The sequence below is a fragment of the Magnolia sinica genome, unplaced genomic scaffold (genome assembly GCF_029962835.1).
Source record: "Magnolia sinica isolate HGM2019 unplaced genomic scaffold, MsV1 ctg167, whole genome shotgun sequence".
Lineage (NCBI taxonomy): Eukaryota > Viridiplantae > Streptophyta > Magnoliopsida > Magnoliales > Magnoliaceae > Magnolia > Magnolia sinica.
The window spans coordinates 3278-75366 of record NW_026682771.1 but is presented as its reverse complement, the minus strand read 5'-3'; the positions used below and the strand labels follow the sequence as shown (position 1 = coordinate 75366).

At 42.5% G+C, this 72089-nt stretch overlaps 1 protein-coding gene across 2 annotated transcripts; it reads left to right on the top strand.

The window, feature by feature from the left end:
* The first annotated feature begins 46024 nt into the window (after positions 1 to 46024).
* On the top strand, positions 46025 to 71091 carry LOC131236063 (probable leucine-rich repeat receptor-like protein kinase At1g35710). 2 transcript variants are annotated; one of them, XM_058233149.1, is made up of 11 exons: positions 46026 to 46196; positions 59557 to 59704; positions 60608 to 60679; positions 61554 to 61625; positions 66529 to 66600; positions 66711 to 66854; positions 67003 to 67083; positions 68000 to 68071; positions 68199 to 68270; positions 70308 to 70379; positions 70468 to 71091. In XM_058233149.1, the coding sequence occupies exons 1-11, from the start codon at positions 46055 to 46057 to the stop codon at positions 70556 to 70558; spliced, it is 1038 nt and encodes a 345-aa protein (XP_058089132.1). In that variant the 5' UTR covers positions 46026 to 46054; the 3' UTR covers positions 70559 to 71091. The 2 variants fall into 2 exon arrangements, with proteins under 2 accessions (XP_058089133.1, XP_058089132.1); XM_058233150.1 differs by lacking the exons at positions 68000 to 68071; positions 68199 to 68270 and having other exon boundaries at positions 46025 to 46196.
* Positions 71092 to 72089: the final 998 nt, after the last annotated feature.

Genomic DNA, 72089 nt, shown 5'->3' with positions numbered 1-72089 from the left:
TGGTTGTAGGTCGTTGCAAAGGGCTCGTCACCAATCAATGCACGCCTTTCATACCTTTATTACCACAATTCGGCTCGTCACCTCATTGCTGTATCTAGGCATGCTCGAGGTCACTACAAAGGGCTCGTCACCAATCAATGTAGGCCGACAGCACGAATATAGTGTCCCATACCACCATAATCGGCTCACGAGTTCAGTTGCTCACTGGTCACTACAGGGAGGCTCGTCACCCCAGCGTAGGCCGACAGCTCGACCGCGGTGTCCCATACCACCATGTCTGGCTCATGAGTCTTTGCGGATCAAGGTACTAAGGTTAATAGGATTTCATTGGTAAGTTCGGTACCCTAGATTCAAGCACTAGCGTCCAATACATGGTGAACATACATCAGACAATCGGGTTACTTAACGAACTCGACTAGCACGAGCGCACGTTGGGTTGAACGACATAGAGTGCGCAAATACTCCGCGTGGCCAAACCACTGCCGCCAACTCTAATACGGCTCGGGTTCGTCTAATTACATCCTTTGTGGCGAAAGCAATCTCAGCCACAACCTTAAGGCAGATTACCGATTTCCTGGACTATTCATAGTCCCAAACACAGTACACTACAACAGATAATCATATTAAATGTAGAACAGTAATGGAGCAACAACTTAAATCAAGTGGTACTCAAGCATCTGAAGAATATCAACTTAACATAAATGTAAGCATAAGTAAGACTTGAAATTAAATAACAAGGAATGTAACTAGCAAGAAGGAAATCATGCACATCAATAGGAGTGTTGAGAATCACTTCTCAACGCCCGCAGTTAGTGTAATAAGTTACACTTTAGATCATTCAGACATTTCTACAAACACTCAGAATACATGAAACAACACACATGACGTATGTTGAAATACAAGCATTTGGACAATTCCTTTTACCAAGGAGTTGTCATACATACATCTAGCATACATACGTGACAAATAATCATGGCAAACACAAGTGCATATTTTATATGTATACGGTACTTTATACATACACATAGAATACACAAATCTCAATATAACACATGCATATCAGGAACGCAACATAAACACAACATTTGGCATGTGAAATCTCATCCATAACAAGAATAAACCATTAACTGGTATTGAAAGCCTTGAAAACCATAACCTATACACTTAAAGTCCTCACCTTAAGCCAGAAAAGAACACCAAACTGATTTCAGACGAGTTGTCTTCGTCAACGGCGATAGAATACCCTAAAGCAAGAATAGAAATGAGGTACAACAACACCAAGATTAATCTAAGCTCTAACACAGATTAGGGTTAGGTTAACTTACCCCAAGATGAACTCAGAATCGTCAGAATAATGATTCAAAGTGAAGGTTCAAGGATGAAGAAGAACCGAAAAGAATCCAAGATGATTCACCAACTTCTCTCTCACTATCTCTCCCTTTTCCACTCTCTTTCCAAGCTAGGGTTAGAGAAAATTCGTATGGAAAAGAGAGCTAGGGTTTAAGGACTATAAATAGGCCTCAAATTGATGAAAATAACCCCAGGGACAAGGCATACTTAGGTTATAACCAAAGCAAGCCTCTCTCGATCCAACGAAGCACTTTTGGTGGGCCAAATACCACGAAAGGTCGGACTTAAGCTCTTTGACCATGGATCTAGGTCAAGCTGAGTTTTCGTACCCACCGGCTCTTCAGATCAGCCGTGGCGGACCACACTCAATTCAACGGTCACAGAATCTCGATCAGGTCCACAAGCACAAGGATATGCCTGGGCTACCTTCCCTGATCAGAGGGTGAAATTGGGTCAGAATCCAACGGTCAGATTGCTTAAAATCATCACGCAAGCGACACGACTCAGATTTCATAAAAGCTTAATAAATTTCCAACCATTCTCACACTCTTCACTCCGAACTCAATCAAATCGACCCAGAACATCACATGGACTTGATTTTTGAGGTGATGGTCAAGCCCAACATAGTGACCGCAACAACCTAAGATCATCGCTATCGGACTTTCGACGCACGGTCCAGGTCCGATCCAGAACTTCCAAAATTCCCCAGAACAACTAGATTTATCGATGGATCTCAGATTTCAGAGTAACATAGCACTAACTAATCTACAAGTTTTGAGTCATGTAGATCTAATTTAAAGTGATTGATGCGAATTTCACAAGCAATCGAGTATAGTGCTAATTACCCCAAAAACAACTACTTAGGGAAAGATTATCACAAAATTTCCAAGGTCATTACATATGGCAGCCCATGATTGGTAAAATTAGAAGGACAGAAGGTCCGACACAATCATCACGGTGGGCTTACCTAGGGTGGCCCATATTTGGGGCACATAAATAGGGTGGACCCCACAAGATAAATGAATAGTGTGAATACAAAACACACATTAGTGGGTCCCGTGTGGGCCCACCATAAACGTTTATTTTCCATCCAATATGTGGATAAGGTCACACAGACCCTGGGGCCACTGTAATGTTTGTTTTCCAACCAAACTGTTCATAGGATCACATGGGCCTAGGGCCCACTATAATATTTATTTATCATCTGACCTGTTGGTAAGGTCACGTGGACCAGGGGGCCCACCTTAATGTTCATTATCATCCAATCTGTTCATAAGGTCACGTGGACCTTGGTAGGGCCCACTGTGATATTTATTTTCCATCAAATCTGTTCATATGGTCACGTGGACCTGGGCCTACCGTGATATGTATTTGCCATCCAACGTATACGTGGGGCCCACCGTGATATTTATCTAACATCTAACCTGTTTAAAAGGTCACGCGGACCTGGGGAAAACGGGGGCCCACTGGGATGTTTATTTGCCACCTAAACTGTTCATAGGGTCATGGTTAGGGGTCCACTGTAATGTGGTTCGCCAATCCAGTCCACCCATTATGTGTGTCCCACTTAACTGAGGGTTCAGACAAAGTTTCAGCCACATCCAAATTTCAGGTAGGCCCCACCAAGTGCTTTTATATGTTTAGGCATGTCTTCACATGATTTTAAATGGTGTGGCCCACCTGAGTTCCGTATACAGCTGATTTTTGGGACGGTCTCCTGGTCCGAGGGGACCCATCAAATGCATGGGTGAGGGTCAGCCCAAATTGCTCGTCCGTCAGACGCAGGCGCTGCCTGCGTCTGCAGCAGCAGCATCAGCGCTGCCTTCTCATATATTTTTTTTCTTTTTGATTTGAGGTTTTCCTAAGGTTTTACATAGGTGGGGCCCACATCAGGAAAATCGGACCCCGCCATTGGTCTCCATGTCCCCATACACACCTATCAAGCCCAATATTGGGTATATTTCGGTGTACATAAGCATCGAGGTGTATTTCAACAGCAAACATTGTTATTCTCAATGTTATGGGCCGCTAGGAACTCAGATTCTATTTATTTTTCGGCCCAATGCCTAAAATGATTTGAGGAAGAAAATGGACGGCTTGGATTAGGCACATGCATCAAGCTGGGGCTTGCATGAGTGGCCCACTCTAAAAGTATATATTTTTATTTTTTTAAAAGCTTGCAAGTACACACCCTGCCAGTACACGCCCTCCAAGCAGCCACTCCCTTAGCACGTCCAGCGTCCAGAGACGCTGGATGGCATGGACAAACAGGGCATCATGGTGGGTCCCACACGTACGTGGCCCACCCGTTTGGATTGCCTGATACTTGCATTCTCCCTTCCATCTGGGCCCGCTAATGGGCTTGATGGTGTAGATCCAACACATCCGTTAGGTGGGTCCCACATGAAGGTGAATGGCATGGATAAAATTTAAACTTCATGGTGGGACACACACAACAGATGGGTCACACACCCATTCATCATCACCATGATACAAAGAAAGAGAGAGAGAGGAAGAGAGAGAGAGATACGGTGAGATAGAGGGGGGCCCTGCCACTATGGGCCCCTCATGAACACAATACATACATCATAATGGGTCCCACCAACAAGTGGGCCCAAAAGTTGAAATCAACGGTGGATCACCCACCTCTAGGCCTTCTCCTTGCTTCCTTGGTCTTCTATGCTCCTTATCTTCTCTTTTGATGGTGGTAGATGATGAATCAATGGTTGAGATGGGAGATGGGAGAGTAGGGAAAGTGGGCCACACTTGGCATTTGGGAGGGAGAGAGCTTGGACGTGTGAGAGTGTTGTTGCTTGGGAGAGAATTTTTAAGAAATAAGGGGAAATGAAGAATTAATGGATGAAGGGATGGGTGGAGTGGTGGGTGTAATTAATGAAGTATGGGTTGGTTTGAAAAATGGGTAAAAGAGGGATGGTGAGGGAGAGAGAGGTTTGACTTATGGGAAAAGGAGGAGTGGGGTGGTTGTACTTGACTTGTACTTGAGGTATGGAGTGTACTTGATTGATTGATTGATTGATTGATTGATGGGACATATCGCAAAGATTCCCTCAATATTCACAACACGCTGCGTTTCTTCGAAACAAACGCTGGCCTACATCTCCTGGCCTAGGTATCAGTTCGGTGCGCGAGTCGCAGCGTTGGAACTGCGACCACGACGCGGTCGCTATGATAAAGGTTTCAGTTCGAACCGACTTCGGTATGCGAGACCTGGTTTAGGATCGCGCGCAAACGTCGGATACGGTGCGAAGGTTGCCGAAATTTGACCGGAAGGACCGCGGAAGCCAACGGAACGGTACGGACAGGACACGGGTCTTACACCCATCTTAATGTATGCATGTACATGGAGGAGCTCATAGTGACGGAGCTCCTCCCATCTCCATAATTTTCCTCTCTCTCACTCTCCTTCCCTCTCTTTTTGATGATGTGTGTGGCCCACCTGTGATACGGTATGATGATCCAGACCGTCCAATTGCGGAACCCACCTTGTTGCCCATCCGTTTGGACAAGCCTGAATGAAGGAAACCACAAATCCTAGCTTGATTCAAAACCCGGGTGGGCCACACTGACGTGGGCCCCACTTGTTGTTGCACGTGTGGTGCATCACACCATCCATCTAGGCCTAGCCCTGGACTGAGGCATATCTAAACCTCAGATGGAGTACCGTCCATCCAGACGTCCAAGGTCTCGACGCTGGAGTGCCTAAAACAAAAGGTATATATATAATATATAATATATATGATGGGCCCCATGTGGGACCCACCGTGATGTATGGTTTAATCCACGTCATCCGTCCTTGGGACGGTGGGACCCACTCTGCACGTGTGGGGTCACCACCATTTAGGAACGTGGACCCCGCAGGTGCGTGTATTGAATATCCCCACTGTCCAATCTGTTGGACGGTGGGCTTCCACCATGATATATGTGTTTCATCAATGTCGTCCACTCGTTTTCCTAGTGGGTGGGACCCACCAACACGTCTTGCACGTGTGGGATGGGGCCCACCTTGATGAATGTATTCTCTATCCCCACCGTCCATTTGATTGGGACGGCAGGATGACACTATGTGTATGTGCTTTAAGCCACATCGCCCATCTGTCTTTGACGTGGGACCCACCCACAGTGTCACATGTGTGGGGGTGGAACCCACCTTGGATGCATGTATTATGTATCTACACCGTCCATCTACGGTGCGGCCCGCCTTAATGTATGTGTTCTCCACGCCGTCCATCTGTTCATCCAGAAGATGGGACCCACCTCATGTGCTGTATGCACAGAGCACATATGGGGCCGCACGTGATGTATGTGTGTCACCCACACCATCTACACATGGAAGTGGGGCCCCCATTTGATGTACATATTGTAAATCCTCACCATCCAATGGTCTGGACGATGAGAACCACTGCAATGTACGTGTTTTAAATCCACACCATCTGTCCATCATTATACACGCAGGCCCACTTTGATGCAGTGTTGTATCCACTCTGTGCATCTATAGGACCCACGTTAGGCCATCATGATCTATGTGTTGTATATCCCCACCATCCAGCCACTGGACAGTTGGAACCCTCCCTGATGCATGTATAGCCACGTCGTTTCATATGCAGGGCCCACCTGCTATGTGCATAGGGCCCACCTGCTATATGCAGGCCCACTTGATGTATGTGAGACCATTATGGCCGTATGTGAAGCCCATTATGGCCATATGCGGGGCCCATTGTGGCCCGAGTAATGGGGCCCAATGTGATGTATATTAGGCCCGAGCAATGAGGCCCATTATGATGTGTATGAGGACCATGTGATGTGGCCCACTTCATGTATACGAGGCCCATGTGATGTAGCCCACTTCATGTATATGAGGCCCATTGTGATTGTACAAGGCCTGTTGTGATGTATTTGTAGCCTTTAATGAGGCTCAATGTGATTTATATATGGCCCATGTGATGCGGCCCACTTGATGTATATGAGGATGATTGTATAAGGCCCATTGTGATGTATTTGTGGCCTTTGATGAGGCCCAATGTGATGTATTTATGGCTCATGTGATGCTGCCCATAGTGATGTATATGAGGCCCATTGTTATGTATATTAGGCCCTTGTGTGAGGCTGTAGGCCCACTATACGTTTGGCTCCATGTGGGCCACTCCTTGGGAGCAATGTTGGTTAAATGTCCACATTGATGGGAAATGATGGTTAAATGTTGACATTGTGACCTTCCCTTAGGCCCTTTGTTAGGCCGATTATCGAGGCCGATTATCGATACTGTATTGGTGCCAATTATTGATGTTGATTATCGGTGCCAATTATTGAGGCCAATGTTGATCATCGATGCTAATTATCGAGGCCGATTATCGATGTTGATTATCGGTGTGGATTATCAATACCGTTTATGAGTATGTGACAGCATAGCATCATAATACACGCCCATAAGCATCATCTGCATGTCTATTATGAGATGTAATTGACTATTGCATGTGCCACTGGGCTGATTGTTTATGGGACTCCCTGATAGGCGGAGTCATCCCACATGAGCGGACGGTATGCGCAGGATTAATGCATGATTGGACTGTCTGATTTATGTATCTTGCATTTTGTTATATGACTACTATACGCCCTAGGGATATCGGGGTTGTGGTCTCCACATATTCATCATGGATGGCTAAATGAGATACCGAAAATATTTGGTTCTGACACTATGGACACATAGGATGTCCTTGGGTGAGAGTTCCAAAATCCTTTAGTACCGAAGGAGACTCCAACGTCTAGACCGAGTGGATATATGAGCGCTTGGGTGCCGAATACCAGTAGGAGGCGTCTCCCACTGTGTCATAGTCGGTTGGAAGGGGTGTACCTTATCCGCCCGAGTGAGGGGGCTGTAAGCTAGGCTGAGTTTGACCAACTCCCAAATGGGTCCGCTATCGACGAATCAGGTAGGTATTGGCAGACTAGTGGCTAGGCGAATAGTGAGGTCTTTTTTACTCACTGGTTGTGCGGCTAGGGAGGCAGCAACCATTGTAGAGTGTACTAGACCCTGGTGATATCCCAGAGAAGAGCTATACTGATATGTAGACTTATTGAGCAAGAGTTGCACACTCAGCACTTTTACCTATTCATTCATTCATTCACTATCCACTCGGGCTGGTGGTGCGCAACTAATTATTATGTATACCTTCGTAATGGCCAGGATTTCGGTTAGGGTGTGCGACTAACTTAAGATCAGGAGTTTACCACATTGAGTCTGACTATCCAAATTTAGGTATGAGACTGGTTTGGATAGAAGTCCTTTGTGATGGACCCCGTAGCCTGCGATACTACGTACTATCATGCCAACTTCACACTCTAGCTTGGTCATTTCATTCGTATCGCATATTGCATTACATCCTCAACACATAGCAATTGGTTTACTGTGCTTTTGTATTGCATAACTTGATTAAGGTTGCTGGTATTTGTAACACCTTGAAAATTGGGGGTCGAGCATTGGCCCAACTCCCGAGTTCCAACGCATCACTTATGCAACATGGATTGTGATGATTAAATGTTTTCCGTATTAGTGCATTTAACATGAATGAGATTATAGCAAAACAGCATATCATACTCCAGAGACAGTTACATTACGCAAGCGGAAGATTATGATAAGTATATAAAGTATGTAAGTGATTGTGAGTCTCGCGAGTATGATCATGCTACCAGGTCGAATAGTTACATGTATTATTTTAAAATACAAAATGTCAAAATATGGTGGTCCACTACAAAGTATCATCCCTGAAGCCCCGTCGATTCAGAACGGTCTACGTAAACCCGCCTGAATACTGCATGTATGAGAATGCCTCCTCATCATCCTCAAAGTTTGGGTCCACCGCGCAGGCTGCGCCATCATCTGAAACTACAACGGGTCTGGTTAGTGTTTAAAACACCGTCCCGTAACGTGGGAGTGAGTGATCAACTCAGTGGAACAATAAAGCAAAGGTTAACATGTTATCAATTCAGTCAAGTAGTAATGATAAAGCAGCACAATCAAACATCCCTAAATACTCTAATTAATGCAAGAATAATATGAAATAATGATGCATGCTCTCGCCTACTCTCCCTCAGCGACTTCATCTCACGATCGCTCATGAAACACTTCCTCAGTGCTTAACCTGTTACACCAAACGCACACATAATGCGGTATATGAGTGTGATTACTAAGTTCTTATTAGTCCCTTTCATACAGCAGGATTGGGAAGCTAAGGTACCTCCCTTATATCAATTCCCAAATAATGATCCATTCTAAGGTCGTCAGTCCTAGCAATTCTCATACGATGTTATGGTTCTAGGTCACTGCAAAGGGTTCGTCACCTTATCAATGCAGGCCTAGTTTATACTCTAATTGCTACGGAAAGACTCGTCGTAACTGCGTAGTCTTAGAGTATGCTCGAGGTCACTACAAATGGCTCATCACCTAGACGTAGAACGACAGCTCGAATACAGTGTCCCATGCCACCGTATTCAGCTCACGAGTTTGGGTTGCTCACTGGTCACTACGGGGAGGCTCGTCACCCCAGCGTAGGCCGATAGCTCAACCACAGTGTCCCATACCACCATGCCCGGCTCATGAGTCTTAGCGGATCGAGGTACCAAGGTTAAAGGGGTTCTTCCAGTAGTGAGTTTGGTACCTTAGATTCAAGCAGTAGCGTCCATACATGGTGAACATACATCGGGTCAATTGGGTTACTTGACGAGCTCGACTGGTACGAGCGCACCTTGAATTGATCGACATAAAGTGCACGAGCACTCCCTATGGCCTAACCACTGTCAACAACCGAAGTATGGCTAAGACTCATTGAACACGTCCTGTAGGGGCGAAAACAACCGCAGCCACCAAATCAGGGCCTGTTACCGATTGCCTGGACTATATCATAGTCCTAAGCGCATTCCATTTCAACAGTTATTCATATGAGAAAATCAAGGCAGTAATGACTCAATAATTCAATTCATACAATCATTTGAGCATATTAGGGAATACAACTTAAACATGAATTCACACATATACATTCCATACCTAAACAGACACTATAGTATAAAATACATGGAGGAAATCATACACATAATTAAGGTAGTTGAGAATCATATCTTAACAATCATATAAAGTACCATTTACTAACTACTAGTTCATTCAGACATTTTTACAAATACTTAGACTACACTTTTTAACATACACGACGTATGTTGGCCATAACATGTATTGGGGCAAATCCTTTTGCCAAGGAGTTGTTACACATACAACTAGTATAAACACACAATAATTAATCATGGCAAACATACTTTCAAATTCCATACGTATACGATCCTTTCTACGAATACATGGAATACACTAAAGTCAATATAGTTCATATATATCTGAAACGCCAAACAACTATCGCATTTGGCATGTAAAATAACACCCACGACAGTAATAAATCATTATCCGACATTGAAAGCCTTGAAAACCATAACCTAAACGTTTATAGTCCACACCTTACGCCGGTAAACACGTAATGGATTCGTTTTAAACACTTAGTCTTTGTCAACGGCGGATTGGCAACCTATAGCATGAATTAGGTTAGCTATTTCATAACTTACACTATATGAAATCCTAAAATAGATTAGGGTTAGGTCTTCTTACCCAAGTATATTGTCAGAAACGCCGGATTTGTGATACAGATAGGGTGGCTAAGTGTGTGGAGCAACGGGATCAAATCCCAGGATGAATCTTCAACTCTCTCTCTCTCTCTTTCTCTCTCTTTCCTTTCCTTTTCCTCTCCCCTCTTTCTTAGGGTTTAAAATTCGTATGGAATATGAGAGAGAGAGAGAGTTTAAGGCCCTTATATAGGCCCAGAACTAATAGGAGGCCCAGAACTAATAGGAATGGCCCCAGGGCCATGGTTTACTTAGGTTATGTCCAAAGATCGGCTGTTTCGATCCAACGGAGCATTTCTGGAGGCCCCTTTTATACGTACGGTCGGACTTAAGCTCCCTGACATTAGATCCAGGTCAGGCTGAGTTTTCGCTCCAATCGGGTTTACAAATCGACCGTGGCAGACCAGTTTCATTTCAACGGTCACCGGCACTTGATCAGGGCCACAAGTACATTGCTATGTATGAAAAATTTCTCCTGATCCGAGGGTGTATTTGGGTCAGATTCTGACGGTCTGAATCCTTATATTTGGCCTGCAAGTGATACGACTCAGATTACTTAAATTCAGATTTTATTTCTAAAGATATTCACGTTTTTCACACACTTCGCTCTGGGCTTAAGTTGTGCATTTCTAGACGCAATTAATACTTGATTTCTGAGGGGGTTGTCAAGTCTAGTAATGCTGTCATAACTGTATAGTTTTGCGGTTATCAGACTTTCGACGTACGGTCCAAGTCTGATATGGAGTTTCGGTGTGCTCCCGAGAGCAACCGGGTTTAAGGATAGATTCTAGATTTCAGGATAATGTAGCGCCAATGACTCTACACGTTTTAGATCTTGCAGATCATATTTAAAGTGATTGGTGTTAATTTCACAAGTACTCTAGTTTAGCACTTACTAATATTAACCTAATTTCTAAAGGTTTTGGTCCTGGGTGATTTCTGCCTGAGGTGGTACTCGGGTCCTTGTATGGATTTTTTCGAGGCGTTACAATCAACTCCCCTTAAAGAAAAATTTTATCCTCTAAATTAGTACCTTTTCGTACTCCTCGAGAATCTAAGGGTAGTTCTTTCGGACCTCGACTTCTGTTTCCCAAGTAGCCTCTTCCTCAGTGTGATGCGTCCACAGTACCTTCACAAGTGGGATAACCTTGCTACGCAATACCTGCTCCTTCCTGTCTAAGATACGCGTCGGTCGCAGTATATAAGTAGCGTCTTTACTTAACTGTACCTGCTCCCATCTGATAATGTGGGAAGGATCGAGAATGTATTTCTTCAGCATGGATACATGAAATACGTCGTGCACGCCTACAAGTGGTGTGGACAAAGCAAGGCGGTATGCTACCGCCCCCACTTGATCAAGTATCTGGAATGGGCCAATGAATCTAGGCGTGAGCTTCCCCTTCTTCCTAAACTGGTGGACTCCCTTCATTGGAAAAACCTTCAAAAATACATGGTCCCCAACCTCGAACTCTAACGGTTGTCGTCTGGTATCGACGTAGCTCTTCTGTCTGCTCTGTGCTGCCAAAAGCCGACGCCTGATAATGTCGACTTTCTCTGAAGTTGTCTGAACTAACTCTGGGCCAATCAAGCTCTTCTCTCCAACGTCTGCCCAGCAATGCGGTACCCTACATGGACACCCATACAGTGCCTCGTAAGGAGCCATGTTAATACTCGCCTAGAAGCTGTTGTTATAGGCGAACTCTGCATAAGGAAGACAGTCATCCCAACTATCCTTGAAATCCAGTACACAGGCTCACAACATATCTTCCAACACCTGGTTTACCCGTTCCGTCTGCCTGTCAATCTGTGGGTGGAACGCGGTACTGAACTTCAACTTCACACCCATTGCTTCCTGGATACGAGTCCAGAAGATCGATGTGAATCGCGTGTCTTGGTCCGACATGATCTCCAATAGAACTCCATGCAGACGCACAATCTCCTTGATGTACAACCTAGCCAACTCGTCTACAGAGTTCGAAACTCTGATAGGGAGGAAATGAGCCGATTTCATCAATCGGTCCACGATCACCCATATGGAATCATAACCCTTCCTCGTCTTCGATAGTCCCGAGATAAAGTCTATAGAGATGAAATTTCACTTCCATTCAGCTATGGGCATGGGCTGAAGAAGTCCAGGAGGTCGGCGATGCTCTGCCTTGACCTACTGTCATGTGAGTCAACGGGACACGTAATCTACTATGTGAGCCTTCATATTGTCCCACCAGTACATTCTCTTCATATCGCAATACATCTTCGTACTTCCAGGGTGCATCGCCATCTTCGAATTATGCGCAGCCTCGAGAGCTTCCCGTCTTAGTTCGTGAAGATTCGGGACGCATAGGAGGCCACGGTAACGTAAGCCCCCATCCATACCAACTCTCCACTCGGCGTCCTCATCGCCGCTAGCCTGCTCTCGAAGCTCAGACAATTGTCCATCGGCCTTCTGGGCCTCAATGATCCTTTCATCAATAAGTGGCCGCAGATGAATGTGCGTGATGCTCTCGAACGGCTCCTCCACGATGAGCTTCTGCTCGAAGTCTTGCACGAACTCTACCATACCCCATTCTGCCACCATTAGCGGAGCCGCAAACTCTAAGGTCTTCTTGCGGCTCAATGCGTCAGCCACAAGGTTAGCCTTGCCCGGATGGTAGGAAACCTCGAACTTGAAGTCCTTCAAGGTTTCCATCCATCGTCGTTGCCTCATATTCAGGTCCCGCTGAGTGAATATGTACCTGAGACTCTTGTGGTTGTAGCAGAGCTCAAACTCCTCTCCGTAGAGGTAATGTCTCCAGATCTTCAAAGCAAAGATGATGGCAACTAACTCCAGGTCATGCGTAGGGTAGTTTTCCTCTTGTTTCCTCAACTGTAGCGATAGGTAGGCAATAACCATGTCCTTCTGCATCAAAACACCGCCCAAACCGACCCGAGACGCGTCCGTGTATATCGTATACTTGACCCATTGCTCTAGCAATACTAGCACAGGGGTGGACGTCAACTTGTCCCTCAACTCCTGAAAAGCTGCCTTTGCCTTTTCATTCCATGTGAACTTAAGATCCTTCCAAGTGAACTGAGACAAAGGTCTGACTATCTTGGAGAAGTCCCGAATGAATCGTCGATAATAACCTGCCAGCCCAAGAAAACTCCTCACCTCAGTAACCGAACCTGGCTGCTCCCAATCTTGAACTGCGGCTACCTTGGCAAGGTTCACGGCTATCCCTTCCCTGGACACCACATGTCCCAGGAACTTGACTTCCTCTTTCCAGAAGTCGCACTTCTTGTACTGGGCGAACAACTAGTTCTTCCTCAGAGTATCTAAGACTGCTCGTAGGTGTTCCTCGTGATCTTCCCGACTCTTAAAGTATATCAAGATGTCATCAATAAACACGATGACGAATCAGAATAGAAACGGCCGAAATACCCTGTTCATCAGGTCTATGAATACGGCCAGTGCGTTCATAAGGCCGAACGACATTATGAGAAACTCATAGTGTCCAAAACTGGTCCTGAAGGCCGTCTTCTGCACATCCTCATCCCTGACGCGCAACTGGTGATACCCCGACTGCAAGTCAATTTTTGAGAAATACTTTGCCCCCTTCAACTGATCAAATAGGTCATCTATCTTGGGCAAATGATACTTGTTCTTTACCGTCACTTGGTTCAATCTGCAATAATCAATACATAATCGCAGAGATCCATCCTTCTTCTTTACGAACAACACGGGTGCTCCCCACAGAGACACGCTGGGTCGTATAAAGCCTGCATCCAACAGATCATCGATTTGTTTCCTCAGCTCCTCCATCTCACATGGGGCCATGCGATAGGTCGGAAGAGATACAGGTGTTGTACCAGGCACTAGATCGATCGTAAAATCGATTTCGCGCTGAGGGGGTAGTCAAGGTATCTTCCTGAATACATCCGAGAACTCTTGTACCACAGGAATGTCCTCAAGTGTTGGACCATGAGCATCCTCCAGCATGGAAGCATAACAATCAATGCGATAGGGCCAACTGACCTGCACTGGGAATGTAAGGGTTGTGCCCTCTGGTCCATAGGCTGTCACCACTCTAGTATCACAGTCGATCTCTGCCTTCATCTCTGTGAGTCAATCCATGCCGAGAATGACATCATAATGATGTAATAGGGTGACAATCAAGTCGATGAGCACTGACCCGCTCCCTACATCTATCGAACACCCCTTGCAGATCCTAGTAACGTCCGAGAAAGCCCCTGTGGCGGTAAGGATTCTCACCCCAACCATAGGATTAGTTTTCAACCCCAGCCTCTTAATTGCTGCTCACGATATGATAGAGACAGTAGACCCGGTGTCCACTAATAAGAAGACTGGAGTACCTTAGATATGTGTCGTAACATCAAAAGTCATACGTGCTGTAGGTGCTGCCTCTGATGCCTCAGCTGTAAGTGAGTGCACACAAGCCTGCTGAAAACGGTTGGGCTGAGGTGCCATAGGCCGTTGAGGCGGCCTAGATCGAGGTGTGGGTGGTCGGAATGATGGATGAGCTGGTGCCAACCATAGAGGTGGTGCTGATATAATCTGGGGAAGCTGGCGGTTAATCCTCTAGGGTGGTGAGAAGCCGATATTTCTCATCCTGGTGAAGCAATTCACCTTTGTGTGGCCAGGCCTCTTGCAGTAGGCATACCACACATCAGGTCGCCTCACTGGGGCAGGTGAAGGCATTAGCCTCGGCGGTGAGTCTGCGCGTGGCCTCTTGCCGAGGAACGGTCTGCTCAGAAGATCTGGTCGCAACCTAGGAGCCACAGGTGCTCGCATACGGGACTGCCTATCCCCGTCCTGTTTAGCCCTCATAAACATGCTCACTAGCTCAGTATAGCTGGGTACGCTAGCGCAGTACATCTTCGAGCAGATCTCAGGTCGCAGGCCCTCAGAAAATCATCGCATCCGCATCGGATCATCCTCTAGAACCAACGGGGCGTACCTGCCCAACTCTGTAAATCTGTTCTCATACTCTGCCACTGACATCCCTCCCTGTCAGAGGCGAAGGAACTCACTCTCCTTCTCGTGGCGATAGGTGATGGGATAGTATTTCTCGTGAAAGCGGGTCTCGAAGGATGCCCACGTCCATATGTGTCCAACCGCAACAGTACGGAGGACACTGTCCCACTATAAGCTGGCCTCCTTCTCGAACATGAAGGTGACCAACTCCACCTGCTCGGGCTCTATACAGTGCAGCGGCTTTAGCATCTAAGAGATACGGTCAAGCTAATACTCGGCCTCCTCGGGTCTGTGAGTACCCGCAATGGTAGGGGGACGCAAGCGCTGAAATCGCTCAAAAAGGCCGCTAGCACCCACATTCCCAGCAGGGGGCACAGGTGATGTAGGTGGAGCCACGCCCATGCCCTGGGCAAAAATTCCTGTCATGGTGGTCAAAAACTGCTGCTGCTGTTGCTGTGTCTGCTGCTGCTGCTGTACTGGTGCTGCTGTATTAACAACATCATCTGCTCCAACCTATCAGTAAGGGGGAACTGACTGAGGTCCAGATGGCGTCGAAGAGGACACACGATTTTGCTCTGGAACTGGTGGTACAACAGCTGTAGGCCCATTGGTGGGGCCAGTGGCTGGCTGAGAATCCGACATGGTATTAGAGGGAGACAAGCCCGAACTGGGGTCCGTATGGCTATCACTTAGGGGAGGTGCCCCGTCAAATGACTCGCCAATAGTGAGACGTGTCATACTCCATGCGGCCTTAGGTGGCATTCCCCATACACAACATAGGTTGCAACCCAAGTCAGATTCAGCATGCCCACTAATTTAACCACACAGCATTCACACATAGTTTAAAGAAACTTTATGCCTTTCACTTACCAAAATTGTCACAATTACATGAGATACGACATTACATGAATCATGACAGGAAATGCATATGAGCTATTACAAGCAAGGCTGCAAACATTAAAATAAACCAACAACCACAAACACACTTTCTACCTACAATACTACTAGGCCCATAAACATTGAAACACAGACATCCCTAAACAGCAACAAAATAAGCTACAGGGCAACGACATGGACGACTAGACATCTGAGTCTGGCGACGGAGGAGGGGCGCCCTTATCCTACAGGCAGCACATAATAGCTTTCAAGGTGTGAGTCACCTTCTTAAACTTATGCTTCACGAAGGCCCGGGTATCAATGATCTCCGGTTGCAGGGCAGCCTGACCCTCCTCAAGTCGAACTAAACGGGCTTCCCTAGTAACCCGATCAGTGTCATGCTCCGTTGACGTAGGAGGGGAGCTCTCATTATTGTCCTGAGCCTCCTCTTCTTCTCCCTGTTCCTCCTCTATCTCTTCTCTGCTTTCCTCCTTGCTCCCATACTCCTCACTAGTCGTCTCGTCCTCACTCTCATCGAGCCGGGCTTGCCGCTGCCGTGGCCCAATTTCCATCTGATTGAGAGTAGTTTCGTTGATGTAATGGGTCGGCACCGGCATTTTCGCCCCAAGTCTATAGCCAAACTCATGTACAATCTTGCATCGGCCGAATGGGAGCGAATCAGACACTCTAATGGAGCGTGTGGTAAGAACTATTTGTCTTAAAACATGCGTCGGCACGCACAACTTCTCTCCCTACCCCACTTGGTACAGAAAATCTACCATCAGACGGGTGCACTCGCTGCGGTTGCTCCACCTGGGTACATGTTGAACGTGAAGATGTGGTGGAGTAAGCGGAAGTCGTCAGTCATATTGGTTGCTAGGAGGCTGTTGTTTGGATTCCAGTGGGCCAGTTGTCCACAAAGGAATCGCGTGCGGCAATCCCTTTCATGCACACTCCTTAAATTCTTCTTGCTTACATGAGTCTCGCCAAGCGGCATTCTCATGGGTCGGCTATCAAGCCAGCATCAATTGTGGCCTCTCGATCTCTATCCACTGGGATCTTGAACTGCAAGGGTTCCGGTGTAGGCTCTTGAATGTAGGCGTAGAAGGCTCGGACTGTGCCCACATTTGCACGGTACTCACCCTCGAATACGGGACCCCACCCGGCCTCGACCAAGCGGTCCATTACTAGATATTGCCCAAAGAGCCTCTCATCCACATGAGCTTCAAAAAGGACCCTGCGACCATGAAATCTTCCATGAGACATATCCGTCAAAAGGATCCTTTCAAGGGGAGCCCTGGGATCAAGCGCCCACTTGGTCCTTATCTCTCGATCGACGCTTGCACTTGTGGTGGCGCCTCTCGGTCTTCTTGCACGAGTAGGGAAACTAGACCCGGCTTCATCCACAGGAGCCCTTTTCTTTCCCATGATAGACAGAATGGTGGAAATCAAGAAAAAGGCCGTCACAAGCTTGAATAAAGCCATTGGAGTGAAATGATATGTGGGGAATAAGATGAGTTGTTGGACTTGGAGGTATATGAGACACAAATGAGAGATTTGTGCACTTAAATCGAAGAAAAAGAGAGAGATAGGAGAGGGTTGTGATGGAAAATGATGGAGGGGTGTGTGTATTGAAGGAAAATGAGGAAATGGGTGGATGGAGGGGAGATTTGAGAGAGAAACAAGGGTTTTTGAAGAAAAGAAAAGCTTGGAGGGGTAGGTTATGAAGAGTGGAAGCATTAAGAGGGGTTTAAACCAGCCCAACATGCATCAATGGGCCACACAATGCCCTAGAGGCATCTGCCCGAACCGCCCCGCTCGGCCAGGCCCGCCAGGCGGCGAGGCCTTGCGGAACCGGCGAGGTCCTCGCCGACCTCTAGACAAACTAGTGATGGGTCACCAGTGGGGCGAGGTCCTCCTGCCCCCTGGACCCTAAAAATGTGTAGGTCCCATCCTAGGTCCCCCTGGAGGTGTCCCATTTGGCCCCCAACTCCCTCTTGAGTCGTTTCGGGTCATTTCGAGTACTTTCTGATGTACATTCGCATTTATCGATTGTTGAAGGCTGGGATGGGGTAAATCATGATTTAAACCCATCGATTGAGGGTCTAGGGGTGATCTGGGGTCATCTCAAGTGATCACGGATGTGTACAGACCCGATCTCAACGATCATTTTTGGTAAATTTCACCAATTGGCGAAACTGGGAAACCTAAGCTTGTCTTTACATTTTTCTCACACCCACTAGGTCTAAATGCATCAGCGCATGTTGTGTGACCATAACCCAAGTCCGATTTAATCCAAATCATGCTCTGATACCAACTTGTAACGCCCTGAAAATCGGGGGTCGAGCATCAACCCAACTCCCGAGTTCCAACGCATCACTTATGTAACATGGATTGTGATGATTAAATGTTGAACAATAAAGTAAAGGTTAACATGTTATCAATTCAGTCAAGCAGTAATGATAAAGCAACACAATCAAACATCCCTAAATACTCTGATTAATGCAAGAATGATATGAAATAATAATGCATGCCCTCGCCTACTCTCCCTCAGCGACTTCGTCTCACGATCGCGCATGAAACAATTCCTCAGTGCTTGACCTGCTACACCAAACGCACACGTAATGTGGTGCATGAGCGTGATTACTAAGTTCTTATTTGTCGCTTTCATACAGCAGGATTGGGAAGCTAAGGTACCTCCCTTATATCAATTCCCAAATAATGATCTATTCTAGGGTCGTCAGTCCTAGCAATTCTCATACGATGTTATAGTTCTAGGTCACTGCAAAGGGCTCGTCACCTTATCAGTGCAGGCCTAGTTTATACTATAATTGCTACGGAAAGACTCGTCGCCTCTGCGTAGTCTTAGAGTATGTTCAAGGTTACTACGAATGGCTCGTCACCTAGACGTAGGCCGACAGCTCGAATACAGTGTCCCATACCACTGTATTCAGCTCACGAGTTTGGGTTGCTCACTGGTCACTACTGGGAGGCTCGTTATCCCAGCGTAAGCCGATAACTCGACCACGGTGTCCCATACCACCATGCCCGGCTTATGAGTCTTAGCTGATCGAGGTACCAAGGTTAAAGGGGTTCTTCTACTAATGAGTTTGGCACCTTAGATCCAAGCAGTAGCGTCCATACATGGTGAACATACATCGGGTCAATCGAGTTACTTGACGAGCTTGACTGGTACGAGCGCACCTCAAATTGATCGACATGAAGTACACAAGCACTCCGTGTGGCCTAACCACTGTCGACAACTGAAGTACGGCTCAGACTCATCGAACACGTCATGTGGGGCAAAAACAACCTCAGCCACCAAATCAGGGTCTGTTACCGATTGCCTGGACTATATCATAGTCCCAAGCGCATTCCATTTCAACAGTTAATCATATGAGAAAATCAAGACAGTAATGATTCAATAATTCAATTCATATAATCATTTGAGCATATTAGGGAATACAACTTAAACATGAATTCACACATATACATTCCATACCTAAACAGACACTATAGTATAAAATACATGGAGAAAATCATACACATAATTAAGGTAGTTTGAGAATCATATCTCAACAATCATATAAAGTACTATTTACTAACTACTAGTTCATTCAGACTTTTTTACAAATACTTAGACTACACTTTTTAACATACGCGACGTATGTTGGTCATAACATGTATTGAGGCAAATTCTTTCACCAAGGAATTGTTACACATACAACTAGTATAAACACACGACAATTAATCATGGCAAACACACTTTCAAATTTCATACATATACAATCCTTTCTACGAATACATGGAATACACTAAAGTCAATATAGTTCATATATATCTGAAATGCAAAACAACCATCGCATTTGGCATGTGAAATAGCACCCACGTCAGTAATAAATCATTAACTGACATTGAAATCCTTGAAAACCATAACCTAAACGTTTATTGTCCGCACCTTACGCCGGTAAACATGTAACGGATTCGTTTTAGACGCTTAGTCTTTGTCAACGACGGATTGACAACCTATAGCATGAATTAGGCATAACTTACACTATCTGAAACCCTAAAACATATTAGGGTTAGGTTTTCTTACCCAAGTACATTGTCAAAAATGCCGAATTTGTGATACAGATAGGGTGGCTAAGTGCGTAGAGCAACGAGATCAAATCCCAGGATGAATCTCCAACTCTCTCTCTCTCTCTCTCTCTCTCTCTCTCTTTCTCTCTCTTTCCTTTCCTTTTCCTCTTCTCTTTTTCTTACGATTTAAAATTCGTATGAAATATGAGAGAGAGAGAGAGAGTTTAAAGCCCTTATATAGGCTTAGAACTGATGGGAATGGCCCCAGGGCCATGGTATACTTAGGTTATGTCCAAAGATCGGCTGTTCTGATCCAACGGAGCACTTTTGGAGGCCCCTTTTCTACGTGCGGTCGGACTTAAGCTCTCTGACATTGAATCTAGGTCAGGCTAAGCTTTCGCTCTGATCGGGTTTACAGATCGACCGTGGCGAACCAGTTTCAGTTCAATGGTCACCGACACTCGATCAGGGCTACAAGTACATTGCCATGTATGGGAAATTTTTCCTAATTCGAGGATGTATTTAGGTCAAATTCTGACAGTCTAAATCCTTATATTTGGCCCACATGCGACATGACTCAGATTACTTAAATTCAGATTTTATTTCTAAAGATATTCGCGTTTCTCACACACTTTGCTCCGGGCTCAAGTTGTGCATTTTTAGACGCAATTAATACTTGATTTCTGAGGGGGTTGTCAAGTCCAGTAATGCGGTCATAGCTGTATAGTTTTGCGGTTATCGGACTTTCGACGTGCGGTCCAGGTCCGATATGGAGTTTCGGTGTGCTCCCGAGAGCAACCGGGTTTAAGGATGGATTCTAGATTTCATGGTAATGTAGCGCCAATGACTCTGTATGTTTCGGATCTTATAGATCATATTTAAAGTGATTGGTGTTAATTTCACAAGTACTCTAGTTTAGCACTTACTAATATTAACCTAATTTCTAAAGGTTTTGGTCCTGGGTAATTTCAGCCTGAGGTGGTACTCGGGTCCTTGTATGAATTTTTTCGAGACGTTATAGTATTCGTGGACTCGATATCTGATATTTGGCTTACTATGTCTCCGCATTTCATAGCTAATCTATATTACTTCCTCGGTATATGATATTGGCTTATTATGTTTTTGCACCTCATAGCCTGGATAAGACTGATGGTATTTATGAACTTACCAGCATGTTTTCGCATTGCTTTGATATTGCATACTTGGCACTTATCTTGTGCACACACTTACACCACCCTCTAAGCTTTCTATAAGCTTATGCACGATAAATGCGTGCTGGTGGCGTTAGGTTGCAACAACGTTGAGCTTAGAGCGTGCAGTGGTCTTCTGGAGCTTTGATTTTTGATATATGTATATTTTCCTTTTAGCACTGTATTCAACTATTCATATTAGTGGATATGTGATGATGATGTTGCCTTTGAGATTTGGGTACACTTGTGGTTGTGCTTCTTACAAGATAAATGTACGTTAAAAAATCCTCCTTGTAGGATCCTTGGATTAGAATCTGGCGTATGGGTGATGGGAGCCGAGAATGGGATACTACGGAGGCTGTCGGCATCGGATTTGACGATCAAAAATTTTGTGAGCCCGGTTTCTGAGTTTGGGGCGTGACACACACTCTCACATACACTATCTTCATAGGCTAGTTGCTTTACAAGTAAATCTTGTGTAGCCTACGTGTTTGGACCCTCTACTGGCTTGGAAGCCATGGAGTTACTTTACCTTACTTTTCTTGATTGAAGTTAGGCATTGTTTGTTGTTATAAGAAAATAATTTTTGAAAAGTCCTATTCACCCCCCTCTAGCACACTTGGATTAATTTCATACTTCTACAATAGCGGTTCTACAGCAATTTCAAGCAAGAGGATTGGGTAAGTGATCATGTATTAGCGTAGATGTTAAGTGGCCCATATGAGGGCGAGGAATGTTTTTTCGATTGGCAAGTACCAAGACTCGTAATCGGTGAATCAACGACTGAGATAATAGGTCACATATTCTTTTCTTCATGTGTCGTCATGTTGGCCTAGGACATACCCGATGACGTCCGCAACTACTGAGATGTAGAGTAGCAATGGTCGTCATGGTACTGGCGAGATTAATACTGGCAGATTCAGTAAGTTTTCATTGATTTTGTCAAATGCTTTTTTACAATCCTCATTCCACTCCTTTGATACATTTTTACGAGATACATTTTTACGAAGCAGCTTGAATATGGGCATGAGTTGGGCGATGAAGAGGCTAATGTACTGGATTCTGCTAAAGAAGCCTAATATTTCTTTTTCAATCTTTAGGGTCAACATTTTGATGATTGCTTTCGCTCTCGACTCATCAACTCAAATGTCATCTTCACTGATAATGAAGTCAAGCAACTTACCCCTAGTTACCCCGAAGACACACTTCTGTGAGTTAAGTCAGTGCTTGAATTTTTCCAAATGATCGAATAGCCTTTTCAAGATCTTTGAAATGCCCCTCGATGATTTGAGACTTGATGATCATGTCATCCACTTAGACTTCGAGCTTGTTGTTTATCATGTCATGGAATAATGTCATCATAGCTCACTGATACATTGCTCCAATATTTTTCAACCCAAATGGCATGATTCGGTAGCAGAAGGTTCCCCATGGCGTAATAAATGATGTCTTTTCACGATCCTCCACGGCCATCTTGATTTGGTTGTATCTAGAGAATCCATCCATAAAAGAGAAGTTTTGTGCCCTGTCGTGTTATTAACCAGAGTATCGATATGGGGGAGAGGGAAGCCATCCTTCGGACTAGCCTTTTTAAGGTCCTGAATGTCGATGTACATCTAGACCTTACCATCTTTCTTAGGGACATGGACGATGTTGGCAAGCCATTCTGGATACTTGGACACTACTAGGAAACCTGTGTTGTACCGTTTGATGACTTTCTCTCATATTTTAAAGATCCATTCTAGCTGTAATCTTCTCAATTTTTACTTGACCGACTTGACTTCAAGCTTCATGGGTAAATGATGTACAACCAAGTCTTCGTCGAGCCCCAACATGTTTTCATAGAAGAAGGAAAAATTTAACAACCGTGGTTTCAAGAACTCGATCATTATCTACCTATCATCAGGGGATAGGTTCTTTCCAATGCGTACTTCCCAAGGATTCTCAGGACTTAAAAGATTGACCATCTCAAAGCCAAATGTGTGACGTTGGCTTTGGACTTAAACTTTTCGAGGAGATCATTGAGTTCAGAAGTCAGATCATCATTTCCCTCATCCTTGACCTCTTCCACACCCATGAGTTCAAAGTATAGTTCCGTGTCGAAATCATAGACATCAACTTAGAACCCATGTAGCTCATCAAACAAGTCTTACACCTCATTGTTTAGATTTTGACTAGGTTTTTGAGAGTTTTCTGATTTTAAGGCTTTTTTAAAATTTTCAGACATTTTTGGATTTTTAGAGTGTTTTTTCTGCTTTTGTTTTTGTGAGTTTTCTATTTTATTTTTTATTTTTTTGAATTTGTCTGTCCCCGAGCAAGATGACATTTCAAACTAGGGGCTGCCTCAATTCGGCTTGGGGTGCCATTAACTATTTACATGGACATATTTTTTTTCAGGCCGACATTGTTAGGTGTTTGGCCAACTAATTCAATCATTATTGGAATTGTGAATCACTTGGTGCCTTGGGCTCCCTCCCCTCGGAAGTCAAAGCCTGAGAAAGAAGTGGGTGGATATTACCCATCATTCCCAATCATCATGATGAAGCGGAGCTGGGTTCAGACTCAGTATTAGATGGGGCAAAATCTTCTTCCTTCCCGAGGTCAGGACATTCCTCAGGTTGTTGCGATTCTGAGGGGACCATGATGGAGGTCCAATCAAGATGGGGCAACTCTTGCCCCTTGCCCACATATTCTTCGGGCAACTATGTGAGGGTGAGATTGTGATTGCGGTTCGACGGGATGGGATCCAGATCTTTGTCTAGGTGGATGAATCTGACACTAGTGAATTTGACTGGTGAGAGGGAGAGAGGGCAGTCCATATACTAGCCTTGCCATCTTCTTTTTGGAAATGGCTCCTCTACCTAGCTCGTCTTTCGGGACTTATATCATAGTTTAGGATTTGCCACTCGATGAGAATAAAAACATAATCTAGTTTGAGGGGATAAACAACAGGCACATGGTCCACTGGCTCAAATTGGAAACTCTGGCATGCGTTACCCCTGTTTGGGCCCCAAGTATCAATGACTGGGATGTTGGGCTTTCCCAAAAGGGTTACTTCTATGGAAAATAGTTGTTCAAGGTCAATTAAATGCATATCACTTTATCTCCAAGGATATATTTGACTCTTTGGTGAAGAGTCGAAGGTATGGCCCCAACCTTGTATAGCTAGGGGAGGGTGAGGAGGAGATTGAACAACGAAGGGATGTCCAAGACTTGAAACGTGATTGTAGATGTATCTGGACTGATTTACAGTTTAATGTCAATCTCCCCTTGTAGGAATTGTCAAATGCTCTGACATTCATGTTGCTCAACCTAAAACATCAATGGTTCCAATCATAAATACGTGGCAGTTTGAAGTGGGCATACATTCAAGTGTGAACCATTATCAATAAGTACGAGTTTGATATTATAATCATTATGACAAAAGATGATATTTAATTAATGCACATAGTCACGGCCTTCTTGTTGCAACTTGTCGTTGGACAAGGTGATAGCTCGTGGGGCGAGGAGTTGTCCTATCATATGTGCGACCATTTCGGGTGGTGCTTCTCAAGAGATATGTGCATCATTTAGAGTCTGACGAACATTTCTCGATGGGTTTGTGACGGGTAGAGTAGCTCCCAAACTGAGATTTAGGTAGGAACAATTTTAAGCTGGGCCGCTACATCATATGCGGCTTTGACCTTGGAAGTTGATCCTGCGAAACGTCCTTTGGGATCTTCTCTGGGCATGTCTCTCTAGAAGCATCGCCCATTTAGATTCATGTTACTCACTTCAGAGCACTCTAGATAGTGCCATGAGACTGCCTTGTTATCAAAGACTAGTACCGCTCTTCCCTGAAAAACCAAGGGAGGTTGTGATGGTGGAGGTGGTGGTTAGTAGGAGATTGGGGCTAGGTGACTTGGCCGAGGCATCAGGCTTGCCCCCAAGAGAACAAGAGGCTATACGGGCTGATTTTCTTGAATTGGGACCGTCTGGGCCAATTTGGCCCATTCATGTGGCATGCAAACTGGGGAGGGATAGCCTCCTTGCAAGGTGACTGGAGGATGGCTGGCAACGGGTGGTGGTTCCACGGCTCTCCCCAGGAGAACCACTGGCGGCTGAGTCGAAGACTGGCTGTGACTGGTGACTTGATTGGTCGTAGGGGTGTGCCCTTATGGAACTAGTGGTTGGTCCCACGATTCTGAAGTATGCTGTTATTGCTTCCGGCGACAACGTCAGGGGTCGCGATCGTGATTTTCTTCTAATCAATCTGATTCTGAACCACATGCTTCAAAGAGAAACATCATTCCATGGTGTGACCCCTTCCTTCTTGGAATGCACAATATTCACTTTCATTATAGTTTGGAGGCAATGGGTTTAGAGAAAGCTTAGGCTATAGAAGAGCTAGAAGCTACCTCTAAATTAAGGTGGCCTAAATTTTAATGTATGATTGGACCAGTGGAGTGAACTACCTAGGTGCTTGAGTTGTACCTATCTACCAATTTTATTTTGGATATCGTGGATTCCACCTGGGTTGTTGTTGTTGCAGTTGTTGCCTTTGTTGGGGGGCAATTGGTGCCCCTTGCGCTGAAGTGACGAGAGTGTTGGTTTCTATTAAATGAGAAGTAGTTGTATCTTTGTTTTTTGGTTTCGCACTTGCCTACCTTCTCTTCAGCCTTTCCTTTTTGTACAGGAGCATATTAGTAAGGCCATTATTCTTACTTCCACTTGTTCTCCTTCATGCATCAACTAGGCAAAGTTGGTGTATGGGTACTGAAATTATGCGTGGTGGGCCCAAGGGCTATGCATGCGAAAGCTTGGCGAAGCTAAGGAATGATGGCTATCCTAGAGGAGGTGTGATTAGGACCAATTAAAAAATATTCCTTTTAAAACATAATTGACTACTTAAACTAATGTGCAAGTTAAACTCAATGAGGCAATTAACTCTAAAACTTCCAAGCCATTAGAGGGTCCAATCACATAAACAACAAGAGGTATGACAATTAAGTAACTAGTCTATAACATGATAGTGTAAATGTGTGTATGGGATGTGTTAACTATCAACCACTAACATTTATCTAATCATGCATACAAATAATTAAACATTCATTACATAAGCATAATTAAACAAGTGCTCAAATTCAATCATAAACACAAGCATGTATAGTGGTTCGGTTTCCCAAGTCCACTCTTGGCAGACGCACTCAACCCATGAGTGTACCGAATTTCACTATCGGATGTTTTAAATCAATTTCACCTCTAACATTTACAATCTTACATAAGGATCAGATCTCGCAAGAGACTTGACGTGGTTTTCAAGGCTCATCATGAACCTCGGTCCTATATAAGAATCTACTGACATACATTCCCGCTGGAGGCTCCTCTAAAAGACTTTCATTATTTTTTCATAAGCTAACCAACAACCTTGGTCCTAATTCAAGGACTTGCGTTTACTCCCGCCAGAGGATCCTACAAAGACTAACACGTACGCACCCGTGTCTGGTGGCCTACATAAGAACTTGATTTACGCCCTATACAAGAGCCAAAGTCCTACAAAAGAACCTAGATTTAGGCCCTACATAAGAGTCAAAGTCTTACACAAGATCCTAGTTGAGTTTGGCAATTCAAAATCTTACACTCAATCATACACAAGGAATGAGTGTATATGAACTCTTACACATAATACTTACTTATCGGATTGAGCCCCTTTTACAACGCCTTCTTGGGTTACTTGATCAATGCTCTTCCATGCTTCAATCATCTCCCCTTTCCTCCTTCGATCATGATGTCGATGCTTTGCCAAAGCTTCAACTCCAAGATCAAACACCTTGCATGTAGTTCTCCTTTGAGGTGACCAAGGTGATGAGAGGTGGGTAGAATCTCCTACAACTAATGAGAAGTTGTAAAGCTTAGGGGATTCTACTTGATGTACACTCTAAAGGTTGATAGACACACGAGTTTGGTAAGAGAAATGGTGTCTAAACTTTAGAGAGGACTTAAGATCATAATCTTCTTGTAGAGGAGCTTGGAATGTTCATTAGAGTAAAGAATCACTAAAAAGAGAGCATGAATTTCATTGGGATAGATCTTAGGATATTTAATAGAACTTGGGATGCACTAGAGTATCTAAAATGCTAAAATCCATCATTTTCACAAAGATCTAGTTACTGGATTTATAAGAAAAAGGCTCTAACGGATCTATAATGGCTAGTCTTCGGTCGCACCAAGTGGAGATTCGGTTGCACCGAATTTGAAGTTTAATTGAACCAAATTCGACAGAAAGATGCTGGACAATTTTGGGCATTTCGATCGCACCGGGGGTGGTCTTCGGTCGCACCAAAATTAGTCTTTGGTGAGATCGAAGGTGGCATTCAGTTGCATTTGAATTACCCAGAATTTTACCTCAACTCGTTGTCCTATTTTAACCATTTTCGGTAGGATCGAAGGTGGGTTCGATGAGAATGAAGGTTACTAAAATTGTGTAGTTTTCTCAGCAACTCGAGACTTTTAAAGCCAATTTAAGGGTGGTCAATTTGGGCTCCTATGGCTTAAGGGATGATCAATAAAGGATTTTCCTATTAGGTTTAAGATCATCTAGAGGTTTAGATTATTTTGGGTCAAGAGTTAGATTACCAAGGCACCATGTTTACCTATTCTTCGCTCCTTGATGCTCCACCTTCACTTTTGTCTTCGGTCTTCAACTTCCAAGGGCTCAACAACTACATGACATATGGACTCATGTGATTGACAAATAAGGTGCATAAATAAATGCACTAAGAGATACAAAATTAGATATCCTGATATGTTTCAATTGGTCGAGTGGATGATCATGGAGATTTTTTCCTCATTGTTGATGGGCATTTTCATTCTCGCGGTCATGACTCTCCATCATCCAACATATGCGGATAAGGACTCATCATTTCTTTGCCTAAGGGTGAATAAACCTGCCCTTCGAGGTGTTGCATTCAGATTGTACACAAAGCAATCTATGAATACTTGGGCGAGGTCTTTCCAAATCTTAATCTCGTGGTACTAGATCGATGTGTACCATTCAAGTGCGTCACCTCTCAAGGACTTTTGAAATAGCGGATTAAGGCTCAATCATCCCCTGTCACAACATCGAGTTCACCGCAAAAAGCTTTTAAATGAATGATGGAACATCCAATGCCATCGTATCTTTAAAACTTGGGTACTTCGAAATTTGTTGGTACCCTTGCATCTGGGAAGGGGCAAATGTCCCTGAATTTAATGAAAGGGAGTTCCACCCCATTTTCTTCTGGAGATCATTTCTCAAGGCCTTAAGTTGGTCCTCGAAATGCTCTCGAAGTCAATCGATTTCAGACGGTTGCTGAGGAAGATGTCATGCCCCTTGCGGAACTTGTTTGACTTCTTCCTTGTAGTGATTGATCTCTTCAGCATTCCTGTGATCCCTGACAAGGGAATTTGGTTGAAAAGGAAAAGTCAAATGAGGGGGTTGGAGTGAAATCCCTAAAATGGGATGGTGTTGACTATCAAGATGTACATGGGTAAAAGGTAGAGGCTGAACTTGACTGAAAGGCAAATGTTGTAATTGACCAAAAGGTAAATGTTGTGGTTGTTCCCACTAGAATTGAAAAGCGCTCCCATTAGGGGGAGGCTGCTGGAGTTAGCTAGATTGAGATTGGTTGGAGTGTGCCTGTTGAGGCACTGGCTAGCTCCCATTAGGGGGAGGAAAATGGACATGTAGTTGGCTCCCTACCAAGACCTGTTGTTGGCTCCCGTTAGGGGAAGGATGTGCTGGAATTTAAGATGATGTGACTGGAGAGGTATTGAAAGTGAACCCAATTCCCATCAGGGGGAATGAGTTAAGACTGGTTAATGGTTGGGTTATAAAGACCCATGTGAGTGCTTATCTGTTGCATGCTATGAATGGATTGTGTGGCTCTTTCCTGAAGCAAGTGGGTCACTAGATCCTCCAACCTATGCATGTTGCGAGCGAGGTCGACTACTAAAAGGTTGCCCGTAGGTTGAGGATCTCGCTGTTTGGGCGGATCAAGGATCGGTTCTAGAATATCCACTTGGACTAACATGGTTGTTTGTGCATGAGTTCGGATGATGCTTTGGTATGTGCTCGGTGACTTGGTGGGGCGGCAAACCCGCAACTAATTCTTCGGCATAATGGTTATAGACTGACCCACCATCTGCTGATTTGGTTCATTGTGCAGTCTTTTTTTGTATTCCTTTTTTTGATTTTTTTTTTAAATCTTTTGTTTTATAAAAAGTGAGCCTATAAAATTTAAATGTTAGGAAAATTCAAGAGGACCAGCGCACACTGGAATATATAAAAAAAAAATGTAAAAGGACCAGTACGAACAAGATTGTAGGAAAGTAAATGGACCAGTGACAACTGGAATGCTGGATGCTTGCAAGAAAGTAAAGGGGACTAGTTTGCACTGGAATATAGGATGCAAGTAGGAAAGTAAAATATACCAGTGTAAACTGGAAAGTTAGCTGGTTAGTAGATTAGTAAGTTAGCATAGGACCAATAAAGACTGGAATGGTGGAAGTTAAGGAATCCCCTAAAAACTTTATAGTCCCATGTTTTGAGCCAAGCCTTGGCTAGTGGTTAGCAATCCTCAGTTAGAATCGTCATTCTGTGAACACCCTCCTACATGAGAAGTCGCACGGTGGAATGATCCCCACACCTTTTTTCGGCTTTTTCTGTCTATCAGCTCTTGGCTTTGATTTGATTGAAATGTGAGGTTGACTCAGAGGTAAAAATGCGTTTGACTTCAAGTCGCCACTAGCCAAAAGAAGCTTGGAATCTACGAATGGTTAAAAACTGTAAAATTACTTAACGGTCGGGGAATTGTAAGATTCCCCAACTCAAGTGACTCATGTTGTTGGTTTATGGCCGGTGATTCTGGATAAGGGCCTCGGTTGTGGAAAAGAAAGGGTTTAAGCACCATTTTTCACTCGTGCGACACACGGTTTCTACTTTACGGGGTCGTATGGTTTTTTTGGGGATTCAAGAAAACTTCCAAATATAACAAAGTTAAGTCATACTATGCTATGCCATAGGGATAGGGTAGACAAAAAGAACAAAGTGATAACAAAGTAAAGAAAGCCCACAAAGTTAAGCCATACTTCGCGGACTTTTTAGGGTCCGAATAGGCGAAATATAAAAGAAATGAAAACATAATAAAAGTATGAGTGGGTGTGGACATTACAAGTATGTACAGAATGTGCAGAGTGGAATACGGCTTGATTATAAGATGTGAGAAGGATAATGGAAAATCATACACCATTTTTAGTGTGTGTGTGTGTGTGTGTGTGTGTGTGTGTGTGTGTATATATATAGGATGGTTGGATGTCTTGAATTCTGACCATACTCGTTGACTTCGGTGACAACTTTGGATTTGACGTTGACAGACAGGGAAACGTGGAGAGAGGAATATTTCAGAGAGGATAGAGGGTTAGGCACGTGCTATTTTTGAAGTAATGAAAGTCAATTGTCGTTTGAGTAGATTTAGATAGAGCCTATTCTTTTCGACCAAACCCTCTGAAGACACTCTTCTTCTCTCCTCGGTATTGCTCTCTCTGCTTGATGCTCGCCCTCCATATCTCTCTCTCTCTCTCTCTCTCTCTCTCTCTCTCTCTCTCTCTATTTGGACTATCTGAACCTTGTTTGGACTCACTGAATCCCCTCCCTCTCCTAGCAACAAGTTGTCTTATATAGGTAAACGGGCTGCGCCACGTACCCTGACAGTGTGGATCAGGCTATGCTGAGCCGGGAACAACCACAAAAGCACAAGGATCGGGCGCATGCTTCATAGGCTCGGGCGGCCATGCGCAGATACAGTGTTGCAAGGATCGTATATGCACAAATACGGTTTGGGAAATCCCTTTCTAGGATTACGGATTTCACAACACATTTTTTGAGTTTATAATTTTTATTTTTATTTTTAATAGTGCTCCATGAGTGGTCTTGTGTTTGTATGCTCTCGTCACCCACCACCTGTGCACCCAAGTCGTGGCTGATCCACACCGATGGTTGTTTCAGGGTGCGATTTTAGCGATACATGTGTCTTGATCAGGGTCCAATTGAAGTCAATGGGCAGGATCTAATCCCATCCAAAGTGGGGTGTCTATAATACCCATCCACGATTCCCGTGGGCCACACTCATGGAAATGGTTTGGAGAGCAAGTGTTGCCTTGTACACTGTTTTCAATCATTTGGTCTACCTAAATCATGTATGGAGTTAATTTTTGGGCCCTCAAAATAACGTGACTTGACCTAGTGGTTGGAGTGGATTTTACATAAACATCATGGTGGGTCCTACCCAAGCCACCCACCCATTTGCTCTCACCAGGCATGGAGTGGTAATTATGTTGATTAATGGGATAGTTTTTTGAAAGCCTTTTCAAAAAAGTTTTGAAATATAAATTTTATAATATCTAAGTGGTTATTTGTAAAATTCTCTTTTAAGTGAGGATTGCATGTTTCAACTGCTGGCCACCGTACCCTTGTGCCACGACATGGCCAAGCTCTGTAGAGCCCACTGTGATGTATATGTTTTATCCACACCATTCATCCATTTTACCCGCTCATTTCAATTCATGAGCCCCAAAATAGTGCAGATCCAAAGTTCAACTGGACTACAGCATAGATGGACTAAAATTTTCTTTGGGGCACCGTGAAGCTTTATTTGCCATCCAATTTGTTGATAAGTTCACCCAGCGTTGGGTGAAGGGGGAAAAACCAAATATAAGATTGATCTAAAACTTCTCTGTCCTATAAGAAGTTTTTAACCTTGGGCGGTTAATTTCCAGTGTTTTCTGTGTTATGGTCCATTTGAGCTTTGGATCCGCACCGTTTTTAGGCTCATGCGAGCTGGAAAAACGGATGGATGGTGGGCCCTCTAGAGCTTGGGCAACTTTGTGTCACAGGTAAGAGGTACAACTTGCGATCCCCTTTTTAGAGTCCATCCGTTTTTAGAGCCCATTTTAGGACATGCTACAAAAAATAAGGTGTATCCAAAACTTAAATGAGCCAGACAAGATGAAACACTGAAAAGGAATGCTTATCATTGAAACCTTTCTAGGCTCCACCTTGATGGTTATATTCAATCTAAATGTTTATAAGGCCATTTTCACTGAGATGAAGTGAAAACAACAGCAATTTAAACTAATACAAAACTTTTGCAGCCATATAAATGTTTCAACGGTGGTAACCAAATCCCCACTGTTTCCTTTTGTGTAGCCCATTTAAGTTTTGGATACATCTTATTTTTGGTCGCGCGTCCTGATATGAGGTCTGAAAACGGATGGATGGAGTGTCTTTCCCATAAACATTGCAATGGGCCCCATGTAAAATCCTTGGGCAGGAACTTCCGCGTCCCTCCAAACTCACCAAAACACCGAAGCAGATTGGCTAGTGTACCACACACCACCAATGTGGTTGGTGTATTGATGTAACCAAGTTCTATGGGTCCTATCATGAGTTATGAGTTATATCCAAACCGTCCATCCACTTTGTGAACTCGCCACAAGAATTTAGCCCAAAAATAAAACAGATCAAAAAATCAAGTGGACCACACTATAAAATGCAGTGGAGGATTGAACTCCCGCCATTAAAACCCTTTTGGGGCTCATAAAAATTTCGGATCAGTATGATATTTGTTTTTCCTCTTCATCTAGGTGCGTGTGACCTTATGAACAGATTGGATGGAAAGTAAACATTATAGTAGGCCCTACAAATGTTTTAATAGTGAGAATCATTCTCTCCATTGCTTATTTGTGTATGATCCATTTGAGCCTTGTAAATTACTTATTTTTGGGGTCAATATCTAAAATGATATAACAAAATGGATAAATGGTGTAGATATGATAAATACATCATTGTGGATCCCATGGAACTTTGATCTCCTTTGAATCGTTTGTACAACTCAGAGCTTAAGTACTATCAATAGGTCATCTTCTCATTACATGTGACCACACTAGCTAGGTTGCTGGTGTGTGGTGCATCAGCTAATCCACTTCCCCAAGACACATTGACACCAATTTACCTTGATTTACCCCCACTTAAAAGAAGCGGATTGGCTGGTGTACCACACACAACCGACCGGCTGATGTGTACGTGTCGTGCAAAGACAGACAGTACTGACGCTCTTCCCTCGGAGCTGTACCAATGGTTCAAAGGAGATCAAAGTTACATTGGTAAAAAAATGATGTATTGATTGTATCAACACCATTCATTCATTTGACGAGGTGATTTTAGAGCATGAAATCATATCCAAAGCTCATATGGACCACCCCACAAATCACATTAGGTAGAATGATTCTCACTGTTAAAACATTCGTAGGGCCCACTATAATGTTTTTTTTTCCATCCAATCTATTCATAAGGTCACACAAATCTGGACAAAGAGGAAAATAAATATTATGTTGATGCAAAACTTTTGTGACCCTAAAAGGCTTTCAATGGTAGACATTCAATCTCCCATTGGTTTTTGCAGTGTGGTCCGCTTGATATTTGGATCTATCTTATTTTTTAGCTCAAGCCTTACAACTAGCTCGCCAAATGGATGAACAGTTAGGACATAATACATATCTCGTGGTGGGACCCATAGAAATTCGGTCATTAGTCTTATGCAACAACTTCTTCATGTAGTCTTTTCACATCGGGAGTAAGTTTACGATAATAACCCGACTTGAAATGATTTATGTAGATTAATTTTAATAGCCTTAATTTTATTTATAATTAGTTGCAATTCTTGGATTTTGGACAACAATGTTTATTATCTACCATGTTAAAGTCGAAGTACCTGGCTATTAGGAACTTCTTAGTACCTTCTTCTTCGGCTATGTATTTAAACTTTAAGTCGGTTCAAAATTCTTTTATAAAAGAAGTTTACATGTACAGATCATACAACCAATTAGAAAGCACATTTAGAATATGTAAGCAAAATAACAATTCATCTTCAACTTGCTTGTTGCGGACAACAATTTGTTCGTGTGTATCCTCATTGATTGCCTCAGGCAATGGTTGAAGATTATGATTCAATATATAATAAATCTTCGATGTCGTCAAGAGAGACTTTATCTTGTTTTGTTATCTTGTAAAGTTGGTTTCGTTGAACCGACCGACGCGAATTATATCTTGGTTCATCAGTTTGATGGAGGATGCGCCTTTGATTTCCATTACAATAATTCTTTAAGATTGTTGAGAATTTGATATTCTCAAATTACATATTTGTAATTACTGTAAAATAGAAGGAAAGAAACTGAAAATATTAAGAACAAGCTGAAGCACGTGTGATCACTCTATCCTTAAAGCATTATTCACCCATTCTCAAAGTAATTGAGACTGCTGACAGGTTACAGACAAATAGCTTCTAGGATATTGTTGGGGACAAAAGATATACAGTTCGGAGACTCGGACTTAATGCCTCGGGTCGCCAAAGGATGTGTCAGATCCGAGGCATGGTTCACTAAACCGAGACAGAAGTTAAGTCGGTTCGGACGACACATCAGCAATCCGGGCATGCATCGGGCCGATCTTCTTATCAGATCGGCCAGCGCAAGATAAAGCCTCATCCCGAATATCTTGGGATAAGATCCCCGACCCCGAAGCTCACGGGATCGGATGAAGGCTGGAGATGGGCACGATCCTGTCTCCGTGATACCAGGAGAGGATCCCGCACACGATATCAGGAGAAGAATCCTCGTACGATTAAATGCTCCAGCAGCTATAAAAGAGGAACCTCCATCGTCTTGGGAGGTAAGGCAAAAACTCTTTCTCAAAGCCCCTCAATACATTTAGACCTGGAATCCAGGCCTAACTTTGGCATCGGAGGGTCCCCTGCTCAAGCCAGGGTCTCCTTTGTCCTCTTTCCGTGCAGGTATACAAAGGTCTAAGAGGACGAACCGGATTTTTGCATCAACAGTTTGGCGCCGTCTGTGGGAACCGTACAAAAAAGCCATCTCATATTTCTATATTGAATTCCATGGTGATGACTAGAAGGACGGTCCCAGAAGAAGATTTGAATGAGATTGCGATTACAGGGCCAGCGGGTCCAGTCGCGGTCCCCGCAGCCCAGAACCCACCTAACAACCGCCAACGAGGAGCGGCCAGAACAAGCAACAATCAGCGGGGTCGCAACGATGGGCGGTTGGACCAGGAGGTTCAAGAAATCCGGTCTGATATGAATATGATGAAGCAGATCTTTGGAGCGAATGTATCGGCGGCAAATGCGGCCACTCGCATCCTTAAGGGGAGCAGCGCACGTGCGCTGCGGCGATTGATCCTCAACCTTCTGCGCCGCAGTCTTTCCGCCCGAGCTAACCCCAAGGCGAATCAGAACCATCTCCAGCGCAGTCGGCCAACGCTTCCCTGCCCCCGACCGATCTTCGACACGAGATAGAGCGAAGAAGGTGCAACCGCCCTTCCATGGAAGGCACGGCAGAGAGCAGTGAACCTTGGAAAGTCGATATTCAAAATTTTAAAAGAGAAGTGCGGGAAGAAATGGCGAAAGAGATGGCGGACATGAAGCATGGCCGGAATATGTATTCGACCATATCCGAAGCAAAGGCGTCCCCCTTTGTGGACTCGGTAATGAAGGCTCGGTTGCCCGAGAGGTTTCGATTACCTCAAATCACTCCTTTCACCGGCAAGACCGACCCGACGGAGCATATCGAATGCTTCAGAACCTATATGGAGCTCCACGATGCCTCGGATGCAGTAATGTGTCGGGCCTTTTCTCTTACATTGACCGATGTAGCTCGACTGTGGTTCAAACAGTTGAAACCAAAGTCCATCAGCTCATTCGTTGAGCTGAGTGACGCCTTCCTCACTAACTTCATCGGTGGAAAAAAGAAATTAAAGCCCCCTGCACATCTGAACAACATAGTTCAAAAGCAGGGAGAGCTATTGAAAGATTATATCAAGCGTTTCAATTTCGAATCCCTTCAGGTTCGAAAACATTCAGAAGAATCGGCTCTCAATGCGCTCATGCAAGGAGTTAGAGATAAGCCATTCCTGGCATCTCTAGACAAAACTCCGCCCGATACTCTAGCAGAATTCATGTCACGGTCGGATAAGTATGCAAACGCCGAAGAAACGCGAATTCTGCGTGAAACCAAAACTTTGGTCAAAGAGTCGGCCAAAAAGGAAGCCGACTCGGCCGGAGGAAGGAAACGCAAGGATGATCAAGCGCATGATGAGCGAAGGTCAGGCAAACGACCAGATCGAAGATTTTCCACATATACCCCCCTGAAAAGGACTCAGGAACAGGTATTGATGGAAATCAAAAGCGAAGGCTTTATCAACTGGCCCAGTAAGCTCAGGAGTAATCCTAATCGGCGGGACAAGGATAAACACTGCCATTATCACCGTAATCACGGGCATAACACAAGTGATTGTCGTCACATAAAGGAAGAGATCGAACGACACATAAAGGACGGCCAACTCAAAGAACATGTGGTTAAAGCTGGGGTAGCTGAGGGACGTCCGACCGAGAGTCAGCCTATGGAAGAAATCCGGACAATTACCGGCGGTCCGCGAGGTGGGGGCGACTCAAACAATGCTCGAAGGAATCATGCGAGAAAACTTAGTCAGCCTAAGTCCGAGCTTATGATTATAGATCGGCCACCAAAGGAGAAGAAAAGGGAAAGATATTGCATTTCATTCACAGAGGAAGATGCTCGAGGTATCTATCACCCCCACGATGACGCGTTGATTGTCACCCTGACTATCGCTAACCGAAAAGTGTTCCGGATACTCGTCGATACGGGGTCATCTGCAGACGTGTTGTTTACTCAGGCGTTCGACAAAATGGGGATCGGACGATCCATGCTACGCCCAGTTCGGACCCCGTTAATCGGTTTTTCCGGAGGACAAGTACTGCCCGAAGGGATTGTCTCGTTACCACTCACTGCTAGTAGTGCCCCACATCAGACGACGATGATGGTTGAATTCTTGGTCGTCGATCAACCCTCAGTATACAACGCAATACTCGGCCGACCTTCATTGAGTCTCCTCCAGGCCGTGGTATCCACATACCATCTTTCACTGAAATTCCCGACTGAGTCGGGAGTAGGAATTGTCAAAGGAGACCAGCAAGATGCGAGGCGTTGTTACATGATAGCTGTAAAGGGAACCGCCGACAAAAGTCCGATCAACATATCAACGATCGAATCATTGGACCCTCGGGGCGAGAGTCATGAACGAGGGCAGCCGGTCGAAGATCTTATCTCAGTCCCCTTGGTCGAAACAGATGGATCCAAGACGGTGCGAATTGGCTCGTCTTTACAGTCCCCCTTGAAAGAAAAGCTGATAGCCCTGCTCCGTAGGTACGCCGACGTATTTGCCTGGTGTCATGAAGATATGCCCGAGATCGACCCCTCTGTGATGACTCACCGACTCAACATCGATCCGTCATATCGACCGATCCGACAGAAGCGACGACCGCTCGGCCCTGAACGATACGCCATCATTGAAGAAGAAGTCAACAAACTCCTCCAGGATAATTTCATAGAAGAAATACACTATCCAGAATGGGTCGCGAATGTCGTGCTTGTAAAGAAATCCAACGGGAAGTGGCGAGTCTGTATTGACTATACTGACTTAAATAAAGCCTGCCCGAAGGATAGCTTTCCGCTTCCGAGGATAGACCAGCTAGTAGATAGTACCGCCGGACATGAGCTCCTCAGCTTCATGGATGCATATTCGGGGTATAATCAAATTGTAATGCATCAAACAGATAAATCAAAAACTACCTTTGTCACCGACAAAGGCCTTTACTGTTACCGAGTGATGTCATTTGGTCTGAAGAATGCCGGCGCAACTTATCAAAGATTAGTTAACAAAATCTTTGCTCGGCTTATAGGCCGAACCATGGAAGTATACATTGACGACATGCTCGTCAAAAGTATACACGCGGCAGATCATGTGAATGATTTGGAAGAAATGTTTCTCATCCTACGAAAGTTTTGGATGAAGCTGAATCCGAGTAAATGTGCTTTTGGGGTGGGCTCTGGAAAGTTCCTCGATTTCTTGGTTAGTCAGCGAGGAATAGAGGCAAACCCCGAGAAGATAAAGGCTTTGATTGATATGGAATCCCCTAAAACCATTAAGGACATCCAAAGGTTGACTGGACGAGTCGCAGCACTTAATCGGTTCCTGTCCAGAGCCACGGATAAATGTCTCCCTTTCTTCAAACAGTTGAAAGGAAGACAAACAATGGGTTGGACGGAAGAATGTGAAGCGGCATTCCAACAATTAAAATCATATCTCGGTTCTCCACCTCTCTTATCAAAACCCGAATCAGGGGAGTCCCTGCTCCTTTACCTAGCAGTATCCGAGGCAGCGGTTAGCTCGGCTTTGATACGAGAATCCGAAGGAAAGCAACTGCCGGTTTAAAGCGTTATTGCCAGCAGAAACGAGATACCCAAGCTTGAAAAAAGTGGCTTTGGCTTTAATAACTTCCTCTCGCCGACTCAGGCCGTATTTCCATGCCCATACCATCATCATGATGACCGATCTTCCGCTTCGCCAGGTATTGCAGAAACCAGAAGCTTCCGGCCGACTCACGAAGTGGGCTATCGAACTGAGTGAGTTTGACATTCAATACAGACCGAAGGTAGCAATCAAAGGGCAAGCCGTAGCTGATTTTATTGTCGAGGGAACACCACCAACCGAACTCCCGGTCAACGATATGCCAATGGATGTTGCAGTTCCAACAACCGCTCCCCCGACCCTACCCTGCCCTATTCCCTGGAAACTGTTTGTCGACGGTTCTTCCAACTCGAAGGCAAGTGGGGCTGGGGTTGTGCTGGAAACCCCCGATGCATGCTTATATACAGTATGCCTTACGATTTGGATTCCAAGCGTCGAACAACACAGCAGAATATGAAGCATTGTTACTCGGCCTCTGACTCGCCGCTAGCATGGGAGTCACGCACCTAAGTGTTTTCAGCGATTCTCAGTTGGTTGTTAATCAAGTTACCGGTGTATACCAGACACGGAAAGACCAATTAAGAGCATACATGGAGAAAGCGAAAGAACTTGTCAATGGATTTCAACTCTGTCGTGTCACTCGGATCCCTCGTACAGAAAACGGCAAAGCCGATTTATTAGCAAAGCTCGCCTCCGCCGATGAAGATGATATACCCAGGTCCGTCCCTGTCGAATACGTCGATAAGCCGAGTATAAATGAACCAATTAGCGAGGCTGTCAATACAATCGACTCGGAACCATCCTGGATCGATCCAATCCGCCAATACCTTGACAAGGGAAAGCTGCCTGAAGATCGTGCCGAGGCTCGACGAGTTAAGATTCGAGCCTCCCGTTACACCATACTCAACAGAACCCTCTATAAGAAAGGTTATTACGCTCCGTTGCTGCGGTGCCTCAAACCCAGTGAGGCGAACTATGTATTACGTGAAATCCATGAAGGAATCTGCGGAAACCACTCTGGAGGGCGATCTCTCGCCCACAAGGTCCTACGACAGGGATATTACTGGCCCACTATCCAACACGACGCTCACAAGCTCGTCCAAAAATGCGATAAATGTCAACGGTTAGCGGCAATTCCGAGGCAAGCCCCCGAGGCACTGACGCCGATGACTGGTCCCTGGCCCTTCGCACAGTGGGGTGTCGACATCATAGGTCCACTCCCTATGGGAAAAAGTCAGACCAAGTTTGCTGTGGTAGCAGTGGATTATTTCATGAAGTGGGCCGAGGCAGAGCCATTAGCTAAAATAACCGAGAAGAAGATCACCGAGTTTGTATGGAAAAACATTATCTGCCGATTCGGAGTGCCCCGTACCATTATTACAGACAATGGAAGGCAATTTGATAATAGGAGCTTTCGCGAGATGTGCGACAACCTCGGAATCAGAAACGTCTATTCTTCACCTCATCATCCTCAAACTAACGGACAAGTTGAGGCGGTTAACAAGATTATCAAGCAACATCTTCGGACCAAGCTTGACCTAGCCAAAGGAGCATGGGCCGAAGAGCTCCCGAAAATTCTTTGGGCTTACCAAACTACAGCTCGAACCGCCACAGGAGAAACTCCCTTTTCACTCGCGTATGGCTCGGAAGCCGTCACTCCCGTTGAAATCGGATTACCTTCGGCTCGAATCACTTCGTTCAATGCGGAAGAAAATGAAGAACTCCTTACACTCGGGCTCGACCTTCTGGACGAACAAAGGGAAGTGGCGCGGCTGCGCACGGAGGCACGACAACGACAAGTGGCTCGGTTCTACAATACCCGAGTTAAGATCAGGAGGTTTCGAATGGGAGATATGGTTCTCCGAAAAGTATTTTCCAATACCAAGGAATTTTGATCGGGTACGTTGGGACCCAATTGGGAAGGACCCTATATCGTCTCGGGCACCATCCGACCAGGAACGTATCGGCTAGAAGATCTAAACGGACAATCGTTGCCTCATCCTTGGAACGCTGAGCACCTCAAGATTTACTATCCTTAGCTCGGTACTCAATGTTTAAAGACTCTGAACTAAGAAAGATTAAAGCCAAGTCAAATGAATAAAACTAAGCGTTTTCTTTCATTCATCAACCACATGCGAGTACAACATGTGAATACATCGATTTAAAAAAAAAAAAAAAAAACACAAGGGGCCCTGGTTACTGTCCTCCGGTAGGAACGGTACCCGAAGCATTCTCGCATGTACCGGCCTCATCCCCAGCAGCGGCGTCCGGATTCTCGGATTCCGAGGCTCCTCCACCCTCGATTTCTGAGAGATCAAGGTCAGGGAAAGATTTCTTTATGTCTTTGACACATTCTAGAAATTCGCTTTGGAACAAGCGATCCCTCTCATCCTCGAACTCCGCTGACTCAAGGAAAGCTTGGACGGCTTGGTCCCTAGCCTTCTCAGCCTCTCGAGTCTTCTCGTTGGCCTGCTGAATATGCTCAGCCGCCTCAAGCTTAGCCCGAGCCAAGTCATCTGCACAAGAAGCATGGACTGCGAAAACTCGTCGGTTCTCTTCTTCAGCTCTGGAAAGGAGAGCCAATACCCGAGTAACCTCGGCTTGCGCTTCATCAAGGGCTCTCCTGGAGAAAGCCGCCTCTGCTTTTGCGTCTTCGGCAGCTTTCCGGGCAAGGGCCGCCTCGCCCATCAGAACGCCGACCTGAGTTTCGGCATCCTCGCGTCGCCCTTCGGCTTCCGACAGAAGAGTCTGCAGCCGATGAGTCGAAGATAACTCCTTGCTGGCCTTAACCAAGCAGGGAGCGAGTTCAAAAAGCACCCTTACTGCATGGCCGATGGTTTGCGATGAAGGAGCGTTGTAGAGACTGATGAACTCTTTTGCGCTCCCATGGGCTAAGGCCTAGGGAACCATCCCCGACACCACCTTGTGGAGGACGGACGGCCCTTCTTGGTTCGTTTCCTCCCCTCTGGAGGATGCAGTCCTCGTCTCTTCTTCCCCTCTGGAAGACGCAGCCCTAGTCTCTTCCTCCTGTCTCGGAACATCCGTCGCAACGTGTCCCGAGTCGGGTGCCGCCTGAGGTTCCGAGGCTACGGCCACCGTCGCTTCTACCCTTTCTTCCGGGTCAGAAATTACGACGACAGTAGGGGCAGAAGAACTCGCAGGCTCCTTCTCCTTCCCCACCACTCTTTGTCTCTTCGGCGGCCGAGGCTCCGACAGAAGAATTAATCCCGGAGGAGCCTTTAACTTCGAAACCGCCCTAAGAGGAGGACGGGCTCCAGTCATTTCCGAGGGGGCCGATTCGGGAACAATCCTGAGATTGGGTCGAGCTTCGGGCAAATCTAAAAATAAAAATAAAAAACGAACGAAGTAAGTCAAGAAAAATTCAGAAGATACATGAAGATACTTTTTCAATTACCTTGACGGCCGAGTCTAGACCTGCGAGATGAAGACGCTCCGGCTGTAAGAGCACCTTCCAGGACCTATCTGCCGGATCCAACGTCCTCAACTCTTTGATCCGAGCTGAAGCACTGGAGCCGAGCTTTCTTCGGAATATCTACCAGACACAAGCCCGTCAGATTCAAAATATTACAAAAATAAAGAAGGGCAAGAGAGAAGACCCAAGTCACCTGCGCTCTGGAACGCCCGAGGAACACGAGCCCCGTAGGACCCGGACTCAGCCGTCTCCCAGCGACCGCAGGCCCAAAACCAATGTTCTCTCCAATGTTTGTTGGAAGTGGGAGGGTCAGTTATTAGGGAGCAGCCTCTGCCCCGCCAAGCAGCGAAGACATAAAAGCCGGGGTAGTTCGGGTTCACGTGCACTTGGTATAAGTGGAGAAATTCGTCGACTGTTAGCGGTGGCTGTTCCATCTCAGCCCACAACACCGCACACCCGAATAAGTTCCTCCACCCATTCGGAACTATTTGCCCCAGGGCAATCTGAATACGAGATAAAACTCCCCAGACAATGGCCTGAAGGGGCAGACGCAAGCCGCATTGCATCGAGACTTGGTAGATCGCGACCGCCCCAGCTGGAGGATGATCCGGCAAGTCATTCGGACGAGGGAGATAAGTGATAACCGATTCGGGGATGTGATACCCGATTCGGATTCTGTCTAAATCCGCCTCAGTTAAAACTGAAGGAACCGGGCCGCTTAGATCATCCCCCGATCCTTCTCCTTCAGACTCGGCGTATGCCGTCTTATCAACCGGAACCGGCCCAGAGGTTCCCTCGGCAATCAATATTTCCTCTTCCTCCTCCTCTTCCTCCTCCATGTCCCTTGGAAAATTAGGCATTCCCAGGCGGGTTATTAAAGATGACCCACCACAAGAAGGATCAACGGAAGCAGGGCGCTCCGCCGGAGCTTCAGTGACCCTCTCAGAAAGAAAAGCAGCGTTCGCATCAACTGCTATCTCTGTCAGTAAGGAAGGCGATTCCGCAACATTCCAAAGACGTTGCGCTTCACCTTCATCTCCGGAAACTCCCTCCTGGGGACTTCGAGAACCTCTAGCCGCCATTATCACTAAATAAAGAGGAAGGAGAGACTCACCGGAGGGAGGAGGGCAAACGGAAATGGCGAAAGGAGCCGCTGACAGTTAAGAAAGAGGAAAGGAAGAAGACGAAAGACCGAAAAAGCTCCAAAGGAAATGCAAAGCGGGAATGGCAGTAGAAGTTTGAAATGCGGGACCCCCACCATTTTATAAGATTGCCATGTGGCGGAAGCAATTAATGGAGAAATGATTCGACGCCTGCATCGACTCCCCCACTCGACACGTGGCGCACGTCGACTGACGACAATAATGCCCTTGCTACGTGTCCAACCCTCATTGGCGGGGTGAGCGATTTGACGGCTGTCGGTGCATGCGATGTCAGAAACTGAACCGTCTCCCGTCAAAGGCGACACAAAATGCATTAAAAGTCTACTTATTGTCTCGGACTAAGTTATGAACCGACTCAAAACTCGCTACTCCTAAGTGTCATATGAAACACACGGAGTAAGGGGGCTTACTGTTGGGGACAAAAGATACAGAGTTCGGAGACTCAGACTTAATGCCTCGGGTCGCCAAAGGATGTGTCAGATCCGAGGCATGGTTCACTAAACCGAGACAGAAGTTAAGTCGGTTCGGACGACACATCAGCGATCCGGGCATGCATCGGGCCGATCTTCTTATCAGATCGGCCAGCGCAAGATAAAGCCTCATCCCGAATATCTTGGGATAAGATCCCCGACCCCGAAGCTCACGGGATCGGATGAAGGCTGGAGATGGGCACGATCCTGTCTCCGTGATACCAGGAGAGGATCCCGCACACGATATCAGGAGAAGAATCCTCGTACGATTAAATGCTCCAGCAGCTATAAAAGAGGAACCTCCATCGTCTTGGGAGGTAAGGCAAAAACTCTTTCTCAAAGCCCCTCAATACATTTAGACCCGGAATCCAGGCCTGACTTTGGCATCGGAGGGTCCCCTGCTCAAGCCAGGGTCTCCTTTGTCCTCTTTCCGTGCAGGTATACGAAGGTCTAAGAGGACGAACCAGATATTTGCATCAACAGATATAATGAGCTTGTGTGCGATTTTACGCTCAACAAGCATGAAGAAACTACTAGTAGAACTCTGTAAACATAATTTACTGGCATATGAAAACTTAAAGGAAAATTCCTAAGTCGAAGAGAAAGATAAAATGAAATTTAGCTTTGCCGAATTAGACCACTACACTAGTATGGTTATTGCTGGCAACTATTACACTAGTTTGGTTCTTATAGACTTGCAGGCTTATGTTTGTATTGAACTTGCTGGTTTGATCGGAGAATACTTGGAGCTTTATTAGTTCATATGAGAGAATGAGTTGAATAGTTTGTGATGCTGAAATGAACCAGCCAAGCTTAGTTTGTATAGGCTAAGGTAGTCGGACGTTTTGGTCCAGGCTCATAAATATAATTGACCGTTTCTAACTATTGGTGAGAAACTAGCCATTATTTGGTAGTTTTTGACCATTTTACACGTGGGAAAACCACTTGCATATTGGCCTTTTAGACTCAATGGCTACCATTTTATAACTGTTGGGCTAGTTACATGTAGCAGTTTCTGCATAGTCTGATTTATCGGCTAGTTTTACATCCTATATAAGGCAAATACGTTTGTTTCAGACCTCTTACCCACAACAGTCTAAATCCAGCCACCTAACCCATCTCTCTTAACCATTGTTGCACTGGTTCACTTTGACTTATCTGTGATGCGATGCGCACGTGTGAATTGTAAAATACGCCACACTACTTCACATGCCCACGCCCGCGCACCGAGCCCGTGATCGTGCCCATACACGCGTAATTGAAACGCGCAAGTCTCGGTACTCATTTGATTCACCAAGCAAATAGTAAAGTACTCAACACCCTACTTATTTTTTTTTTTTTAAATAAAAATTCTCCTCCCCTTTTCGATATGGGACTATTCCCAAACGCAAAAATCTAAGTTTTTACACGATCTTTTATATATTTATATATAATTTTTTATTTAAAATATTTTTAATCAAAGCATTTTCCATGACATAGTCTACGTCACTAATACCCACCGTATAACATACACTCGTGCATTTGGCTGTGGTAGGCCGAGCAATTTAACACCAGTCATGGCTCTTCGGAGTTGGGTCACCAAGCAAGGCCAGGCCACCTGGCAATGCAGTTTGGCTGGTGACCCCCAACACTTCTGTAGCCAAGAAGTTTTCAGCCGTGAGCATTCAATCAATCCCCGCTATTTCTTATGATGTTGTCCCCTCTCCTATTTCTTATGGTGTAAGCTACTTGAGTTTTCAATTTAACTCCCTATTTCTTATGGTGTAATCCACTTGAGTCTCCCATCTACCCTAATTTTAGGCTAACGCCTTATACTGAAGTATCTTGAATAAACGCATGCATCAGGGTGGGCCTTGGAGCTTTGAGACCTAATGTTGGTTTAGTTGGTGACTCAACACCGGCCAGCTAGCTGGTGTTGAAGCTCCTTGGGCCCACCATGCCGCTCATTTTAGGACATGATCCTAAAACCAATCAAATCTAAAAGTCCAAGTGGACATAACACAGGAAACATGAGAGATTGGACACTTACCGTTGAAACTTTTTCGAGGCCACAGAGTTTTGGATTAAATTAATATTTGTATTTTCCTTTCATGCGGGGTTATGCGATTTTATGAACAGTTTCGATGGCAAGTAAGCTTTCAATCCCCGCTGTTTTCTGTGGTGTGGTCCACTTGAGCTTTGGATCTACCTCATTTTTCATAACACGCCCGAAAATGAGCTGGGAAAATGGATGGACGGCGTGGATAAAACACATACATCATGGCAGGGCCCACAGAGCTTTGGCTGGTTGGTGTTGGGGTCAGCAGCCAAACCGCGTCCAACGCTAGCTGGCTGGTACCGCGTCCGGCCCATTGCCATCCGTACCCATCGATTCGATAGAAATCTCGGTGATATGGTTCGAAAGGGAAACTGTTTTTCATTTCTGATGAAAAACAGTCCTTTTTCCTTTTATCAGTTCTGCTGTCTATTCATGAGAAAGATGGGCTCTCCTTCGACGACAGTCGCTCGGATCTGTTGCCTCTTTCTGCTTCTCTCCGTCGCTCGCTCCAAAACCCTAAAAAGAGACGGTATTCCTCCCTTACTCTCGTTCTTCTTCCTGATGCTATTAGATCGTCGTCTCTTGGAAATATTAGGGCTTTCTTCTCTGGATCTTCGATGGTTGATCGAAATTAGGATGCATTTGGATGTGTGATTTACCTGAATTGCGATAGTTCAGTTCAGAAACAAAGCGGCAATGACGAAATTTCAATTCGCTTCTTCCGTACTCATATTTCAATTTCATCTGTGCTGCTTCTTCTTCATTCTCGTGATTTCATCTTAGAGCATTGCTAAGAGGCTTAATTGGTGAGCTAATCCCCGTGCAAGATCTGGGCTGTTCATCATTAGCGGCCCGCCGCGTGTTTTCTGGGGCCTGGAAATTGGGCCAGTCTGTTTAATATCTGGGCCAGAGTTGTATGACGAATTTGGATTTCTGGTCTGTAGTGTTCTTTTCGTGGAACTTTTGCTTACCTTGCGTGGGTATGTACTGGGGTCACTTTCTCTAAATTCAGGAAACGACTTAACATGCACGAAATCCACCCTGTCCATTAGGTGCATCACCCATTGTTCATCCTTGATCCCAAAAATCAGGCTTAGTCAACGCTTAGGTGGGCCACAACATAGAATTATGCTTAACAATCTCTAAATTCACATAATGTGGCCTACCTGAGTTTTGGAATACTGTGATTACTGGGTAATTATTTCCTCCCAATGAGGCAAATCATATGAATGGATTGGATGGCATACAAACACCACGGTGGGCCCTACACAAAACTAATGGTGGGTATCCCATCCCAACTCGTTCCTAGGTTTTGGCCTACCTGAGTTATGGATGGTCATGAACTTTGGGTTCGAAGATGAAGATGAGGCAGCAGATCCGATGGATGGGGTGGATCTCATGAAAATTCCACGTACATGGCTCTCCGCGCATGAGTTTCTGTACCGCAGCTCTTTGGCCTTCCTGAGCTGAGTTTGGGCCTCAACAAAGAAATGCTGGGGCTCAACTGAATTATGGATGGATCTCATAAATATTAATGGAGCATGGTAGAAGAGTTGGCTCTGAAAAATCCTGCTCCCTTTAGTAGCTTTAACATTTCCTTGTCCTCTCAATGGAATTTAGTTTCCATAATTTTATTTGGTTTTGAATCTAAGCTCTGTTTCTGTTTTGGAACGTAGTGAGAGAAATAAGCTTGCTTTCTGGTTCTTCATACTCTAATCTATGTAAATTTGGGCATATCTTTTGTTGACTAATCTTGCACATGCTTTGAGAATTGGATCTGTTTTGCCATCTCACTTGATTGGATAGAAATAGGTAGTTTGATATTTTTTTGATATGGTAAGAAAATTTGGTTTATCTTACTTCCATACACGTGGAACATTAGTAGCACAACCCAAGCCATTGATCTGATGGACCATCATATGAAGGGGCTATTGCCTCAATTGCACAGCAATCAGAATAAGTTAGCCATTGCAATGGTGGCCTTCAAATGGGTGGCAAGAAATGGTTGAGCAAAGGAAAGGGCATTGATCATGCAATACTGCAAATGGCCCACATTTGATGTGAAAAGTTGTACTGATTATGCAGCTAGGACGATCACATCATGGTGTTGTTTGGGCTATGGCCAGTCTACATGGTGCCTGCCAAAGCAATGCTTCTCACTGCCCTACATGTGTGGCAAGTGTATGGTGAAGGTGATGGAGTAGGCTTAAGCCTCCATCTCCAAGTAGGCTTAAGCCTCTATATATTTTCTGTATTTCTTTATTAATAAAAAATCAACTTGTACTTGACCCTTATATTTTTCATATGATCTCTCAGATACTTGAATGTATTAATAATAAAAAATCAACTTGTACTTGACCCATCTATTTTTCGCATCTTCTCTCAGATACTTGAACGCATTAATAAAAAAATCAACTTGTACTTTGACCCTTATATTTTTCATATGATCTCTCAGATTGTTGAAAGTTGTGATTTCTCTCAGAAACATTGTTAAAAAGATTGTGATTCTTTTGGAAATAATTAAGCGATGGAAGTTTGAAGTAATGATTTTTATATACTGCATTGAGAAAATTCATCTGACCTTTTTACGTTATTAGTATTTCATCTTATGGTTTCTTGTCAATTGAATTCATCATTGTTTTCAGTCATGTGATCTCCAATGTAGTTGAAGATAATATTTCTGTGTTTTTTAATTGAATGGGTAATATTTGAACAAGTTTTTTAAGTTAGGGTTCCATGACATGGTGACAAATTCTCTCTCTCTCTTTTTTTTAAATTTTTTTTTTTTTTCCTTGGATCCCTAATGCTAGACTGACTTGTATCTCAGCCATTTCATAGTCAATTTGCTCTACTGCTTAATTATGCTTAGTATGTTAACCTCAATTGATAGGTTCATTCTTACATTTAATTGTATAATGTGACGATGAATTCGACTTGTCTTTTGTTTCTTACTACTAATTTGAATTTGGATATTTTTCTTGTTCATTGACCTCCTCATAGGCTTATTAGTTATTACTCTATTGTGGATATTTATAAACTGGGTTATTGATAAACAGTGTTTCAAATAGCGCCCGTAGCGTACGCTATGTAGCGTAGCGTGGCTGTAGCGCTACATAGCGTCCTAAATAGTGTAAATCCCCTATAGCATATGCTATAGGGGTCGTAGCGTACGCTACAACTACGTAGGGCGTAGTGTAAGCTACAATGTATTTTTTAACTATTTTATTTATTTTATTACTTTTTTCATGTTTTCTTTGTATCTAATATTGAGGAATGTGACACTTGTATTGTACTTGATACTTTTAACCTATGAGATTTTTATTTCTTTTTATAATTGTGACTCGTGGTTTCAATTAGACATTATTAATTAAAGTGGTTTGCTTAGAAATAATTATTTGATTTGATTTATATATGTAGATTGGCTTTTGATAAATGATAACTAATAAATCGTTTGAACATGCTTATAATTGATAAAATGAATCATCTTTTAGGCATATATATATATATATATATATATATATATATATATATATATATATATATATATATATATATATATATATCCTTGTTTCCACTATTTATTATATTTGCCCTATTTTTAAATTAAAAATAGAAGTATCGTGTAGCTTACGCTACATGATACGTATTTATGCTACACGCTACAGAGGGTTGAGCGCTATGCATCACGCTACCGCTATTTAAAATACTGTCGATAAAAGAATTAATTGGGTTGAAGTTAGACTATTGGATTTTGAATTAGGTTTCATAGTGTTGGGAGTAATTTTTGATGGTTTTTGATTTCTAGTTTCACTTGAATTTTTCCATATTTCCATCAAATTATCTCTCATATAATTAAGGGGTTCTATGGCATCTTGGTTAATGGGATTTGGAGTTATATGGTTAGATTTTTAGGGTTCAATAGTGTGCAAGACATATTTTCCCTTACTACTGAACAAATCAGCCCTTTTTGTATGAGTTGATGTCTTGCATGCTTTGGAACTAGGTTTTTGGTGCATCATAGTCAGCTAGATTTAAATTAGAAGGTTGATAGTGTGCTAGTGAACTAGGGTTTCATATTGTAAGCATGACAATTCAAATTTTTTTCCTAAGGCTATAGACTCGTTGAATACATTGGTGTACACGACAATTCAGTTCGTCTTATGGTTTGTTATTAGAAAATCAGTATCATTTTTCCCTTTTATTTTTTACTTATTCTTTAAATTGAGTATTAGGAATTTAGGATGTCAAGGTTCAAGTTGGTTGGGTTTGGGAATTAGGGCTTTGCAATGCAGTGAGGAAGTTTAGATCGAGTTTTGGTATTGTTTGATGGAGACAAATCTGAAATTTGCAGTCTATAATTGTTTCAATCTTTGAGCTTACTCCAATTAGTTGGGATAAGGGTTAGATGATGATGGTTTATTTTAGTCTTTTAAACTGTGCAGAGCTGTACCTTTGGCCAGCTGACCTAGCTTTAGGCTTTCAACACTATCAGCAGGTTGTAGGAGTGCTTTGATAATTGCTTCAGTCTTTTAGTAATATCTTCATCTTCTCAATAATTTTATACACAGGGTATAGAAGAAAGAAAATAATTGCTTCAAAAAAAAAAAAAAAAGGAAGCAAGAAAATAGGACCAAAGATAAAAGGGAATTGAAGAAGATAGAACCTTGTGAAGTCTCATTAAAAGAAAGAATAGGCTAAAGGAGTCGCACTCCTAATTTCAAGAGTCTCACTTCTAGAGATTCAATCAATCACTGGCTAAAAAGGAATTTCTTTAATATGGATGTCATATATCATCTGTAAATCAGGCATAAAGCCAAAGAAGTCAAGGCATGAACCTTTGGTCAGTGTACATTAATTCAATAATCTTTTAATGAGTTGTGATAAAGAGGAATAGAAAGGAAAATACAGGGAGGGAGGGAGTTGGGGGGTGGAAGCTAAATATTGATGGGAAGGATGTCTTATGTGTGGTAGTTGGTCAGGGATGACCATGGTAAAATCAAGCTTGTTTTCTCATTCCCGCTCCTGGTTGGTGACTTAAATCAGTTGGAATTAGAGGTAATAAACCAATCTGAAACTTATCAAGAATCTGCCAAGCTTCTACTGGATCATTATCAAGGATGACTCCAACAGCAGGATGGCATTAGCTTCCAGGACTATCCAAGAGGCAATTAACTGTAAGGGCCTGTTTGGATTCATGGAAAGCATAGTAAAGGAAGTAATGTTTCTCAGGAAACCTTATTTCCGGGAAACTGTGGGAAAGGAGACATTGTTTTCCTTGTTTTTCAATTTACTGTAAGGGCCTGTTTGGATTCTTGGAAAGCGTAGTAAATGAAGTAATGTTTCTCAGGAAACCTTATGTCCGGAAACTGTGGGAAAGGAAACATTGTTTTCCTTGTTTTCCAACAGAAGTTTCCTAGAAATTTAGGATCTATTTTCAAATTTATTGCTTGGAAAAAACAATTTATTGGGAAAAAAATTCTAGGTAGTCATTGGCATGTGCCAAATTAGCACATTGGGCGCACATGGGATGCTTGAAGATGGATAATGAACATGTGGCATATGTGGCATATGTGGGTGCTTGAAGCTGAATTGTAGCAAACGTGGCACATGTGAGGTGCTTGAAGTTGTACAGTGGCACAGGGCACGCGTTGACTCATTTGACATGTGGGCACTTGAAGCTAGATGACAAAACTTGCGCACATTGGTACCTTTGGCACATGCGGCATATGTGGAGTAATTGAAGATGGATGATGGCACATATGGGGTGCTTTGCACATTTGTGGAGCCAAAGAAGATGAACGGTTGTACATGTGGCACATTAGCACACGTGGCGCGTGAGAGAAGCTGGATGGTGGCATATTAGCAGATGTGGGACACTTTGCCCATGTGCAATACAAGATAAGGTGGATGCCAGGTGTCCCGTATCGGTATCGGTTGGCGTAACGGTGCCCTCCGAAACCGATACGGATACGGGGGCGTAACGGCGATACGGAGGCGTAACGGCCCGTAACGGCGCAAATTTTTTTTTTTGCCAAAAAAATATGAAAAAATATTGATTAAATCCGGAATATTCTAAGCATTCCAAATATGCATTCATTTATAAATTGGAACATGTTTATGGTGGTGTAACGGTCCACTATTTGGTGAGAAGTTGTATCGGACTGTTTGATTAATTTTTTAACCAGGTAACTTGAATTTGACTACAAAATTCATATATTTAATTTTTTTTTTTTAAATATGTAATTTATATAACAACTTGATATTATTTCTCCCTATAGTTCTTTAAAAAAAAATGAAATTAAATTTAGGTAGATGGCGTTACCAATTTGGGGCTGACTTGGAGGACCAATCTATTCTCCAAATCAGCCTCAAATTCATGTTATTTATTGTCATTATCCCACTTATAAATTGGTGGACATTTATTGGATAGTGAATCATAAAAAAATAAAATAAAATCAAAAGGTCCTATTTTAAAAAATAAAAACTCACAAATTAATAATTAAAACTATTTAAGTAATTTGATTTTGGCATTGTGAGTTAGCAATTGCAGTCCATAATTTAATTGTCAAATTTTAAGTTAATATACGTCTCGTGTACAATTATTTAAGGCTTGAATTAGGAGGGACTCAGATGTAAAGTGCAACACGTGTCAAAGTTTTTTGGGCCCCACCCGTGATGAATGTGTTATATCCATAACGTCCATTCATTTTGCCAAATAATTTTAGGGCATGACCCAAAAATGAGGCACATCCAAAGCTCAGGTGGATTGCACCATAAAAAACAACAATAATTAAATGTTCACCGTAAAAAATTTATTGAGGGCTAGAAAAGTTTTAGATCAAGCTGACATGTGTGTTTTCCCTTCATCCACGTCAATGTGACCCACTTAATAAGTTAGATTGAAAATAAACGTTACAGTGGACTTTAAGAAAATTTTAATAGTGAGCATTCTATAACCATTTTTTCCTATGGTGTGGTCCACCTAAGATTTGAATATTACTAATTTTTTGAATCCTAACATAAAATGACGTGGCAAAATGGATGGACGATATGGATAGAAAATATACATCATAGTGGGCCCCACTTGGGTCTGATCACATTGGATGGAAAATAAACGCTACCGTGCGCGTACGAATTATTTAACGTGAAAATCATTATCTTTGTTGCTATTTTTGGTGTGGTCCAGATGATATCTGGATATAAGTCATTTTTTGGGCGGTGCTCTAAAATGATCTCTGAAAATAGATGAGCGGTGTAGATGTAATAAATACATCACTGTGGAGCCCATATAACTTTGATCTCCTTTTAACCGTTCGTACAACTCGGAGCTCGAGGAGTGTCAGCGCGCGTCTTTGCGTGACACGTACCTACATCAGTATTAAAAAAAAAAAAAGGGCAGAGAGGGAAACGAAAAGAAAAAAAGAGGGAAGGAAGAGAAAAGAAAAAAAGAGGGAAAGGGGGAGGAAGAGATTGAGAGAGAGAGAGCGAGAGAGTGAGAGAGAGAGAGAGGAAGAAGAAGAAGAAGAAGAAGCAGCTGCAGCCGCAGCTGCTCGAGAAGAAGAAGAAGAAGAAAGAGAAGAAGAAGAAGAAAAGAAAGGAAAAAAAGGTGAGGTTTTTTTTTTTTTTTTTTTTTTTTTTTTAGGGCCCGTCACAGCCGTTACGGCCGTTATGGCCCGTAATGGCCCCGTATCGCGTAACGGGTCCCACCGTTACCGTTACGTATCGGCCGTTACGGCCGATACGTAACCGATTTGGGATACCCACTGGATGGTGGCATATTGGCACATGACGCATAGTGGCACGTGTGGGGCATAGCGGAAGATAGACAATGGCTCATTTGGCACATTGGCAAATGTGAAATGATTGAAGATGGATGGAGTTACATTAGGGTTTAACCATTGAGAAACTCATTTTCCTTTCATCAAAGGAAATTGCCTTTCTTAGGATGGTGGTGGGAAAATGTTATTTATTTATATTTTCCAACAAAGACAGAAAGTGGGAAAAGATGTTTCCCATGAATTTCGCAGAGAAAGGCTTGACAAAAAACAAAAACGTTAGTTTCATTTGAAACAATGTTTCTTTTCCTTTCCATGAATCCAGGCAGGCCCTAAATGAAGTTAAAGGGCGGATGTTTTGGTATTTGATTTCTTTCAATCTCATCCCTAGAAAAGCCAACTCCCTGGCAAGTGTTTCTCCAAGGAGTGACCCTGATGCTCATCTCTTTCTCTGATGAAATTCCTCCATAGGTTCAATCATATGCCAGTTCATCTAATGGGATTCTATGTTTGTAACAAATTTCTACTTCTGGCGTGAATATTCTTCTTGTTCTTTTTTTTTTTTCAGCAGCATTGTCATTATTCAACGTTGGCAATGGATATTGATCCATAAGTTATTTTTAGAAGTATATACAGCTACCTGTAGCTATCCACTTTTACATAGACATGTGGTAGAACTATTTCTGTAAAGAATCTACAACTGGCAGCCAAGTTCTTTCTATTTATACAATATGTAGCAGTTGCACAAGCTTCCTTATATATACAACAGGGTCTGTCTCAACAATAAATACAATTGGCAACAGGTACATGCACTTTTGCATGCAGTAGAAGTGATTTTTGAACACTGTACAGGCAGCTACATCTAACTCTGGAAACATAGTGCTTTTCAGCACTAGATATGCAGCCTTTTCTTTAGAAACAGTTCTTTGCGACATAATCTCGAAATTAGGAATATCTTCAAATAGCAGTAATGCAAGGGCATTTTCACACCAGGCTCGAGTGGGGTAGCCTGTGGGATGCGGGGACACACTTGGGGTGGGTGGCCCATGTGAAGCAGAACCCATGTGAAGTGGGGCTCATGAGGGGATTCGGCTGAGGTCCTAACCCATGCGATGTGGGGCCTGGGCTATGAGATAAAGGGATTGATTTACCACTCTCTATCAGTTCGAGATTTTAAAGCAAGTGGCTAATTGTCTTGCATCAAAGTGGTATCAGATCGGGAGGTCTCGTGTTTGAGACTCCTCACCGGGGGTGATTAATGCAGGGGCTTTCACATTAGGCTCGAGTGGGGTAGCCTGTGGGATGCAGGGACACACTCAAGGTGGGTGGCCCGTGTGAAGCGGAACCCATGTGAAGTGGGGCCTAGAAGGGGGTTTGGCCGAGGTCCTAACCTATGCGATGCGGGGCTTGGGCTATAAAATAAAGGGATTGATTCACCACTCTCTATCAGTTCGAGCTTTTAGAGCAAGTGGTTAATTGTCCCGCATCAAGCAGTTTATAGATTCAAATTGTCAGTGATAAAATAGAAACATTGGGATTTAATAATGGGTTGTTTGCAGTCTATAAAGGGGACTGAAAGCCATTCCCAGAAGATTATTCTGTGATTCCGTTAATGGGAAGATTTTTCTGACATGTTGGTCGTCTACAGTAGATGATTTTGGGGTCATCCATTCTATTTGGTAGTAGGGGCACCGGTGCATGTGATTCTTGATCTTGATTAGCATCTGCATGTGGTCCTTTTATTGTTGAATCATTGCCTCTCAATTTGATTATCCCGCTACTAAATAAAGAATCCTGATGATATCTGACTACCGAAACACCCCTTTGTACAGCCATATGAAGCAGAGTAAGTTTTGTGCAAAGAAAAAACCCATGGATATATACATACAACTTACATATAATCATCGTTGTCATCATCACCACCATCACCACCACCACCACCACCACCACCACACACATTGTCATTGTTATGATCATCATCTCACATGTGCACATGCACGGCCCCCGTCATCATTGTCGTCGTCGTCATCATCATCATCATCATCTAAGGTCGGATACAACTCTGTAACACAGACACACACACACACCCAAACAAAAAACATTTTGCTTATAAATTCCCAAAAAAAATCTGCCAGTTGGACTTGCGGGCCTTCACAATCCATTGTTTTGGCCATCTGGTTGACCCATGTGCCTTGCAAACAATTGGATGGTCCATCCCATTGGGTCTGTGGACTTGAGAGTCCAATGGGACTATACATAATGGCCTGATCTTTCTCAAGCAGCAGTTGGGTCCAATGGTGGACCCAAATGTTGATGCAACAGTCTATCTTGCATCATTAATGATTGAGATCCTGCCATTCTGTTTTCGTCTGTCTCTTACACCTTTAAAATTTAGTCTTTTGCTATCTTCATTTTGAAGTTTGATAGGCAGATTGATGTCAATGATCTTTTTAAGTAGGGAGAAACTTTAATTGCCTTTCGGGTTTTTATTTTATTTATTTATTTATTTATTTTTATGCACACCGGCACCCCACACATTCACACACCCACTTGCATCACATGGGCACTCCATCCCTGGTCTCAGTGTTGAAACAGAGTATGTCTACCACTGAGCCTTTGGGGTTACTTGTTAGTAAATTGCCTTGAACTCTGGTTTTATTGTCAATTGATCTATTTTTTACCTAATTGTTTATTTGGAAAGTGCACAAATGCGAATTTTGTGTCATTAGTGAACTGATTGTAATTCTCAATTAACTTGTTGTTTGGAGAGTGTGGGGTGTCCTTTCCTGAGTGATTGATCCAAGCCATCTGATCATCCACATAGGGTTGACCCCTTTCTGCCTGATTGAAGATCATATCCATTGGGTTGAAGATCAGGCCATGTAATCGTCTTGATTGCAAATGTGGATCGCATCAAGGATCCTGAATCCAGATTGAATCAGTTGAAGATATGAACCGGTCCTAATGAAATATCTGGACCAAATCATTGGTCTGATTGGATGATGGGGCCCACAGATCCAACCGCATGGCCTAGATTGACCATTGATTGGACTAGAGGGTCCACATGTCCGTCCAACTGGTGATATTTCTAGGGTTTTTTTTACAAACCACATAAGAGAAAAGGATTCCAGTTTTTTTTTTTTTAAATTATTATTATTATTTTATATATATATAAAGCAAGAGAAAAGCATTCCAGCTAATATTAAAAAAGAAAGAAAAAGGGTCTACAGTTCAAATCATGTAGGACAGTCGAATATGGGCTGTGTATACAACCTAACTCGTTGATTGTAATCAACTTTTTTTTGGGGTTATCAACCTGTCTAATAGACTATTACATAGCTTGATTGCAATAGCTTACGTCATGGTCTATTACATTGAGCCTTTGGGAGTTTTATGCTCTCATTGCCAGTCCCCAGGCTGGATCAAGGGGGGTCGTGTCAGGCTGACAGCCGGTGTCAAACTTATGCCAAAGCTTCAACAAGAATCCGAACAATATGACATTCCAAACTCATGCTTGGCATTTCCTACTTCGTGACCTATGGTCTAAATGAAGTTATGGCCCTTGATAGAGTGGAATGGCAGAAAGGGATTCATGTAGCTGACCCCATTTAGTTGGGATAAGGCTTAGATGATGATGATGATGATGATGGTGAAGTTTGGTTTCCATGTTTGCCTTGCTTTTCTTTTCTTTTTCTTTTTTCAATTACAAGCTAATTGAGAATAAATTGGGCCCGATACATGTGGGCCAATAGCAGTAGAGTATGGGATTTTATTCTAGAAAGTTTTGTTTAGGAGATTCCTCAGATTGTGAGGTTCACATAGGCCATACATATGACTGCGCTATGAGATCAATTATCGTATGAAAAGATTGAGTTAGGTTTCGTATGACTGAGAGTCTCAGTCTTATGCGGTTTCAAGTTTTATACTAGAAGGCTGTTGGGACTTGGGTCATCCCATAGTCCATTATTTGGGCCTAGGTATCAATCTTGTGGCAATCAATTGGAGGAATTCAGCCTAAAGGTGGCATGTGGTTGAGTTCTATCAATTTAAGTTCAAAATTTCAATTTTGATGCATCATGGAGCTGTCTCAATGGTAGAAGTCTGTTAAACAAGCCTGAAATGGCAGGTGAACTAAAAGTTTTGGCAGCTGAATTTAGTATGATAGACATTCCCCTGAAAGCAAATGTGGTAACATTCTCACCACTGAAGAGTATGATCTCTCAATTTTTTTGGATGACGTTCAAAGTTAAATAGATGGAATTTGAAAATAGGGGGTTTCAGCATATTGTTGTGAAATGTTTTAGTTAAGAGACCAAGTTTGTAGAGTCAGATATTAGAAGGATCCAATGTTGTCAAAATCATTACCGAATCGCAAATTGTAGTAGGGGTTGAATCATATCGAATCGCAAATCGTATCTAAGATTATTTTTTTTTCTGATTTCTTAAGAAAAACATTTACAAAAAAATTTGGAAAAAATATAAGTAAATCGGAAAAGATAAAAAAAAAAAACTCATCAATCATCCATTCCCCGTCAATATGTACCAAAAAGTAACACTTATCATGATATTATCAATTGAGAACATGTATATGGTATGCATATTTTCATGATAGCAAAGGATTCTTGTCTTTTTTCCTTTGTTTTCTTTTGTTGTCTTTCAAAAAAATTACCTTAAAAAACATACAAGACTCTTAATAATTTTGTTCTTTTTTACCTTTCTTGAGTGTAGAATCATGTTAGAAAAAGTGGCATTCGATTCCATAGGGTGAATAAAAAGATCTTGATTTCTTTGTTTTGGATCTTTGAATATCAAAATCCCCAAATCTCTCTCTCTCTCTCTCTCTCTCTCTCTCTCTCTCTCTCTCAAAAGAAAGAAATGAGGATATTTTTAATAAGTTAAACAAAAGAAGGAAAAAATGTTTTTTAAGTAATTTTTGGGCCAATATATGCAGTCTACAATTATTGTATGATTTGATGTGTTAATCGTATGATTCGATATGATTCGTATGATTATTTCGGATTTGTGATTTGGGCATACAATTCAAATCGTACACCCATATGATATGATGTGAATCGTATGGAATCATACGATTCTAAACACTGGAAGTTTCAATGGACATAACATATGATCTGGGCGCATATGGTATCGGGTACTTACTCCTCGGTGGTAGACTCACAAGAGTTTCAACACGAGGTCATGGATTTGAGTACCCTTTGTGGTGTGAGTTTGTGGGTGTGTGTGGGTTGTGAGCGCATGTGTAAAAAAAAGGCGCATATGGTTTCTTAACTAATTTTGTAGAAACTAGGAGTTCAGTAATTGGATATTTGGAGTGTAAGTTATGGGGTTTGTTAGACCATTTGAAAATGCTTCATGGAGTGGTTTGTCTTGAGGCATGATATAATTCAGTTTTAGTTTCCTTACAGGTGATTTTTGCGGTGCATTAATATTCAATTATGGGAAATTCCGACTGCCTTTGGATATAAGGTTCTCCTTGACCTGTAATCTGATTCCCCACCGATTAATAGGAAACGAGCATGATTTGTCAACAGAGTTGATATTGTGACACTAAAGGGTTTTGTTGAGCTATATCTTTTAGGTGCTATGGGGAAGAATTTCAGTAGACCATCTGATACAAACCATCCTAGACTGTAGAATTATGTTGTCTTGGAATTCCCTGGTAATAATTGTAAACACTGTTCCTTGGTTTCTTTTATCTTAGCATCTGCTGCTCTAAAACTGCTCAAGAATTTCCTGTGGTAAATCTGTTCTGTACAGTTATATTCGATTTATTATGTTAATTAACATTGCATGGTGAAAATGAGTGAATCCGGATTTGTTGCTGTATTTCTGGGAGTCGTGGGAATCATCTGTTGCCTTCTCAATGAAGCAAGTTTCTGGGTCGTGACATGTCAGGCTTTTATCTTTCTATTATCTTTCAATTTAAGATCTTGTGGGTGAACTAATGTGGCTTGGAAGATGTAGATTTGATGTTGGTAAATTAAAAGGAAGAGACAATCTCTAAAAATAAATGAATAAATAAAATGAACAAAAGGAAGAGACTCTTTGGGTTATTTGGGTTCTTTCTAATGGTTGAGAATGATATTCTTGTTGCAGTGAAAGCCTTGAATGAAATAAAGGCATCTCTGGGATGGAGAGTGGTCTATGCATGGGTTGGAGATGATCCTTGTGGAGATGGTGACTTACAACCATGGACTGGCGTTACGTGCTCCAGTCAAGGAGATTACAGGGTTGTGACAGAACTGTAAGAAAAACACATGTTATTTGCCTGTCTCCATCAGTCTTCTGTTTTCAATGTTGTTGTTGAAGGGTCCATTTTCTTTAAAGTACATTTTTAAGTCTGGATTCCAAAAGAGTTTCTTATAGCTTCAGTTCTGCATCCTACGAAGGTTTATTTGCATTTAATTTGTATTTTAACTGAAGATACCACAAATCCATGCCATAAGATTAGAGTGTTCAAGTTAGATTTATTCTGAATCATGTATCAAGTATGAGCGTCAAAGATGTGTTCAAGATGAGATCAAAATCTGCAAGCAATAATTGCCTATAGTCATAGTGGTCAAAATCCCACCATTTACAATTTCAGTCAAATCTTAGGAAAACAATTTTAATGCCACTTTGAATCCCTTTTTAGATGATTCCAGCGATTCTATGACTGAATCTTACGATTTACGATTCAAATTGTACTTGTTCTTTTCTTTTCCAAATTTTATTCCGCTTCCGTTTTGTCGTATCGTATTGTACGATTGTGGTGGACTTTGTAAGTGGGGCCCAAAGGTATATAAAAATCTTTTTTTTTTTTTTTTCATTTTTAATTTTTTATACATTTCCCCCTTTTTTTCATTACCTTTTGCTTTTAAAACATGTAAAAGGTGCGCCTCTATCAGAAATCCTCATTTTCGTCTGTAGAGGGAGGGAGGGGAGGGACAAGAATCCTTTAACACTATCATGATGCATATTGATGACTTTTAAAATTTTCTGATTTATTTATTTATTGCTTTTTTTATTTTTAAAGAAAATCAGATAAAATCCTACAGTTTATGATACAATTTGCGATTTGATACAATTGAAATAATGATTTTGACAAAATTGCATATAATTTTGAAGTTGATCTTGAGATCTTATTATGACCATTCTTCACCTGCAGGGAGGTTTATGCTGTATCAATTGTTGGGCCGTTTCCTACTGCTGTAACCAATCTGCTGGATCTGACAAGGCTGTAAGACCCTCAGTGTTCTTGATCTTTTGATAGTATCTGTGAATTCTTATGCCCCCTCAATGTTATATAACATACGTACTCATATATCTCTCGATTATGAGCAAATACTCTCTTTTTTTCCCTTCAGTGAGTGTCCTTTAGTTCCATACACTTACTGGAATAGTAAAAAAACTGATTTTGAAGTTGCATAGGATCTTTGTGTTCACTTTTTTGTTATGCCAAGCCAATCCATGCATATTTTCCTTGTTGTGGTTTGTATGCATTTCTATGCATATTTTCCGATCATCATGGGGACAAGAGGCTTCTGTTGAACATTTTGTACAATTCCTAGGGTACGCAGCAATAGTGTGAGTTCACCAGTACAATTTATCAACCAATATCTAACTTCTTTGTTGTGCAAGTAGGTAAAATTCTATAGAGTAATACACATGATGCATTGTGATCACCTGAATCCTGCACCCAATGTGCTGCCTTTTCCCTTCATGCTATTCGCCATCATACTCTAAGCATTTATATATAAAGATGTACTGAAAACTAAATATATATAAATGAAACCTTAAGAGTTGTTTTTGTACGTTGATCTCTGCCAATGCACCAAAACCATTTCTAAAGGTGCCTTGTCCTTGTACTGTGGGTTTGTTTCTTACTACCATGCGAGCTTAGGCAAACTTGTCGTGCCAACACCATTTCTAAATGGTGCATTGTCCTTGTTGTTGTGGGTTTATTTTTAACAACTATAAATGTATACATGAATGATCATTCAACTTAAAGTATATCAAATTACAACAGATACAGAGTTTGAAGTTACTTCACTCCCATTACATGGATGTTTCTTCTAGGAAATGCCTAATCTGTCCAATTTTTTGTTTGACAGGGATCTCCATAATAACAAACTGACAGGGCCAATCCCTGCTCAAATTGGACGGTTGAAACGTCTTAGAACACTGTAATTTCTACACTCATTTGTAGCTATTTATCACTTGGAATATTTTTTGTTTGACTTGTTCTTAGCACGGCATGTAATTCTTTCTACCTTATGCTTTTCTTTTAATTCCATAAGCTTGAGCAAATGCATAATAATCAGATATAAGCATTTTTTTTTTTTTGGAAATATAATAAAATCTAAGCAGTTATACAAATACATTAAAGAAATCAACATATTTAGCCTCTGAATTCAGTTTTATGCATAGATATTTAACATAGGTTATGAGATTGTCGAAGCAGAGGCATGTTATCTGAGGGAGCTGTGGTCAAGGAAGAAAAATCCATTTTAAATAACAGTATGAGAGTGTAGTCTTTGCATGCCCCTTCTTGCAGTTGCATTCTTACATTTTAGACATGCTGATGCAAGCTGGTTAATTTCCATTATCAATTTATGTACAATCTTTAAGCTTCCAACCATTATTCCTGCAAGGTTAGGTTTGGTAGGAAGGAAATGCAAATTGATGCAGGACAAATTCTGGCATGCAATGATATTGTTTGAAGAAACAAGGGATAAAACACCGCTTGCTGTTGCTCCCTCAGTTTCTTAGAGGGAAAACTTTGTTGAAAACCTCACAATTCTTTGCCAGGAAATTGCAACTGCGTAAGCTCCGTAAACACAATTTGCAGTGGTATAAAACCTCAAATTGCATGAAGAACACTTTTCATTTGTAAAATCATAGAGCTGTCAGGTTTCCACAGTTAAAATAGGGCTGATCTTCAGCTTAGGTGGAAGTTCAATGCGATAGGCATTTTCTTAGAGTCGTTTTTTGACATGGTAAGGTCCCACATTTCTTGAGTGTATCTTGCTACAACCAGGAGTTGTTCTGGCTTAAATCAGACCATTGCCTTGTTGTGTCCTTGAATCCAAGAAAGTGTTGTCTTATGTCAGTTTATCCTTTGTGGGTCTCATTCCTCTGAGCAATATTACACTTGACTTCTTCATGAATCCCCTTGATATGATGCACAAAATCCTTAACATCTTGATTCAGTCTGGTACTAATTGGTACCTGTGTCTAGGGTGTCGAGGTTGAAGTCCATTGGCAGCTTCAAAAGTGGTTAATCTTGTAGTATGGTGTGCAGAAAAGAGTTGTAGGAAAATTTTTCTTGGGATTTAACGAGATCCTTAAATTTCCAAGGCTTCTGTTGACCACTTCAGTCTTTCTGTTATTGGTTTGTGGATGATATGTTATGCCCTTGAGAACTTCAATTTAGTTCCCATCTTTACGCATATTCCCTTCCGGAAGTAATTCATCAATTTATCATCTCAGTTTCACACAACTGTTTTAAAACTCCATCTAGTTGCACCACTTCCTTGAAGAAGAGGTTTGCAATAGGCATACCATCCAACGTCTGCCTACCACTTTGATGCAATTGGAAGCACCAATTGGCTTTAAATCTTTTCTATTCCATTTCACTAAGTTCAAACTCTGCAACTAAGATGGAATCAAAATCAGAAAATTCCATATTTGAAAACATGAAAGAATGGTTGTGGGAGAATCCCTAAAGCCTCTAGTCAAGTACTAAGATCCCTAGAAATTCCCTCTCTTGTACCAACAAGTGACGAAGTTCAAAGATTATTATTATTATTATTATTATTATTTCTCCAATGCATCATGCTAACCAATGTTCCATGAGGCCTTTTATGAGCATAAAACAAAAGCAAAGCCCGAAGGTTAAGTGAAATAACTATTTTGCCCACACTTATTCACATATAACGATAAGGTTTATTTAGTCATTCTAATAATTAAAGAAAAAAAGGCACAAACATGGAACATAAAGCTTGTCATGCATGGGAACATGTGGGTCCCACACATGAGATCATGTGGCCATACATGTGATCACATGGGTCCCACCCTATTTCTCTTTCATTCATTACATGAAGAGGGTTCATTTCCATTATTGAACAACTTCAGTCTTGTTATCTTTCCCTGTGGCCATTCCTCTAACCTGCTTGCACTGCTGGGTTCTTAGGATTCGTTGATAATACGGTTTGAGAAGACTAGAACATAATACATGTCAACATCACCCTACCCTTATACTAGCCATTTGTGGTTGGCTTTATGGATCCCGTTTTGCCAATCGATCCTATCGAAGGCCCTGTCCTTGGTAAGTGAACAAGCGTTCATATCCATTCTCACCACCTGAATCCAGGTCCTTCTAGATCTTCCTCTCATCCTCTTTTCAGGTCCCTCTGCCTAGTCACCAAATCAATCTTCGGCCTTTGTCACACATGAATGAACTATCTCAATCTGCTCTTCATTGTTTTACCTCTTATTATGACTACTTTTTTGCTCGGACATGATTCATGTAATGAGATTTAATGCAGCTATGTGAACTAAGTGAATGTGGTTTATGAATCAAACTAATCTAGAATGCTAGCTTAGAGAATCCATTCCACAAGTTGAATGAACGCATGGCAAACAAAACTCAGCAAATTGAAATCAGCGGGCACTCTGCAAACCATGGATTTCAACCAGAATCCAAACTGAACTGAATTGTTAATCACAAGGCTTCTTAATAAAGTTATTGTTGCCTTCCAAATTTGTTTTTGAAACAGAGGACTTCCGATCATGGTCTGCAAATTGAATCTAAACTTAACCAAATTGCAAATCTGGCAATTATGATTATAGATCCAAAACTGGCCTAGACAAGCGATGTTACTTAGATAGTCTGATATGAGCCATGACGCACAGATTTTGAAATCCTCAGGGATGGGTATGAGCATAGGATCCGGTTGGGTATTGCTCAACCATACCTGAGTAAGTTCTCATAAAAAAAATACAACCAGACCTGAGTAATTTATTGTAGACCAAAAAATGCAATGTTTTTAAATATTAAGAGAAAGTATGTCAATATTATTCTATCGATAAAAGATACTGAAATGTTAAAATTATAATCAGGTCCTTGTAGCTTGAGCATGTAGGCCTATACCTGAGTAACATAGAACATGAGTATCTTATCCTGATACTCAATTTGAAGGGTAAATTTTGTATTCACAAGGATATAATCAATATGGTATCCATATTCCTGCGCAGTATAAGACATCTCGTACAACAAGAAACTGGAAATGATCCAAACAAGGTTTGCAATGTGAGGAGAACGACAAAGAAAGGGGTGTGACACTCAATTAATGCCTTTTAGCTTATTCAGGTGTGGCTGCAGGGCTATTAATACACACGAGAAGTGGGGAGAGCCTCCAATTCCAGTACATGCCTTAAGGAATTCACAACATTGTTTAAAAGCTCGCCAAGTCTATCGACTCAGCTTGATTGGTGTTTGAGTTGATTCAGCGAGATTTTTTTTCCCCCACTGAGTACTGTTGGCAAGTTGAGTAAAAAATGCCTGTATGAGAAGGAAAAAGGGGTTCATGGAGTTGAGATTGCAAGGATGTCTAGACAAGGAGGCTTAATGTCATATCATGCAATGCGTGTGCAATTCTTGAAGGGATTAAATAAAACCTCTCAAAATTTGTTTTGGAGGGGCATGAGGAAAGCAGGGTTATTTAATGGTTATGTGGAGGAATATAGGGTTAATCCTTTGACATCAAGATTTGGTAGATGTGTGTGTGTGTGTGGGCGTATGAGCTATAAATATTTCATTTGGAGATTTAGGAATTATTTAAAGTTGTCTCTAAGACATTAGAGTTTCAATTTTCAGGAGTCCTTATTTGTTGAAGGGAGTAGTTTCTTTGTAGGTTTTGGGAACTACAAGGAGGGTGTCTTACGTTAGTATATTAGGAATTCCTACAAAATAGGATTTTATGGGCGATCAACCAAAGAAAGGGAGAAAATGGACGGGTTATTTGGGTTGTGTGATTGGGTTTTTGGAGTCTTTTAAGTATATGCATGACAAGTAGGGTGAGTTTATGCATGTGAGTTTTACCTGTTGGCTGGTTTCATTCTTATATTTTGAATTAAAAAAAAAAAGAAAAAAAAGAAAAAAGATTTGAGTTCTTAGGAGAGAATTCTTACAGTTTGTTTTGGGGAGGGAAGGAAAATTGGTCGATTAATGGTGACTATTTGTATGAGGTTTAATGTAAAAGAGTGTTAGCCTCTATTTCTCTATGTTGTAGAGAGCCTTGATGGGACATTGAATTGTAAACAATAAACGTGTGGTTCAGAGAGAGACATTGTTAGGTGGAGTTTTATGTCTTGGATATAAGAGTTGCTATAATCTGGAGTCCTTATTTGTTAAATGGGGTTGTTATTGAGCTGGCTTAGGGAAATACAAGGAAGGTCTTGGAGTGCAGCAAATTAGGAAAGCTTACAAAGGAGTTTATGGGTGGACAACCAAACAAAACAGAGAAAAATGGAAGATTTATTTGGTTTGTGCGACTGGGTTTTTGGAATCTTTAAGTTGTTGTCAGATTAGATGAGTTTATACATGTCTGACTCACAGACTGATCTCACAGTTTGATTAAAAAAGTTGACTAATTAGATGAGGATTCTTTTCTTCTATTTGGGATTAAACCCAAAAAATCTAGGTGGAACTCTCTGGTATATGTGGATCCATCTTTCCCTTCTCCTCATAATTTCTTCTTCCTATATTATCTCTCCCTCTACTCCATAAAACCCAAAAAACAGTTGCTGATGGCAATATATCGCAATTCTAAATTCTGGTCGATATTATATCCATACATTTGTGAACTGGTTCACACACTATTTGATAGATAATTCTTTATTTAAACTTAATTTACTGTTAAGTATAAGTTGTTTCTTGATTCTGATACGCTTAATTTCCTGTTAAGTATAAATTGTTTCTTGATTCTGATACATATTGATGCAAAGAAACATGCTTCCTATTTGTAGTCAGTTATCCATACTTTTTTTTTGGGGTCATTTACTGATTTATTTTGTTCCTTTTAGAAATTTGAGGTGGAATAAGCTACAAGATGCAATTCCTCCTGAAATCGGTGAATTAAAGAGGCTGACACATCTGTGAGTATTTCCAATATTTTCACCCTGCGTATTTGGTTCATCTTGTCCTGGAGAAAATTTGTTTCTTTCCATCCAACTTCCCTTTCAGATTATTGACCGAAACTTGACAGGTACCTGAGCTTCAATAATTTCAAGGGGGAAATTCCCAAGGAGCTTGCAAATCTACCAGAGCTTCGTTATCTTTATCTTCATGAGAACCGCTTTACCGGCCGAGTTCCTCCTGAATTGGGCAATCTCCCATACCTCCGGCATTTGTATTCTCCATCTCCTGTGATCTGGATTCCATATATGAGCATGGATTTTCTATCTTATATATGACCATTCTCTTGTTGTTGTAAAAAGTTGTTAAACTACATTTTATTCTTCTATTTTGCTATTCTGTTAATCTAAAGTCTGTTGCAGAGATGTTGGTAATAACCATTTGGTGGGAACCATAAGGGAGCTCATCCGTTTTGAAGGAAGCTTTCCCTCTCTACGCAATCTGTAAGTGGATGTTAATATTAGCAATATGCAAGGGTTGGTGACATATCACATAAATACAAAAAACACACTTTCCTAATGCTTGCTCACATGAATTCCTTTTTTATTTCTCACATGAATTCCTTTTTTATTTCTTGCATTAGCTTTTGATATCCAAAACAAGGAATCAAGTGCTAGCAGTAAGTTTACATGATATATTTTAACTTGAAACAAGATTTAGTACATTTCTATTTTCCCTTCCATGTCTTCTTGCAAGGTCGTAATGGGAACACCTTTTTTTTTTTTTTACACACGCACCCGACACACACCCACACACACCGTCGTGGGATTTCACCACCCATGGGTTTCGAACCCAAGACCTCGTGTTGAAACTCCTCGGAGTCTTCCACTCGGGCAAGGACTGGAACCCCTATGGGAGCACCTTATTTCATTAATGAGGCATAATATGCTCTTCCTAGCTAGGGTTGTAATTGGGTTGGGCTGGCCCTTGCCATACCCAAGTCCAGCCCACTTTGGCCAGGCTAAAGTTTTAGGCCCAATAAACCAAAGGCTGGAAAGCATATAAGTTCAGGTAGCGGGGCACCTAATTGGGCGGGACTCAGGCTTGCATCTTGACTAAACACCCAACAATTAGGCCCAACCAGGCTTATTTAACATGGGAGAGCAAAGTATTTCACTGGCAGGCCTGTTCTGGCCTGTCCCCTATCTTGGTTCCTTCGCTCACTGGCTGGGCTTGGCTGGGCACGGGGCTCAGGTGTTTAGCTCATGATCTTGACCTGGATGTGCCTATGCTCGGCCCTAGTTGTAAAACATGCAGCTTGGTCATTTTTAAAATTTTCTTCTATTGGAATTTTTGCATAACTGTCTACTTGGAGTTGTTCAATTTCCAATGGATTTATTCTATAATGTTTGTATTTAGGTATCTAAATAACAATTTCTTGACTGGAGGTATACCAGCACAGCTTGCAAATTTGACGAATTTAGAAATACTGTGAGTATCGGTATCTAAAATGAAATTGACTACTTAAAACCCTGTTTCTACTGCCTTTTAAAATTAACTGTGATGGTCTACCTGCAAATGTTAAAATTTCTAATGTTTCTTAATCTTTGGGTTGCAGATACCTGTCATACAACAAAATGTCCGGGATCATACCTTCTGGGCTTGCCCATATTCCTCGATTGACTTACTTGTATGCTCACCATCTCTATCTTTGACTTTTACTTTTAATGGTGGTGGATCCCTTTTTTTTTTTTTTTTTCTGAAGACACGGGGTGTCCCCACCTCTTTTTTTTTTTTTTTTTTGAAGGATACTAATCCTTGCAGATACACACAATCACCCACAACCACGTGTATCGGGTAAAGCCAAGGAGGGGAATCGAACCCTCACCCATAGGGAGCAAACTTACAGTGAAGACCATTCGCCCAAACCTTGTTGGGTGTGGTGGATCCCTTTTTATTACTTGCTTATTATTTTTTTAGAGGATTTCTTAGTGTGCCATAACCTTCTTCTTCTTCTTCTTCTCCTTTTTTTTTTTTTTTTTTTTCCGCCATTGCCCCACTATTTTCCTCTATTATTTCATCGGTTTCTATCCATGAATGTGCAACTCTGAGTCCAAGACGTGTCAAAGTGCTTTGGTCCAGGAATATCTAGATGCCACAATGGGAGATTCAGCCAATGATGAAATGTTGATTTTATTCCTCTTCAGTGTCCATTGCAGTTCACTTTTTCCTTTCATAGTGGGTGGGGGAACACCGGGCATGTTTATCTATTTGCATGTATGCGTTCTATGCATGCAAATGTATGTTACCTGCATACATCTGCATCTGTGTGTATTCTTGTCTTCCACTTTTCAAATTGGGACATGCACACACACACGCACACACACACACACACACGCACGCACAAAAACACTTGCCAATTGCATGAGACATGGCAGAATCATGCATATGTTTCCAGCAATACCATCTTATGGGAGACTAACGATGATTTTTAGCCTTGGTGAGCTTGCGAATATGACTATATGAGGAGATATGTGGTCTTGGTTCTAGGCAAAATGTTTTGTCTGCTCAGGCTGCATTTGGATGCATAAATGAATTCAATCACAAACTTTCATATCAACAAAAATCATTGCTGTTGCCTGGCTTTCATGATCAGGAAGTGGCACTCAATTTGCAGTTTCTTAACTTATGTTCCTTCCATTTTCCACTTGAAAGTAACACAATTTAGTTTGGAGACAGTCCATCAAGACTGAATGCTAATCAATCACAAATCAATTTGATAGGCATCCAAACACACTGTGATTTAGGTAGAAAGTTAATGAAATTGCAGACACTCTTGAGAATAAAAAAAATTTGTTGAAAAAACTAAGGTAGGGCATAGGAATCTTGATACAGGCCAGAAGGCCCACACCCTTGATTGGGTTCTTTATATTGCCTTTATCCTGATGTGATGTTTCTTGTATTTTCTCTTCTTTTTTCCCACTTCTTTTTTGCCTTTCCTTTCCTTTTTTAAAAAAAAATTAAGAAATAAAAAGACCTTTTTTTATTTTTTTATTTTTTAAAAAAGAAGAATAAGAAGAAAAAGGCTGCATGTCTTTCTATGCATGTGTGGTTCATACGCTCATGTTTGTATGCAGTCATCCAAACGCACCATGATTTAGGTAGAAAGTTAATGATATTGCAGTTGCAGACACTCTTGAGAAGAAAACAAAAATTTGTTGAAAAAACTAAGCTAGGGCATAGGAATCTTGATACAGACAAGAAGGCCCACACCCTTGATTGGGTTCTTTGCATTGCCTTTTTCCTGATGTAATGTTTCTTGTAATTTTTTTTTTTCCTTTCCTTTTTTTTGAAAAAGAAATAAAAATGTCTCATGTTTTTTTTTTTTTTGGAGAAAAAGGCTGCATGTCTTTATTTGCATGTGTGGTTCATATGCTCATGTTTGTATGCAGTCATGAAATCATGTCCACATATATTTGTATGTAATTGTAAAGCTTGGTACTCTGATTTTATGAGTCAATGAACACTTTGTTAGGTTGGCTGATCTTTTGTATAAACTGAAACCTGGAGTTGGAACTGAAAATCTGGCTCAACTGAGTTATCCTAGCTTAGTTCTAAGCTAATTAGCATCTAAGAACATACTAGTGTGTAAAATATCCCTGTAAATATATGCATGCGTGTCCAATCATTTTCAAGTTTTGCACTTAAAAATGACATGCATTTTCAGGTATTTGGATCACAACCTATTTACAGGGCGGATTCCGGATGCCCTCTATAAACACCCCTTTTTGAAAGAATTGTGAGTTTCTCTAACTCAAATGATGCGGTTAATGCTGTTTGAAACGCTTGGGAATAACTTCACTTGATTATTACATGTGTGGATGCAGATATATTGAAGGCAACCAATTCAAGCCTGGGGTGAACGGTAAAGGCGGTCACAAGGTTCTTGAGGTCTCGGATACGGAGTTCCTATTTTAATTTGCATTTTTATATTCCTTTAACTGTTGTTGGATCACATGTTTATCATATTTGGTCTTGCATGCTTCACTGGATGAGACCCTCTTGCAGCCACAGTAGGATGGTTGGAACCATCCATCTGCTGGGGAATGGATAATCCTCAACATCCGTGAGTGGCATTGCAAATGAGAGGATGGCACACAAATGTAGTCCGTGACCCAACATATATGGGCAGGACATCTTTTCAGTGTTTTTTCTTGGACGTTGCCCATCGACTTTGGTTCCTTGTAGCTGGATGGTTCTCATCATCTGACCACAGCTGCATGTGGCCCAGTCCCGTGATTGACGGGTATGTACTGCTGCACATGCAAAACAAACTCCCAACCATTACGATACCACTTGATAGTTTGACTGATTCAAAAGGCCTGTTCCCAAGCTTCTTTTCCCACTTGTATTGTTTATTAATGCATCAAATCAAAACCTTACCAGTTTGGTGATTTTCTTTTTTGGTTAGTAAATTTATGGGGGAACATAAAGATATTCTTATTGATGTACATCGTCTGATGCTGGACTGTGAAATGATGTTTTTTGCTCGGCTCCATTTATAATGCAGGTGGGGACAACCTTTCAATCATCCAGGTTGTTCATTTGGCATGCCCTGACATGCCCAAAGTCTCCACCATCAGATGATCCTAGCCATTCAATGGGCTCTTCCATGTTTTGGCCCCCAGTTGACTGATCTGGATTATGGAAAGGTGGGCCCTCAATAGTTTCGGGGCCAAGTAAACAGAGTGCTGTGTTGCTTACCTGAGCATTGTACATTTCATCTTCATTTCATGCTGCTTGTGGTCTGGCTCCGAGGGCGTGGGTTTTTTCTATTGTCTACAAGTGGTGCCCCGTAATTCAGTGATCCAGACCATTGGCGGGTGTTGCTCTGAACTGTGGATTGGACTGACCCATTCCTTGAAAACCCTGCAATGAAAGATTTTCAATACATATCTTAAGCCTTTCCCTGAGAGAAATGTCCAAACGATGTGGCACGTGCGCTTTCACATCCAACCGGCTTCTTTCAGATTGCGTACCGAGTAACTCAGTACTTTTTTATGTGCTGAGGAAACTCTGTTGGGCCCACCGTGAATGTATGTAGTTTATCCATGCTATCCATCCGTTTTTTCAGCTCATATCAGGGGTTGAGCCTAAAATTGAAGCATGTCCAAAGCTCAAGTGGACCACACCACAGGAAACAGTGGGAATAATAATTTCCACGGTAGATACCTTCCTAGGGCCTCACAGTGATGTTTATTTGTCATCCAACATGTTCATAGGATCACACAGACATGGATGAAGGGAAAACACAAATATCAGCTTGATCCAAAACTTCTGTGGCCCCTAAGAAATTTTCAACGGTAGACGTTCAATTCACAATGCTTCTTGTGGTGTGGTCCACTTGAGATTTGAATATGCTGCATTTTTGGGTCCAAGCCCAAAAATTATCTGGTAAAATGGATGGACCGAGTGGACAAAATGCATAAATCACAGTGGTGCCCACAGA

Bases quoted from the DNA above. Each gene is read 5' to 3' on its own strand.
- LOC131236063 (XM_058233149.1), top strand. From the start codon at position 46,055: ATGAAAAACAGTCCTTTTTCCTTTTATCAGTTCTGCTGTCTATTCATG. The intron at 46,197-59,556 runs GTATTCCTCCCT...TTCTTGTTGCAG, and splicing joins CAAAACCCTAAAAAGAGACG to TGAAAGCCTTGAATGAAATA. The intron at 66,601-66,710 runs GTGAGTATTTCC...GAAACTTGACAG, and splicing joins TTAAAGAGGCTGACACATCT to GTACCTGAGCTTCAATAATT.